Source organism: Leiobunum rupestre, chromosome 4 (genome assembly GCF_980474605.1).
Source record: "Leiobunum rupestre chromosome 4, qqLeiRupe1.1.hap1, whole genome shotgun sequence".
In the NCBI taxonomy this organism is placed as follows: Eukaryota; Metazoa; Arthropoda; class Arachnida; order Opiliones; family Sclerosomatidae; genus Leiobunum; species Leiobunum rupestre.
In genome coordinates this window covers 23432906-23491966 of record NC_143387.1, presented here as the reverse complement: position 1 = coordinate 23491966, position 59061 = coordinate 23432906, and the positions used below count along the sequence as shown (strand labels likewise).

At 36.2% G+C, this 59061-nt stretch overlaps 2 protein-coding genes across 2 annotated transcripts; both read right to left on the bottom strand.

Moving 5' to 3' along the window:
• Window positions 1-9845: 9845 nt before the first annotated feature.
• On the bottom strand, window positions 9846-37700 carry LOC149947200 (uncharacterized). The gene is made up of 14 exons (XM_090173868.1): window positions 37679-37700; window positions 36152-36621; window positions 33537-34509; window positions 32724-33108; window positions 30721-31931; window positions 29611-29903; window positions 25946-26080; window positions 25414-25516; window positions 24347-24465; window positions 21776-21985; window positions 20360-21722; window positions 17933-18022; window positions 15203-15343; window positions 9846-10714 (listed from the first exon to the last, which is right to left on the bottom strand). Exons 2-14 carry the CDS (start codon window positions 36614-36616, stop codon window positions 10644-10646), a joined length of 5559 nt encoding a protein of 1852 aa, XP_090029994.1. The 5' UTR covers window positions 36617-36621; window positions 37679-37700; the 3' UTR covers window positions 9846-10643.
• A 10618-nt stretch (window positions 37701-48318) lies between these two features.
• Window positions 48319-53354, bottom strand: LOC149947199 (uncharacterized). The gene is made up of 2 exons (XM_090170853.1): window positions 50277-53354; window positions 48319-50217 (listed from the first exon to the last, which is right to left on the bottom strand). Exons 1-2 carry the CDS (start codon window positions 53352-53354, stop codon window positions 48319-48321), a joined length of 4977 nt encoding a protein of 1658 aa, XP_090026979.1.
• Between the last annotated feature and the right edge of the window lie 5707 nt (window positions 53355-59061).

Here is a 59061-nt window from a genome sequence, read left to right as displayed (position 1 = left end):
AAGTGGACCTCCCACATTAATTACGCTAGCAATCGAGCCACTCTCCGTTCGTAGAAGTGTTTCGGATGTGGTCACACTCTTGAAAATTGTCAAGTCACCGACCTTTAATACAGATGAAAAAATTACATTATGCACCCGGAAGACCTGCCCTACGTATAATCTAAAGTTTGCTAGATGCTTGTTTTTTTTTCTTCAGAAGTGCACGGACTTGGAATCTTTTGCCAACTGACATCCGGTAGAATGCCACTTCTCTTTCAATTCAACATTTTCGGTCTTTGGTCTCGGAGTTCTTCTTTTCGGATTGGCTTCTGCAAAATTCTTAATTTATTTATTTATAATTTCATTTATATCTGGTATAATTTATGTTGTGTATTTGTTTTTAAATTATTTATTTTAATTGTTTGTACTGAGTTGGTAACCACCCTGTATAGGCTTTGCCTCTGTGGTTGCCTGCAAACTTTGTGTTGCGAAACAAATATTATTATTATTATTATTAATAATGATTTATATGGTCATTGCCGAGACAGACTATCATTAAGAAATTTATCATTAGGAGAATAGGAAGTGTCATACTTACAGAATTATGTTACTTATGGTATTACTCAGTATGTGAATATGTAGCTTTTTTATAACTTTGGTCGTCATTTTCCAAAATGGCGAATTTTTTACTCTTCTTTAAATAGCGCTTCGTACTATTAGTAATAGAATTATTCACTTTAAGCACTTAAACAAAGTTACAGAGTGTTTATGGTCAACCAAAATAAAATAAAATAAATTAGCACAAGGTTGCCAGGTAATCGGCAAGCGAAGCACCAGGGGGAGCGAGTTAAGAACTGATGCTGCGTTCCCTCTTTGAAGCGCAATAGCAATTCTTTGCGTGAGAAATTCCACCGATCGCGGCTCGCCGGTAACTTCACGAATTCGACGCCCGATTTAAACATCGCAATTTTACAAAATCTTTAATTGTAATTTGTGGAAACAATATCGATTTACCCGGTTTCAATGCATGTTTGACAGCTTCCGGTTTGCTGTATTACGCAAAGACGCAAAGGGGCGGACTTAGAGTTCCTGGATCAGGGGGCCCCGAAAGATCCCACGTCAATACGCTAGTTCAAAAAAAACATTAAGCTTATTTAAATTGAATAACAGTTTTACCCCATGCTTTTTCAAAATGAAAACAATCAATAACTTTGAAACTATATTGATTCTATTTTTAATATTTATAGTATAAACGAAATATGAAATACTCTTTCGAAAAACACTAAAAAACGAATTCGAGTAAAGACCTTTTCACACGACCCAACTTTTTAAATCAAAATGCTGAGTCAGCAAAAATGGATCAGTGATCCATTTTTTTCTCACGTACATTTTTGGTGGATCAACTCTTCGAACTTTTATTCACACGAACCAACTAGTTGACTCAACTCAAGTTGACTCATCTAGTTGGATCAAAAAGTTGGCTCGTGTGAAAAGGCCTTAAGTCGAAATACGGTACCGCGTAGCCTCTATTTCGTTTTACGGTGATCTATAGAGGTAAAACCGTACCAAAACGAATACCTTGTAACCTTGCATAACCAATCTTTTATCCACTCTGTGACTACGTGTCAGGCCGCTCAGCAGAGAGGTAGTAGCCCCACCCTTTTCCCAGCATTAAACAAATTTGAATAGTCGAACTTTAATTTGGATAATCATGGTCCAGTTGTTTCTTCCTTTAAGTGGGTGCTATGGCATTTTTTTTTATTTTGGTTTAAATTACGTTGTGACTTGTCACGTATGGAAATCAGGAACGTATGTAATTAAGTGCTTCGTCTTAGACGAGGGGTAAGACACTCTGCGAACTCGGTGTACACTGCCGTACCTTTGACAGTGCTAAATGGAACTCGCGAACTCTTGAAAATATGTACCTTTAACAGTGCTAAATGCACGAACTCGGTGTACAGATTATATGAGACTGTCTTACCCCTCGGTCTTAGAGGGGTAGGGTGAAAAGTTAGGTTTTTGCCTAGTCAAATAGAAAAAGGTTGGTTTTTGGGTTCAGAGTTCAAATAGAGAGGAGCATGCAGTGGTATAGCCAGATGGGTGGGCCAAGAGGCAAGTCCACCTCCCCCGAAACGTATGGCTTTTTTTGTTTCCCATTGTGTGCTCCCTCCGAAATCAAATCCTGGTTACGGTGCTGGGCTGGAATCAGAGAGAATGTCACTCAGAATTCAATTCCGCTATTTCGTTCTTGAGTATCGGAATTCTTTTTTGGCATTTGGCTTCCGCAAAATTCTTAATTTCTTATGTTAAATTTAATTTTTTTTTAAATTTGGTTTTATCTATTTAAACCTTTTTTGTAGAGCTTTCAAATCTTTAATCTAATTTTTAATGAAATCTAACCAGCACGTATAGGCCTCTGTGGTTGCCTGCAGAGTTTTATTTTGCGAAATATTATTATTATTAAATCAACAAACCTTTTTAGCTTGAATATTTTTTTAGATATAGACGCGTCATCAGTCATGATATTTTAAAATTACTGTGCAATAACACATTAATTGGTATAAACTAGATAGTAACAAAATTTGTAAATAGCATTTTTTTTGAATGAAGGTCTATTAATTAATTAAGCAAAAACGTATTAAATGGGTTTTTCCAAATGAATTTCAATGATTTTCTCGAAATGGACTTTCGGTCCTTGATGCGTTTTTGCTAATTAAGGCAGTGGTGACGTCCCTATACTGAAAACGTCAAAGGGTACAAAATAATACGTAACGCAAGTAAAATTTTTATAATCATATTGTGAGTGTAAAAAATATATGACAAAATAACAATTTTCTAAATTATTATTTGAAATAATGGTCAAATCTTTTTTCATGGAAATTTAAATGACTGATTAAAAGAGATTACTGTGATTAAAAAACAATGAAACTGGAGAAGATCACACGGTATAAATTTTTTATTCGGAGACGTTTCGAGCCGTGGCCCTTTATCAATCCATTTTTTTAAGCCTATTAATATAAATTTAAAAAACACGAGATTTTAAAGCATGTCGCGTGAGGCGCATGTGTGACAAAAAAAAAGAAAGAACGTGAAACAAAACAGATGCCATATGGAATAAATACTACAATAAAAATATAATTTTAAACATTAAGTAGACCCCAGTTATTTATTTCTGAACAGCCTCTATCTAAATTTAAAGTACCCTTTTTTCGAATAAATATGCCTTCTAAGAATTTTCTCTTATACCAATTTGATTCTCTCCTTAGAATTTTGAAATCATCCCATTTTTACGAGTGAAAGTCATTTTCCCAAATATGCTTCGCAATACCATTTGTCAAATCACAGTTCTTTATACAAATTTTATGTTCTTTAATTCTATCGGTAATTGAACGTTTGGTCTCTCCAATGTATACATTAGAACACGAGCAGGGAATTTCATAAATTACACCTCGTAAATTTTCTTCGGAAATTTTTGGTTTTAATTTTGAAAGTTGTTTTCCTAATGTGATAGTGGTTTTCGAAACTAGGTTTATACCAAATGGTTTTATAATAAGTTTTAATTTTTCCGTCGTGTTCTTCATGTATAGGAGAACCAATGTTTTTAATTTTCCATAATCAACTGGTTTTAAATTTTGAACTATATTTTGGTTCAGAATAGAAGTCACCAAATTTTTAGGATAGTCCGAGCTTGTTCATTGATTAGTTATAATTTGTTTATCTAAAATGGTATTATCAGATATTTTCTCAATGTGGCTTTTAAGACCCTTTATCACTGATGTTTTCACCTGGTGAGGATGATTGGAATTGAAATTTAGAAACGGTTTTGAATGAGTTGGTTTCTGGTACATCGTGAAACATAAGGCATTTTGTTTTTTCTCAATATTAATATCTAAAAACGATAATCGACCAGAGTTTTCTAATTCTAAAGTAAATTTAATTTTCGAATTAATATTATTAATAGATTGGTGAAAAGCGTCTAAATTTTGTCTATTGCCTGACCACACAAAGAAAATATCGTCCATAAAACGTCTTCCAAATTCTCAACAAATAAATTGGCAATGATCGTGGATGAGTATCGGGGTGATTATTAGATTGAGATATGAAATAAGTTGATATGGGACACAGGGCCGTGCAGACGGGGGGAAAGTGGGACGGGGGGGGAAATCCTCATTGGCGACTGTTAGGGGGCCCGCAAGCTGAAGGTGCCCACGGGAAAAGTTCAAGAGGGGGGGGGGGTGCAAATCGAAGCCCCACGAAAGCTCGGCACGGCCCTGATGTGACAAGATTTTATCTTAAATTACAAATACACATTAATGATAATTTTCAATTATAGGTAATTTCTCAGTTGAACTCGGGTGATGTTATTTCACCAGTACATATTTACATAAATTTATAATATTTTACATAAGTTTATAATATTTTACATAAGTCTGTCACTTCCTATGTTTTACATGCAAAACTTTTACTGAGAGCTAGATACGAGAGAGACTTTATAATGGACTTCGGTGACATTTTGCATCTGCTCGTTATCGTGTCTAGCGGGGCGATTTTCGTACCATGATGACGTCACTCTGTGATTAGCTCTTACGAGACGTTAGTAAAATATTTTCCAAAGTGATATACTTATTGAAAAATATTATAGACGTATGATATTTATAATACCTGAGTTTCAAATATATAACTAGATATAGCCATAGGACACTTTCTATTGCTTTAATTCTAATTTCCTTACAGAACCTTTTTGCGACAAAGATACTCTCTTGAAGTTACCGTCCTTGGTGAATAATTTTCTTTAAGAATATAATCCTAATATCGGAGAGCCCGTTCTGGAGTCGTGAGGAACTTTGCCTTTGTTTTGAAGCCCGCGTGCGAATCACGCGTGCCAAAAAACATATGTGGGCTCGTGCCGCCGAACTTTATTTTTTATTTTATCAATTAAGTGTAATATTCCGCCGATCTATCGGAAACCAGATATTTTGGCTTAGGCGGAAGTCTCGCGTGTTTTAGACACTAGGGGCTCTGTGCTGATAAAACATCTGGATTGCGCAATAGCTATGAAAATCAGTTCCATTGTAAATCTCGTTAATTGTCATTCTTACTGTTATTATGTTACTTATGATATGGCCTATTGAATCTTTCCATTATTTCCGTTAATTATAGTCCTTTTTTGATCATTTATTTGAAATCAACACGCTTTCTCCTATTCACTTCCGCAAGAGAGCTTTACAACGAAAACCAACTTCAAGATTGAGTTGAGAATAATAATTAGCATTTCTGTACTCAAAAAACTACTATTCGAAGTTATGGGAATTCGAAGTTATGGGAATTCGAAGTTATGGGAATTCGAAGTTATGGGAATTCGAAGTTATGGGAATTCGAAGTTATGGGAATTCGAAGTTATGGGAATTCGCAGTTATGGGAATTCGCAGTTATGGGAATTCGAAGTTATGGGAATGCGAAGTTATGGTAATTTTGTATTCGGGGTTTTGGTTCGAAGATATGAGATTTCTACGTAATGGGAATTCTGAGTTATGGGAATTCGGAGAAATGGGAATTCGGCGATATGGGAATTTATGGGAATTTTGTATTCGGAGTTGTGATTTTTTCGAAATTATGAGTCGTTCCCCCTAGAAAAAAGGTTTATTTTGGTGTATGTGGCAACTGGGCTTTCACGCTATTGACATTAGGCATGTGATTTACCAAAATTAGAAATTAAAACAAGTTGGTGCTATAAAGGTAAACTAATTATTTTAAGGTACTGTTTAGTGTAATGTTCAGGTATTTTAACACTATTAGTCTAATACCATTTTCCATTAAATTACTCAGTGTTCTTTGCTCAATAAAAAAATAAAATCATTTTACATTGAAAAAAAATTGATTAATTTATATTTTTTATGATGGTAATTTACATAGTACCTTTTGGTAGTGTCATAGATAAAATATTTTTTAACATGTTTCAATTTTTACATGAAGTATAAAATTTACATTTATACTTTATATTACTACTAATTAATTTTCAAAATTAGCATTTACTGGATTTCATTATTGGACACTCAAAATTACGAAACAGGAATCTACTAGGGGGCAAAATTTCAGTTTATTCTATGCTTATTAAAGGGGTTTGATGAGAAATGCTATTGACAACCACTACAAGTTAAGTAATATGCGAAAAAATAATAAGAAAGTCCATCAAAAAAGGGCCCCAAAAAATCCTCAGAAAATTTGGATAAGGAACATTTATAAAATTTAACTACAAATTAATAGTTACAGTGCAACAAAAATGGTTTTTAGGGGAAAACCGTGATGATTTAGTTCAAATTAGTCGACCTATGGTGCTAATTTACGGTGGCAATATATGAACTAAGAGTTCCGGTGTAGTTCGGTCAAATTTGCCACGTAGTTTTCTACATGCCACTAGTTGCTTTTAATTAGATAATTAAGGATAAAAAAACCGAGGACTACAATACTTACAGTAGTAGGAATTCCAAATTCATTTGAGTCTCTTACACCACCTACTAGTTCTTCATCAAAAGTCTCTCTTTTAATGATAACGACTCGCTGGTGTTTGCACCACCACCAGTCTTACTCATTTCTCGTTTTGCAAGTGCTGCTTTTGCTTTTGTATTACTCTTCCAATCGGCTAGAACCTTGAATAAATTTAATTCAAAAAGTTGTGTTATCTGAAATGAACAAATATTATGTAATAAGCTTTAATTTACTTTTTTCTATTTTGGTCATTCCACGGAGGTTCGAACACAGAGGGAACCATGGGTCGTCCGATCTTAATGAAATTTTACACACGGTAAATTGTGGCTAACGGAGGGCCAATTGTGAAATTTTAGCCTAATATAATGAGTGGCTCCGAAATTATAGACTTTTGAAAATACCCCACGTTTTTAAGGTTTCGTTTGTGCAAAAGTCGTACCCCTAAGCGTTATGGTGAATAACATTTTTGCGACCAAGGCTAATATCATGTGAATCTCGTCTCTAGGACAATTCATAGCGTTGATTTCTAAAAAGCTAACAAAAATATTGTGTCTGTAACGGTTGTTTAAAAAATCGAACGTTTTTCAAAATATTTAGTGCATGGGGGGTCAACTTTGAAGCCAAGTACTGAAAAAGGGCATACTCCGATTTTAATGTTTCCTCTATATATTGATAGCCATAAACCTAAGCTTTCATATGATGTGCAATATGTTTGTGATATCGGGGCGTTAAGACCCAAAAACAAAACAAACATTATTTTCATGAAAAACACGTTTTTAAGAAAAAAACACCATATTTTTATTCAGCTCTGATAAATTTTATTTAGATTGAAATATAATCTGTGCATTCGCTATGCAAAATTTAGGAATTTTCAACTTGGTTGACTTCCGTTGATATGACGACAAATTAAAAACCATTTAAATCTAATTTAACGAATATAGATGGTGACCTTTTTTCTCCCGCATTATATCGGTCGTTCTGTTCACTAAAATATTACCACTTTTATCTTTATTTCGTCTGCTCTAGATTCTGCTAGTTTTGTTACTTGTTCATACGGATTCGAGTTTTATCACGTATTTTTAGTAGATCTATTTCTAAATTGTGAAGCCAAAATCCCAAAATAGCCCAAATTCCCGCCCAAGAACGGGTTTTTGGTGGGAAAAAATCCAACGGTAGAGCTACGTTGTAACGTGTAGCACGGCTATGGAAGCTGCCTTTGAAGGAAATGATGAGAGTAAGACGCGCATAAAAGAGTGTATTGTGAAATTAATACTAATACAGGTCGTCGAAATGGAAAAAACCAGGTACGGCGTTACTTCGCATCGAATTTTTGAAACTAGCCCAATAAACCGCCTCTCGTCCAAAGGTTTCTTTCCCGCAATAGCACCCTCCAAGCAGCCCAATTTGGGCGGAAAACCGCCCATCTGTCAACTATCAGAACAAGTAACATAACTAGCAGAATCTAGAGCAGACGAAATAAAGATAAAAGTGGTCAAGAAATAAGTAGTAATATTTTAGTGAAGAGAACGACCGATATAATGCGGGAGAAAAAAGGTCACCATCTTTATTCGTTAAATTAGATTTAAATGGTTTTTAATTTGTCGTCATCTCAACGGAAGTCAACCAAGTTGAAAATTCCTAAATTTTGCATAGCGAATGCACAGATTATATTTCAATCTAAATAAAATTTATCAGAGCTGAATAAAAATATGGTGTTTTTTTTCTTAAAAACGTGTTTTTCATGAAAAATAATGTTTGTTTTGTTTTTGGGTCTTAACGCCCCGATATCACAAACATATTGCACATCATATGAAAGCTTAGGTTTATGGCTATCAATATATAGAGGAAACATTAAAATCGGAGTATGCCCTTTTTCAGTACTTGGCTTCAAAGTTGACCCCCATGCACTAAATATTTTGAAAAACGTTCGATTTTTTAAACAACCGTTACAGATACAATATTTTTGTTGGCATTTTAGAAATCAACGCTATGAATTGTCCTAGAGACGAGATTCGCATGATATTAGCCTTGGTCGCTAAAATGTTATTCACCGTAACACTTAGGGGTACGACTTTTGCACAAACGAAACCTTAAAAACGTGGGGTATTTTCAAAAGTCTATAATTTCGGAGCCACTCATTATTTTAGGCTAAAATTTCACAATTGGCCCTCCATTAGCCACAATTCACCGTGTGTAAAATTTCATTAAGATCGGACGACCCATGGTTCCCTCTGTGTTCGAACCTCCATGGAATGACCCATTTATCTTTAGTTTTAGTTGGCCCTGTTCCATCGCAATTGAGCAATAGACACTTCAATAAATCATCCTCCAAGGAATACTCCAAGAAGTAATATTTCTGAGAACCAGGACCTGCAAATCAATGTTTATATAGTGCTTGTTAAACTAATTTAAATTTATCACCTTCACGGCAGCAACAAGCGTTACCCATGGCGTTCCCTTTTAACCAAATAGCCTTTTTGACATAATAAGGCTAGACAAAAACCCGACGTTCGGTTTACAGGTGAAAAGTTTTAATTATTTCAATATAATAAATATCTTGCCGGTCCTGGCTCTCGGAAATATTACTCCCTGGAGATTTCCTTGGAAGATGATTTATTTAAGCGCCTATTGGGTCAAATGTTCCCACATTTCATCAAGTTTTCTACTTGTAAAACTAGCGCTGAATTTTTTGGTTACGAAATTTATATTTTGTTCTATAAATTCTACGATTGTTTCTTGTTGATTTAGCAAAACTCTCGATTGCCGACGCGCATTATTGACAGCCATATTTTCACTTCAAAAACGTGCAATCCTATCCGCGTGCGTTTGGACGAAGTGTGGTGACTGTTCGCGAGCCCCTCCCCCCCCCTCGCCCGTATCGGACTGTCGGAACTAGACCCCTGCGCAAAAGAAGTTAAGAAATCCCTCCTCTCCAAAGAAGAAGCGAAGACGCCAGACAAAAGGACAATTGATAACTAGTAGATTTTCGGACGTTTCCCCTATTAATATCACATTTGATTAATTACCATCTAATCTTCAAAAAGCTGACCGTCGAGGGTTATATAGCGCACACCTGTCCTTATTGATATTGGAGGCCCTGTACATACAAACAGCCAAATTTTTTTGGTTCAAATAAAAAAAACACTAATTCAACTTATGTGATTGAGTTATAGCTAATTGAAAGTTGTTAGTAGCATTAAACGCAGTGTATGGTTTTACCAAATTTGGTAAACTAATGGTTTTAATAAAGTGTTACTCTGGCCACATACGTTTTATTAATATACACATGAGCCCAAAATTATTATAATTCATTTTAATCTTACAAAACACTTTCAAATTTTGTGAAGATGACCTTTATTGATAAAATATATGCACACATTTTACATGTTATCAAATATGCGTGTTTATTAACAAAAAAATCAAATTAAAATAGTCACTAAACCCTTAGAATGACAGATGCAGAGATTTTACGATTAAAAGTGTATACAGTAATTTAGATACATTTGATATCAATGAGTTAAATAAAATTTTTCTAAATATAAGAAATATGACACATTTACTTAAATGAGGTTTGTTGCTAGCATATTCATTATGAAAATAGGTGTCAGAACAGTGAAAGCTTGCTTTAGACTTAATAACATTGCAAAACATCATGGAAAATCATTTTTGCCTGTTTAATGAAGTCAAAAGCTATTTCTCCTTAACAACGTACTTTGCCATTTTTCACGAGTGTGGTAGTAAAAACCTCATTCTAAAATAAAGATAAACAATTTAATGATTCTTTAATTTCTGTGGTTTAAGGAAGTTATGACTATGAGAGGTAATATATGTTCCCTAACAGTTATGGATTTTTTTATGAAAACAAATAAAAGAAAGAGCACTATCAAAAATCTATGACACTAATGTGCAGATACAATCAAATACAAAGAGAAAGTTTAGTAGTTAAAATATGCGACTTAGTTTCTCTAACTAAATTATTAGTTTAAATGCTTGCAATTAACTTATACTTTCATCTAAAACTAGTTAAACGATTTTCATAAATGAAGTTAACATCTAAATGTGCAATAAATACAAAAAGTAAATGTTAACAATTTATATGAATATATCAGAAATTCATTTTTGCAATTAACAGCACATCAAATGAGGTGAGATGGTAAACATTTCACCATCTTTCTTTGTCATTCATCTACTACTTCCATGTCACTCATGACTATGGTTCCTTCACTTCCACCATCCTCAGAATGTTCATCTGAAATTAGAACGAAGTATTACAGATACCATTTTTTATCAATTTAAGGCCAGTAGTAGTTCGAAATTTTTAAGTAAATTAAAGCTTACACATTCCAAAAACCTTCAAAAACTTAATTTTCACTTCTCAAGGAAATGTTGAGAACTTGCCTTTACCTTCTTTAATAGGTAAATGGAACAATGAACTTTCTTGTCAAAGACTACAATAATCAGATGATAGATGGGAAATCTATCAGTTCATTATTAAAGTGACCATTAGCCAACCTCGAATTTAAGTAAATTGTAGTTTTGTAGTGTAACATAATGCTAGCGCCATTTTCTGATTTAAAGGGTAGTTCACAAATTCAGGTAAGGGGAGGGAGATTTCTAAGGGTCACATACTGGAAACTCACATTTTTAATAATAGTATGTTTTATTTTGCTAAAACAATAAATAGGCTTATTTTTGGAGGTAATTCAATACTTTTAAGATTCATGGTGCTAAATATTGAGGAGGACTTGGTAAATGTTATATAATTTAGGGAATGGGTTTTGTTCCAATCACAATCACTGTTTTCTCCAAGGTTGAAAAAAGTTAATTTTTTTATCACAATTTGTGAAAAGAGCAAAATATTTAATTAATGGTTTCTTATGGTTTTTCTCATTTCTTATTTTGATGGATTTGTCAATTTCTAAATTAGTGTCAGTTTTGGTCTGGATGTTTCTCCATATTTCATGATTAGGCTTAAATTACTGTGTAGATTTATTTATTTTAACTAAACTAAACCTTCATTCATTATTTTTAAATAAATTTTAAATTTGTTTTGAAACTAGTGATAAATTGAATAACATACAACTTGCTAATTAATTTTTCACCATTGTGAACGCTTTATGTGCACCATTACCAATTGAGACCAACTTATCTTCCAGTTTATTTTTGTGGTGTGGTAACAGTGATTGATTGACCACTGAGCTTCAGAACAGGTACTTATAACTATCACTTTCCCTCCTTATATCACTGAACAAAATTCTACATTACTGTCAATGTATAACTGATGTAGTCTTAAACTCCCTTACCAAAGAAGTAAGTTGTCTAGGAACTTGTTTAAGTTTGTATTTGAGACAAATACAAACTAAGGGTGAAGTGAACTACATCAGACTATTGTATTTATATACCCCGTGCACCGCCTAAGCATTACAGGGGTTTTTCATCATTTGTCCCGGCCGAGCCGTTGACCTGTATACAAAATTAGGAAACGCTTCCTAAACAACGTACACAAAACAAATATACAACCGTATACTTGTAACACCTACTCATGACTCACTCGTGAGTTCGTCAAAATTCACAACGATATAACGCATTACACGTTCAAGATCGTTGATCGTTTCGTTATACAGATTTCGAAGACCATCCGCTTGGAGTGGTCTTCTTATCAAATGGTTCGTTTTGGGACAATTACAAACATAGTGTTCGGAGTCTGCTTCCAGAGCACCGCATATGCATTTGGGGGATGCAATATGCCCCAAGTTGAACAGGTAAAGTGGGAACTTACCGTGTCCACTTAGGATTTGCGTCAAATAGTAGTTCGTATTGAAACTACTTTTGACCTGAGGAAAGTACTTCTTAGTTACTTTGCCTTTCTCAATGACATTCCACGACTCCTGCCACCTTTGAGTCGTCACCTCATTGAGCCACCTTTATATCACCAACTTAGTTGGCTTCATTTCCTTCTCCTCTGGAATTTCGGTTGCTGACTTTGTAAGAAAGTCAGCGCTTTCATTCCCTGCACAACCCGTGTGCGACTTTATCCAAGTAAAAGTGACCTGCGTCACCATCCGTTTCAACACCTGACGGTTTTAATGGCATAGGCCATGATTGTTTTTATAATTGCTTAATGCGTTTATAGCAAAAAGACAATCCGTAAAGACCGTTGCACCATCACCAAGACGTTGACCATGCGTCCTTAACCAGCAAATACTCTCATGTATTGCTAAAAGCTCAAGAGAAAACGCACCCACCCTACCATTAATGCGAGTGACCTCGTTATACACTTCTACACCATCCCTGTACACAGCAAATGCCACTCCGGCACCCCTACTGGACAACGAACCGTCAGTAAACACCTCTACCCCATTGCCTTTGGGTAGTTGCTCTACGATGTTTATGATATCCCTGACCGCTGGGTGGTCCTCCCATGGGTCACCTGGGTAGAGGTAGTTACCACCTCTTAACTCCACCTCACAGTGCTTGCTGTCTCTAAAAGAGAAGGACCTGAAAACAGCAGCTTCCTGGCTCACTACCAGGTCTAACGGTTGTATACCATCAAGGACCCTCAGTGCATCGCTCGAGACAGTCCGGTGATACGAAGGGCAGCAATTCTCTGTATTGAGCTCAACTTCCTCATCATAGCACTATTCTGCGTGCTCTTCCACCAAGCACCACAAGCGTAAGCCACCACTCTAACAATACAGCCATTGTAGATAGTCCTTAACGCTTTATGGTCGAGGCCCCACTCAACCCTCGCAAAACAGGCAATGTTTTGCACAAGCTTTGTCACCCGGACACTAACTTCCTCGACGTGAGGAAGAAAGGTAAGCTTGTTGTCATCTTATAGATTGGGAGTCTTTTCATAACACTTTTTGCGGCGAAGGTGTTTGCCGCCGACTTATTTATGGAAAATCTCAGCTTATAGACTTGGCTCCACTTAGTCAATTTAACTACAGCGGCCTCATTGAATTTTATATTAATTTTGGTTGCGCCTGATAGACCTTGTCACGTAGATGCTGAGGGTATTTTTTATTTGGGCCAAAAATGATTATTTAATTTTTTAATGTAATTTTAAAAATTTCTAATTATTGGGCATTTTCACGTGTTTCGTTGTACTTATTTCCGTCGTGTGTTCGCCGACACCACAGTTTTGGTGTCCTAATAATTTCAACGTGATACTCCCGTACTTTATAAAATCAATTACAGTTTTTGTTCATTTTCTAGGTGTTTTGTATTTTTGGGCCACAGAGTAATATTCCCGTACTTTATAAAATCAATTACAAGTGTTTCTCATTATCTAGGTGTTTTGTATTTTTGGGCCACAAACGCTTTTTTCTGGTTGATATTAAAAGTATATACTTGATGCGTAAGGCTTGGTACTGTCCTCTAGGTCGCGTTATAGATGGCCCATCGCTTTTTTTAGTATGGGGTTGGGGAGGCGCCGCGCGCCCCCAGCGCTTGAGCGAAGTGAGTGCGCGGCGCCGTTAGGCGCCAATACGGGGAATCTCAAAGTGCGTCAGGCGCCATAACGGGGACTTTAGTAACGTCTTATACGTGTTTTGGAAGCAAACCTGTTCTCATTTTTGTTACTATTTAAGTTGATACGATTTCACTAATTACGATGCCACTAGGTACGATTACAGAAGGCCCACCGTCAATGCTCGGAATGGGGCTGGGGCGCGTCAAAAAAGTGGTGTCGACGGATACACGACGGAACTATTGTTTAGAAAAACGTTACTAATCCCCTAAAATGACTACTTTTTTAAAATTAAGTTAATTAAAAAATTATCATTTGCGGCCCAAAAAAATCACTTCGTAATGTACGCGTCAAGCGCAACATTATCCGCCAAAAAAAAACGGTAATCCCCTAAAATTACTACTTTTTTAAAATTAAGTTAATTAAAAAAATAATCATTTGCGGCCCAAAAAAAATAGTTTCGTAATCTACGCGTCAAGTGCTACATTCTCCACCCAAAAAAAAGCAAAATTACATGAGGCCGCTGTAGTTCAATTTTGCCCCAACTAAATATTAACTAAGACCATACTTAAAAACAACCTAATACCAACTAGACTAGTAAAAACGAACTAATTAAAAACTTTAAAAAAATATTTTACTGCCAACTTAATAACAACTTATTACCCCTTACTGTAGTTAAATAAGTTGTTATTAAGTTGGTGGGAAAATACTTTTTTAAGTTTGTAATTAGTTGGTTTTTAGTAGTCTAGGTGGTGTAAAGTTGTTTTTAAGTATGGTTTTAGTTAATGTTAGTCTCAAATACCAACTTAAAACCAAGTTCCTAGACAACTTATTTTTTTGGCAAGGGCTGTCTCATCATTCATAAGTTTTGAGCACAATTTCAGGCCGAAGGGGGGAAAAATAACTGAAATCTAGTAATTAGTCTCGTGGTTAGATTTACTCTTAATTGGTTTTCCAACATTTGAGGTAACTGTCTGCATTTCTATATGGACTTTCAAAAATAGTAGGTATAAATTCTTAAAGGTTAACACGGTTTGAGTTTATTTTTCAAATTGAAATGGAAAATAATATTACAGTAAACTGGTAATGATACCTTAAAACCTTACAGGTGTAGGAAAAAACAAATGGTTGTGAAATTTGTACACTCAACTCTTGATAAGGAACAATAAAATAGGGTCTCCCTTACCAATTTCATATTTAAGATACAATGAACACCTAAGACTTGGCAGGTTACAAAATCCTATAAATACACAAAATTATTTTTACCAGAAGAACCATCCTCAAGGGCAAGCCTTGGACTTCCATTGCTAGGAACATCAGTTTCTGCCCTCTCAGTTTCATCCCCTAGAGCTTCATCAGTATTTATTGAAGGGTCAGGCTCAGTTGTAGATTGTTCTGATGGTAATTCTATATAGCAATTAAAAATAGAGTAAAGGAAGGTTTATCCTTCACCATATAATAGCCCAGTCTTTTACTCTTAAAATCAAATGAAACTAAATGAGTCAGTTGGGTAGTTAAATATTTTGCGCCTATTCAATCACTGCACCTCTTACTTCTCAAATATTAAAAATTATTATTATATTGAGGGTAAAGGGTTGGTGAACTGTTTAATCATTCACGAATAAATTATTGAGGATGAGTACAAAAGTTATGTTCATTATTTTTAGTAAATTTCACTAAATTTTAATTACATGAAAATATATCCATAAAGTAGGCTTAACAATTTCCCTAATTGGTTTGGGAACTTGCACAAATAAAAATTCAAGGATCTAGTTTATCTTGGCAACTAATTGATGACACATTGTTTATTTAGTGTCGTTGTTTTAGCTAGTAAGAGTAAGCTTACCCTTACCAAAAATTAAGTGGTCTAGGAACTTGGTTTTAAGTTTGTATTTGGAACAAATACCAACTAAATACTAACTAAAACCATACATAAAAATAACTTATTACCAACTAAAACCATACTGCCAACTTAATATCCACTTATTACCCCTTTAACTAGTTTATTGAAAAATGCTGACAACTTAAAACCAACTTAATACCTACTAAAATGTGTATACCAACTAAATACAAACTAAAAGCCAACTTATTTTTTGGTAAGGGAGACCTAAGATCCTAGGCTCTGACCTCCAATTGTACACTTAATATTTTTGCACAGATCTATAAGACGTCTAATTTTTTATTATAGTTACAAATCCCAAAAATATAACGTCTAATAGCTTTAATCATGGTAGTTATTTCATATTTTCAGATTTTAGCACAGATTCAAGATAAACATTTTGAAGGTCAATTTAACATTTTTCAAGGGTAATTCAACATTTACTAAAGATGGACCATTTGGTGAAAAGTTTTTTTTACACGTCTCATTTAGGAAAATCCTTTCATGGGCAGAAAGGAAAAAAGCACTGAACGAAAATTTGGCTAGTTTTGACTAAAAATTTTGATTCTTTTCTGAATTTTTTTAAATTCTGGTATCTGCCTCTATTACTAAATATTATTCATAACCCATGGCTTTGCACTTCATTGTTCTTTATTTTGGCACCCTTAATTCAGCTCCCCTATTTTACCCAATATATTTTAGGTTGGGAAATAGCTTAACCTGCCCTACTTGAGCCTTAGAATATAAACAAGTCTTTATAATGCGCATTGCTCTTCTAGAAAGGGGATGTCTTGAATGAAAGACTTAGAATGTGCCTGTTGATTTGACAACTAATGCCCAAAATAAAAATTCCACCACACTTTATTATTCCCCAGGAGTCTAGAGGTTTAGTTTTACTTTTGGAGTAGACAAAATGAGGCGAAAATGCCACTAAATTTCAATTTGCAATCAACCATAGGCTAATTATGGAATGAAAACCTTTTTTTCTTTGTTTCGGAAAAATACGGTAAATTTTATGACTTACATTACACTGTAGATATAGTAAAATTTTTTATGTTTAGTGTAACACATGTTCCCGATTAAAATAAATGGAAGCAATCAGTGTAAATAGGAATATGTAATCTGGATTAATAGTATCTTCTTCAAATTGGCTAATACAGTTTATTGAAGTGGTCAGCCCATTTTCATTCTTTTTTTTAGTTACGGTTAGTATTTATGCACTTCTAAAATTAATTATCTGACTCAGGTTCAATTAACTTTATTCTGGCCATAATTTAGAAGCTGCATTACAGTTTATACATGTTCTTTATATTGCATGCACTGTTTTAAGCGGGCTATAAAATCAGTTTAATTTTAAGCCCTATTTGTTTTCATCTCAAACTAGGAGCTTGCATGTGTTTAAACTTAATATTTTGACATTTAGAAAAAGGCTTTAAGAAATTTTCATGCCAGCTAGCACTAACATTGGTTTTAATTTCATGATAGTTTGCCATTTATAAATGAATTAAATAGTATAAGATACGGGGATTTTTGGAATTTGATTGTTAACAGGAGACGGCTGAGCACTAAACACCTTCCATAATTTTCATCAAAATATAATACAATACATAATTCGATAAAGGTCATCATTATGGGGAAAAATAATTTACTAAACTTACTTGTTTCATTCTTTCTCTCACATAGGTTTATACTTTTTAGAGGGTTAGGAGTGTCATGTGCTATACTTCAAGACCTACATGTCTAATGCAGTAACTACCTTAACTCATACAAATATATCCATAGATTCAGCAAATATTTTGTAGTCTGTCTTAGTATTGCTCTTGACTTGAAAGATGGGAGAACAAATAGAATGACATTGAGACCAAGCATTAAATTTACAGTAATACTGAATTTAAGAATATAGTTGTAGGTATGATATCTAACTATTCAAAAATGTAAATAAGCTAAAATTTATCACCAAAAGCCTGGTTGTACCATTATAGGCAGGTTGTATTCTACCACATCTTTCGTACTTATAGAAATAGATGAGCTACATAGAAAGGAATGGTAACTATAGCTTAACTTAAAATTTAAAATATAAATTTTTAGCCGTGTAGGAGTAAATTTAAGGAACTTACCAAAAGTACCACTAGTTCCATGACTTTCATTCCCTTTCCTTGAATCTTGATCAGACCCTTTCCTTGAATCTTGATCAGAATTTAATTGTTCTATGACATAATTACAATAAAATGTGTTAAAACTGTTAAAATAGAAGCCTTTATCTATCAACTTGAAAACCAGGCTAGTATTTGATAATATTAAAATGCTCCATTGTCAGTGTACTGATGTAATGTTTGGCACTTAAACTGGGTTGAGATAATTGCTGTTGATAAAAAGCTACTGTCAGAAAGAAATCTAGCTACCAGTTATCAAGGGTGGTGTGCCCACAATCATTATGACCACACTTGGTGGTCTCACTTAGGTTGTCCATGTTTTCAATGAAAGGTGTATTCAATTTAACACACGTAGAATCTAAAATTGCACAACCTACAACCAAAAAATTATTTGTTGCTAAGATTAGAAAGGTTTTGTGCAAAAAATTTCATTTTGGCTTTTTAATTTGATATTTTGAGAGCTCTGGATCTATTTCTTTTCCATCAGGATACATAGTCACTTCCAAAAATCATCATTTGATACTTTTGCAAAACCATTAAGTCATTAATTGAATGGTTTTCCAAAGCGAAAATGAATTTTTTCTATTTCAACTATTAGAGGCACTGATTTTTCATGGTGTGCTTGATACCCTGAAAATGGCATAGTTCTAAATGCTCTCACACTTTTCACTCCTAAATAATCAAAGATTTCACATCATAGTCAAGGCATAATTTAAAATAATTATTTAATGAGTTGTATTAAATTCCAACAAGGAAAAAGAAAGTTTATACTCCTAATTTCCTAAACAAATGTTCAATATGAAGTTTCCATTATATTTAAGGTGAAATAAGATTTAAAAAAAATCAAAATGTAAAAAACATTAATGGGTTCTAGGCTTTCAAATTAATTATTTACTTTATTTGTGAAACAGATATTTTGATTAAAAAAGGATTGTGGATAGTGATCGTACGGGGACCCCAACCCGGTAAGTAGGGTGATCCTTATTCGGGTCGGGAAGTTAAATTTTTTGTCGGGCTATGAGGTTTTTCCAACAAAAATTGCCCATCAGTCTTTGATGGGAGTTCAGTTCATTACGTTCCAGTTCTAAAAACGGCGGTGCAACTAGCATGAATGTACATCAACAAGCTGGCAAACATATTTCCCAAAAACTCAATAAAAACCAAAGACTACAGGCTACATGTCCCTTCTTAGAGTAAATCACTTTCTAGGCAGTTCTTTGATGAGGATTTTATGAAAACACCTATTATCTCAGCCACTTCTGTGGTTCGAAGGTCGCCTCTCATTCGGAGTTGTTTTGATTTCGTTTTTACTTTTACTTTTAAATAGATGTGCCACTTTTGAAAGAGTTTTGTCACTTTTGTAGTTAGAAAACCCTTAACAATAAAAATTTCAAAAGCCCCAACCTGACCCGGGGTTTTTTTTTTCTATCCCCAACCCTGACTCAAATGTAAAGCTGCATGATCACTAATTGTGGACTAAAAGTCCCAGCCCTTACCAATAAATAAGTTGGATTTCAATTTGCATTTAGTTTGTATACACATTATTAATAATAAATAAAAATACACTTTCATTATTTGCATGAGTTAAGTTTTTAATTAATAATTATTTAAAAGTATTTCGCGTATACAATACGACGTCATAAACCCGACTATAGTTTCGGAATGACCCTCATGCAAATAATGAAAGTGTATTTTTATTTATTATTACCATAAGCATGAAGCTCCACTTTATTAGTTGATATTAACTTGGTATTAAGTATGCTCAAGTTGTCAGCATATTTCAAGTTACTAGTTGAAGGGGTAATAAATTGTTATTCAGTTGGTAGGAAAATACTTCTTTTGCTACAGTACCGCCTAGAACAAAGTTCACTAAGCGAGCGCGCGCTTATGGGGGGGGGAAACATGAGCTAGGGCTGCTGCCAGACCCCCGCTTAGCCCCATAGTTACCCTGGTAATCAACTATAGAAAAGACCGCACCTAACTTTGATGGCACCCTGTTCGTGCAAGGTCAGGGAATTTTAAGATTTTGTAAAAACTCAGGGAGAAGTCAGGTAATTCAATTTTATCTTGAGCCTTTTTGAAGGTAATTTTACTCTAGATCTATGACAAATTCTATGATTACCACTTATTTCCTTGAAAGTTTGGCTAATTTTTCAACATTGCAATAACCTTTTTACTTAAATATAAGTCCATTTAGATTAATCAACTCCTGAGAAAAGTAAAATGTAACAAAAAATTTAGGTCTTAAAAAGTCGGGGGAAAATCTCTAAAGTGGTCAGGAAAAACCGGGAATAGTCAGGGAATTTGAATCGTAAAATTTTGTGGCAACCCGGTTATCTTTGCAAGGGTGTAGGTGTAACCTTTTAGGTTCATAAAAGGAACATGACTTACCTTTAGCATTTAACAATGTATCATCTTTATTGCTTTGAATAGTCATATTTTCTTCCATTAATGAAATTACATCTGTTGAGATTTCACCCTTTTCTTTACACTTCTGGGATTCAGAATGGATTGTGTTTGCCCCTAAATCTACAATTTCAGAATCTTTATTTAAAGCTTTGATTTCATTTTCTAGTTCTTCAAGAGATTTAAACGTCTCATTTGAGTCAGAAACAACAAGATTATATTGTTCTTTACCCAACTGTTCTTTCTCATTTATGATACCCAAATTAGTTTCATTAATTGTATTTTTTACATTTTCTGTATTAGTGCTTGATACTTGATCTAAGTTAGATCCAGCTTTAGAATCATTGGCTGCTTCAGTTACAGTATTTTCAGGTTTTTCTGAGTAATTATTAATATCTCCTAAATCTTTAGAAACATTACTAGGATCAATGTCAAATGTTGGAAAGATTGTAGAATTATTAGTTGAAGCTCCAATTTCTTTGTCAATTTCATTAGACTCTTTAACAATATCATTTAGAAGTTTACTCAAAATAGCTGGTTTTTCTACTCCTGTATTAGAGTTTTTATTTTTGGAACCATCTTCTGTGTCATCAACTTCCATATCAGCCAGTTCCATGTCATCTTCAGTTTTGGTCTTATCAGGTCCAGGTGTAATTGGTGGCACGGGAACACACGTATCATTAATCAGCATACCTAGTTCTCCTTTACTGGAAAAAGCAGATTTTGTTACAGGAGCATTTTCGTTTGATACTGGTGGAACGACTTCTTCTTCAGTTCCAGGGGGTGCAAGGTCATCTTTCATGATAGGTTGAGTTGTTTGAACTTGTTGTTGCAAATACATTTGTGGATCGGTGCAATAAGAACCATACTGATTATACATCATTCCTTGTTGCATCATGTTATCATAAGCAGTTTGTTGCATCATAGGATTCATCATGGTGTTCAACATTGGATTTTGCATCATGGAGCTCATCATTTGATTCATAGACCCAGACATGAGAGGATTCAACATTTGTTGGCTATTGTAATAATTTGACTGATATTGCATATCAAGAAGGGATGATGCTTGCACTTTATCGGGAGATATACCCATCATGATAGAAGCATTTTGAACTTTAAGATCTGCTGTCGAAGCACCTTTTTTATCTAGGGCCTTACCTGGTAATGGAATATTCTTAAAATTAGGAGCTTTACCAATAATAACTGGCGCAGCATTTGCTTTTTTTGCTTTAGTTTTGGCTAAAAGTGTCATTTTAATATTCTCTTTTTCTTTATCCGATGCAGATGGCTTAACAACTGGGTTAGTTTCTTTAGGCTTTTCTTCTAATTCTTGAACTTTCTTTTTGTCCTTATGGATAAAGTACATTAGTTTAAAATAAAAAAATGCTATATATAACGAACCTCTAATTCTGATTTGACAAGTTCTTTATTTTTCTTCTGAGCTTCAACTTTTTTTCGTTCTGTTTCAGCATCTTTTTTCTTTTTCTTTGCAAGTCTACTATCTTCTTCTTCCTTCCAACGTTTCTTTTCCTCTCGTTTCAACACTGCTAACCCTTGTGACTTTTCAAATTGCAAATTCTTGTCATAGCTTGGATTCAACAATGAATGTTTCTAGAAGGTAACAATTATTAATAGCTATGGTACATCAGACAAAAGAATAACTTAATAAATGTTTTACATAGATCCAAAACATGACATTAGTCTTATTTTTATAAAATAAATGAAAGTAGTGTATGAAAACAATTGGTTGGAAACAAGGATCACTAAATTTCTTAGTTCAGAAGACTATGGGCAAATTACGTAGTCAGCTAAGAATTAAATTGGATTAAGTTACGTTCAGAAACAAAGTTACTAATTGTTAATAAAAGACTCAGGAATGCCAAGATGAAGTTTATTTTGTTAATCTTCCTAAATAAATGGACTTAAATAGGGTTGGAGGATTTAGTTATAAATAGATTCTTAACAGTTATAATGATATTACTGAATAATTAATTTAAAAGTATTACAAATATCTACTTGAATAAAATTTATTGCGATAAGGAACTGAGCTAAATGCTAAATATCTTATTTACTGGTTTTATGGTCTGTAGAACTAAGGCGGTTTACAAAGGTGGGACTAGAATACCTTGATCACTAAATAAAATATAAGAGGGATTTACATTAATTTTGGTTTATGGTGAAAACATAGGGTTATTAAATTACTATTTTAAATTCTAATAATTTGCTTTAGTACAAGCATGATATACAGATTTCGAAGGTGTTCTTTCAATCCAATCTTAACAGATAAAAGATTCTCCACGAATGAACAAAGAAAAGAACTGCGTATGGAAAATGTTGTCTTTCCACAATTCAGTTTAAACTGTTGATCAAAGTATTTTCAGGGAGCACTGACTTTTACATCTGTGCACGAAAATAACCATGTTAAAATATACATAGTAATAAAGACCAACAAAATAGAGGGAAATTAAACTTTATTTTTTTATTAAGGGATAAAAATGCAGTACTTTGGGAGATAGAAAGAAAAGATGTCAAGGCGCTGCTTATTTAAAATAGTGGTTTTGGGGGCCTGCAAGGTATTCCTTTGCACTCAGTCCCCCCCTAATATTTCAGCTCCACTGGTTGACATGCATGAGAGGGGTGCATGTTTTATTGATCAATGCAGCATCATGACTGTTCTGACTATGAATTCCCAAACAAGTTCTCATTTCAGAATTAAACACAAATCCTATTAAAAAATACAATAAAAGTGTGAAGACACCTATAAACCAAAGTACCACTTTTCATCCTTCATAAAGCATATAGTTTCTTTATTACCTCATGTATTTTAACATTTTCAGTCTAATCACTTCACTTTTTACCAGGGTTGGCTTGTTTTAAACCACCCTTAATATTAACCATGGCTTAAACCAAGTGATTTTTTTTAAACAATTTGGTTTTTTTAATAATTTTTTTTAATTAACTAAAAATCATTCCTAAGTGATTGTACATTTTCTTAATGAAATTATTATATTTCTAAAACATTTACAAGGTTTCCTATATTTTCCTTAGGTTTTCTCATGTAACCCAAAAACCTTCCGTCGTCATGTACCGTTCTTTATCCTTTATTTATCTTCATTTTATCTACTGTTTTTCGGTAAGAATTCCTATTTTTGCTTATGATTGGCAGAGTTTAATCTAGGCACATTTTTATTACTCATATGAATTTTTATTTGATTGGTAATATTTATGCATGGTTAAAAAAAGCATAAAATATATCAAAAGTAAAATTAAGCAGTATTGAAATAAGCCTGATTTAAGCAAAAAAACGTTCTCTTGGGTTTTTATTAAAAAACCAGGTTTTTCCGACCCTGCTTTTTACAATAGAGAGCATAGACTAAGTAAAGGCATAAACCAAATAGACACAGCCTTCTCTAATTTAAGATTAGACCAGATATCTCTACCCCTCATTTATAACACAAAATTTAAGATAAAACAAATTGTGGAGGGGAGGGGTAAAATCTTTAATTTTGCAATTTGTTCAAGAATCTAGGGGGGAAAGTGGGTACAAACGCTATGTCAAGCATAATTTGGGGATCAGGGGGCAAAAACTACTTTAACCATTTCCACCAGCCATATTTTGTTGCCCGTTTAAGTTGCAATAAAGTATGATAACCACTAATATTAACTACCTAGTAAATAGTTGTTAAGGCTTTACTAATTTTACCAAAACAGCGTTTGACTTTTGACATTTATGATAGCTTAAATTGGTATTTTTAAAAATATTTACACTTTCTGAAAGTTTAAGTGTGATCCTGATTGTTTATAATGAATCAATGAAAGAGAAAATGAAATTTATTTGACAAAAGAAACAGATGGTATTTCTTATTGGAAACATTTCATTAACAAAACCATAATAAAAGTAATAAGTAATAAAAATTAAACAGTATTGTTATACTATTGTTGAAAACTTCCAGTGAAAATCATTTAACTTACAGAGTAGTTTTTATTGTGATCAGTGCTCTTAAGATGGGATTCAGCATCAACTTCTTCCCCAACAAAAGTGTTGCACAGCTTACAATAAAAACCAGAAACTGGCATTATGAATTCAACTCCTGATAAAAGAAAAAAAAAACAACTATGATTAGGTAATGAGTAATACAATTAAAATGTCCAATTAATTGAGCTTATCTTAACTAACAAGTAGCAAACAAATTATGGTATACATAAATCTCACAGCATTCACTTATACCACATTATCCATAAAATTTTGTGGCATTAAAATGCATTCGGAATAGTATTTAATTGTGTTTTTATAACCATTACATAATCAAACTGGTTATTGATAAAATGTGATCCCTTGTAAGTAAAAAATTATGAAGACTACAAAATCACAAAAAGTTATCAAAATCCTACAAGGTACTTCTGAAAGTCTATACCCATAGCCTCATCTTGTTCAATTTTTCCTCTTAAGTCCTAGAATGGAGGGTGCTAATGCTTACATAGCTTAACACCCTGCAAATATAGCATTTCAAACATTTAAGAAGATTAAAATGGAGAAATTGTACCTTCCTATGCCAGTGCCAATTTGTCAAAGTTTAAATGACCCAACATATGTTAATGGGTTTTGCACCACTATTCTATATAAAATAATTCTATAGATCCTTCATCGTTGTTAACTAGTCCTAGCCGACTGAATAAACTAGGATCTAGATAAAGGAGTAGCTAGGCTTAACAGTCGACTTTTTTACATGAGAAAACAGGGTTAACGATCACTAGCTTTTCCAAAGTAAAGCTTTATATTTTTACAAGAAACGAATATTTGGCATTCCGTTTGCGACAAATTTCAAATAACTAACTAATAAATGCATTATAATAATTCGTTAACTTCCAAAATTACTGGAAAAATCTGACAGGCCCATCTTATTATTTTCATTCGCCCTTTATTTACGTACCAAAAAGCATTACTGGATTACTCTTTCTTTCAACTAAATAACTGGCTAGGACCAATTAAGGAAAAGGCAAATAGTACTTAAGAAAGAAAATTTTAGACATTGCAAAACCTTTAAATGGCCTCAATGTGGTCTTCTTAGAGTCCTTTGACTTCATTTGCTTTGAATCAGATTCAATTTTCATAACCCAAGGAGTGTCTTTTGGTGGCATTTTCTGAAAATGAATCATGATATTCGATGTTAAAAAATATTCAGAGAAACTAATTCAATGGGGATTTTTCTAGATTTAATTACTTTTCCAATTTTATATTACAGTATATTTGCATTTCAGTGGGAAAGCATACATATATTTATGGTACTAAACTTCAATAACCACTTACATTTAGATCAATTTAATTACGGAAATATCAATTATGTACAACTAATTATTTCAATGAAAGGTGTCAAAAATATTTTGAAAGAATTTTTACATTTTCTAGTAAATCACACAGGTATGGAAAAGTTTGGTGTCTACCATATATATGCAGAATATGTTAAAGCACTGTGCTAAATATTAACTTCCTATAAAATTTAACCTTATATAATTTAAAAATAAAAAAATCACAAGCAACCAAAACCATGAAAAAAAACTGAAGTAAAATACCTTTTTATGTTCAAAAGTTGTTAAATGAGCCAAAAAACGTGGACCATTAGAACAAACTTCATTGCAAATTTTACACCAATGACATCCTGGATCAAAATACTCAAAGTTATCCTCAGCTGGTTGTGAAAACTTTCCCTTGAAAGATTCAATAAATTAAATTAAATTTTGACACAAGTAATACTGATATTACTAAAAAAATATGCATTAAGAATAAATAGAATATAGTTGAATTGCACAGCATTCATATAAGGATGATGATATCGCAATTGTTTTTGCAGCTAACATCAAGAGCCAATTGAATTGAGATAGCTGTGGATCTTTGATATAAATTAACTTCACCTTTACAACTCTTGTCCTTTCCTCTCCAACAATTTTGAAAAACATCTTGAGAAATCCAGTTATATGTTAATTTTAAGATGAAAAACTGATAAAAATTGTTGAAATAAATCTTTATTTACAAAAAAGATATACATCATTACCTCCCACTAAGTTATCGCAACAAATACTTTAATATTAAATATTTTAACTGATTAATCATACACTTGGTGTCTTGTCAATCGGTTATATGTATAAAAAGTATTATAACATCGCATTCTCTAGTCCAGCAGTAGTTCTCTCCTTTTGAGTTTGTCATTCCATCCAATGTTTTAAATGTAAAAAAAAAACAGATGTCTCAGGAAATCCAAGTGGGCATTATTTCCATAAGTATTCAACAAACTGTGGGTCAGAAAGACCACTGAATTTGGTACACAAAAAAGCCACAATGTATAAATGAAGTATTAAACGAGATATTTTGAGACAACGGGATCTCAATACTTCTTTGCCAAATTATAATGGACGTCACTAACTTAATCTGGAATCAGGCAATGAATAAAATTCCACAAAATGTCATAAATAGGTGTTTTCATAAAAATTAAAAAAATTCCGCATTATACAATGATCCTTAGCTTAATTGTGTTCATTTTTCAAAAACTCAGTAGATCTCAGACATTATGTTGAAAATATAAGGCTCATCTCACCAGCCAAAATAAATCACTGGGTTCACACAAGGCTCAAGGAATTAGGAAAATTGAACCTCGACTCAATGTCTCAAGAAAATAGGGTGTTGGCTCATGCTTATTATGCAAAGCATTTGTTGGTATTAGTTCGGGTTCAATAGTATTTACGTTTTTTTAATTGACTCAGCTCTAGCTCATAATTTAATGAAATATAGGATGGTCTAATATTGGCCCTGTGGATATTTCAGATACATTTTAACTCTTGTTTTAGCTCAAATTTGAGACAAGCTTGCAGCTATAGATGCAAACAAAATCCAATAAATTTTTTTAAATTCCTTGTTTAACACATCAAATTACCCTTGATTCCATGTTAATGGTTTTTTGTTAAAACAGAGGGGGTGCAGCTCACTGTTTATTGTCTGATCTTCTACTTTTAAACAAGGTTTTGAGAATCTGATTATTCTGTTCCTCATTTTATCAAGTCTATAACCGTTTACTTCTTAAACTAGTTTTGCTAATTTTTCTGCAAATTATAAGAGACTGCTACATAAATTTTTATAGATTGAGTTCTGTGGTGTATTTGCAAAAACTTGCACATGTGAATACTTAATCTGGGAGAAACAGTTGTATACTGGTTGCAATACACCACTGGTAAATTCTGTTCCACCCAAAGCTCTATTATTTCAAATTATTCCCAAAAATTGCTCAAGGGCAAACTCAATATTGACCAAACAATTAAGCAATCCAGCGCTTAACCAAAGTGATCAGATTCTTAAAAAAGAAGTAAAAATTTACTGGAAATATATCTTAGTGTTGTCTATATCAAATGTCAGAAAGTTTTTGTTCCCAAACTATGCATACTAAAATTTTCAAATCTGTAATTCCGGTAATAAAAACAGTGAAACAAGAACACCGTTTGTGATTCCTCATCTAACAGAGTAAGACCGCTTTAACTGTTTCATAGAGCAGAATAAAAACTATAAAATGCTTTCTGCCGATAAATGCAACACAAAGGAGACATGTGCTAGGCTAATTTGCAGCTCAGCTTAACGTAAAACAAAGGTAACTAGCATTAAAAAGAAATACTCTATTGAATCTAACAAAGTTTATATATTGATCGCTAATAAAGCTAAAGTAATTGTCAGGAATTATAAAAATGGGTTATTCTGGTCTGATATCTATTGCGAGGAAAAACAAATAGGATAACCAACTACTTCTTGACATACGTTCTAGTTGTGGCTTGATGGTAGTATGCTGGTTTGTCACACAAGTGGCTAGGTTCAAATTCTGGTTTCTCAAAAGAACAATTTCATTTCATTTTTTTAAGACTTGTTTATTTGCATAATTATTATCTCTATACATAAAATATTTTTAAAAGCGTTGAACTAAAATTTTATAACTTGCAGTTAAATTTTATTATCCCCAAAATAATAGAATTGAAAATGTTAACATTCAACTCTAGAAATGTATTTGCTATTACGCACTTTGGTCTTCATACATCATTTAGCAGAAGCATCATTAATAAATTATATTGTACTTTGGTAGATTTAAACATCGTTTAGACCAAGAAAAAGTAGCGAATCAGGGTTTTGATTAAGGAGTCATTATGTTCCTCTATGAGATGACACCATTGAAGCAATCTACTTTTGTCAATTATGTCTGGAAAACCCAACTCAGAATTTTTTTAAAACAGAAATGGTGGTTTTCTCCTTGCAGGAAAGCAATCACCAGACATTTCATATAGCTCAAAGTTACAAAAGCACCCTTTATGTTTATCTGTCCTCTTCCAATTTTATAAATTTAAAACCATAAGCATATAATATTAATATTTTCATATTGAGATAACAGTGACATCATCACAGGAAGAACACAGGCTACATAAAAGAGTACAAAACTACAAACAAAGACTGTTAGTGTGTGTTTTGAATAACTAAATCAGTTTGTGAAGAATAGGAAGTGTCATATAGCTTTTAATAACTTCCATAATCTGTAAAATTTTAGTTTGCACAAAATCACATTTTTCTAAATAAAAACCTGAGTGTAAGAATATTCGAAGTTTTACTATTGTTGGTTCCTAACGTATGCACTTGAGAAATTTATTGAAATCTACTGTACTTATTTTCATAACAGATCATAAATGGTAGTGTAATTATTTCTTATCTAAATCATACACAATTAAAAACATAGTCCTACACATTTACCTTAAATTGATTTCTTTAAAAGGGATTTTTGCAAAATTATTTCAAAACTGAATACTTAATTATAGAAATATATAACGATATTATAAGTGCATGGGTAATTCAAACAAATGAGATGACTACGTCCTAATAACTAGATCCTAAAGAACACACGAGCAAGTCCAATTAACAGATTCAATCTCAATCTGGCAACTTAGTAATATCCATAATATTGAAGAAGAACACAGATGAAAAATGAATATAGACCAAAATGAACTTATCAAAAAGAAGTCAGTGAAATGAAGTAAAACCACAGAAGAAATATTTATAATTCAGTGAAAAAGTAAGATCTTTGGAAACTATAACTCAGTCTGCAGGAGGAAGAATATGAATTTGGTTGGCTCGCACTTCAAAGATGTTTTAATTGTAGTACACGTAGCTGCTACAAAGAAATATGCTTAACATTATAAAACTTAAAGAACAATCTTACCTTGTTTTTTTGCAAGCTTGTTGTGGGAGAAACTTTAACTTGCTTATGTTTATCCACATTGTCACCAGCAGGGTTAAGAATCATAATATCATCGTCAACAACAGATGAGGTTTCCCTACATTTTGGAATTTTCAACTCTGGTGGATGAGGTCCATAGTGCTTTTCGATTTCATCCAAATTAGAGTAGACCTCGTCAATTTGAGACTTCAATTCTCTTTGAAGACGCGAGTTTTCAATAATGATTGGGTCTTTGTGACCATCTTTCTCTCTCTGCTTTTTTCGCATCATCAAGCCTGTATCCAAAACAAGAGTAGAAAGAAATAATTGAAATATGATATGAAATTCATTGGATACAATTCCAATATAAATGATATATAACGAATTATTTAAAGAGCAAATGCAAGTGGCCACTGACAGGGTGGTGTGAAACAGGTCAGTGGGGCAAAATTAGTTATAGTTTACCCCCTCTGCACACTTTCCAGTTTCCTCAGCATCACCACCATAGATAGATAGATAGATAGATAGAGACATGTTTCCAATAACCCACCCAAAACACGATAAATTTTGTTTAGTTCTGCCTTTCCCCCTACCCACAAAAGGCACAAGGCTGGGTGATTAAAAAAAAGAATTACCCTAGCCGGTATAACACAGCTCCATGTACCTGGCCACATACATTGCCCTTTAAAAATCACTCATTAAACATCATAGATATTGTGCATAAGTTCAGTACAATTCAATGAAATGTGCTACATAAAATTCATACCTCAGAATTTACAGATGAGAGCTTTAAGGAGGTTGAAGTAAAAACAACCTTTACCTCGTGTTATCAAAACAAAAATGTTGTCCATATTTTTACCTTCTTACCAGTATAAAGTTGAAACTAATAACGTTACTATAACTTTCAACTTTTAAAGAAAAACAGTACATAGCGGCTATGGATTGAATATATTAGGCTAAGAGAATATGTACATGCAACACTGAATAACAACATTGTAAATTACAGCTATTAAGAAAGTAATACATCCATTCAATTTATAATTTATCTGTAAAACTTATATGTAGATATGTAGTGTAATATCAACTAGATGTAATAAGAAGGATCAACTGTACCTTGTATTTTTTGAAGTCTTTCCAGCTCTTTACTTAAAATATTAAGTTTCTGACATTTATCTTTTCTTAAGTCATCAACTAATTTCTGTGTCTTCCTGGTAAGTAACAGAGTTGGATTGGATTCAGAAATTTTTCCTTGCAATATTTTCATTTTATCTTCAATGGGAGACGTATCACTTCCAATCGGTTTAAACTTAGGCGCCAAACTTTTGGCTTCAATATCTTTGGTGCTTATGGGTGATGTTAAAGAAAGCTGAGAATCACTTTGACCTTGAAGCTCAATGACTTTCAGATTAGTTGTAGCACCTGTGCGTTTAAAATTTGGTCTTAGCTCTTGCTTAGCTTGATATGGATAGCCTGGTACTTGGGCAGTGCTTCCAAATTGATTCATATTTTGAATTGGAAAAGTTGGCTGACCTTGTTGATTGGAATAGATATTTGGATAAGCAGTTGGATATGTTGCATGTGCAAGGGTATTTGTTGCTGGTGGGGTATATTGAGCTGCTTGTGGAACATTTGGTAAATAGTTTGATGGATACTGAACTTCTTGAGGAGTTTGATTATAAAATGGAGCTACATTAAGTACTGGAGCACTAGGGTTCTCCAGACTAGAAAATTTATCAAAGTTTGGTCGTTGTATTTGAGGACTAATTTGCCGTTTTCGAATATGTGGAGAAGGGGAGCGTGAATAAGACCTTGAATAAGATCGTGAATATGAACGCCTTCTACCTCTTGGAGGTGGAGATCGACTAAAAGATCTCTGTCTATATCTAGATGGTGATCTTGAAGAATATCGCTCAAAACGCTTAGGTGATGGACTTTGTCTAGAATGCTGTCCTCTGCGCTCTAACATTGTAGGTGAACTTCGAGAAAGATTTTCGTGCTTAGGGCTTCTTATACCGTGAGGACTTGGTAAGTGACGTCGAACTTCTTGAAACATGGTTGATCCTTGACTATCACGACCTACAGATAGTAAGCGTCTATCCCCTTGTGGAGATAACCTTCGGTCACGGAGTGGAGAGCTTCGCCTCCCATGTAATGGTGACACAAGCCTTTCTCGTCTGTATGAATCAGAGTGTGGAGAACACCCATGCTTTAGGCTATCGATACGATTTGGAGAGCTGCTCCTTAAACTGTCTTGTCTACTTCCAGATGGTGAGACTCTTCGCAAATGACTCTGAGGACTCCAACTTCTATCCAAATTAGTATCCCTATTTGAAATTGAAAAAATAAAAAGCTTTAGTCAATTTCTACTTGAATTATGCTCAACAAATTTAAAACAAAATTTTTCAATTTTCAATTTACCATTATCAGTACCAATGTTAACACATATACTTATTCTTAAAACAATCCTTTCTGCAGCTGGTACCTTACTAATTTTTCTGCAATTAAATAAAGCTTTAACACATTCATCTTTATACTTTTAAATATATATACCAAAATATTTCCTAAGCTTCAATATGAAACCTGACTAAAAATATAAATGAAAAGCAACTACATTTCTAAAGTAGAGTAACACAATTATTCCACAGAACAAACATGAATTCATATAAACTATTAATAACTATTCATACTCGTAATAAAATGTTATGAACTTAAGTACTTTCAATTTATAAAATATTTGAAAAATGTTTTATTATTAATTTTAATTGAATAGATGTTATTGGTAAATAATTTTCACAAGTATTGTAATTTTGTTCAATCAAATCGTGGGACAACTACAAGTGCATAAATAATTGAGGAAGAAGATAAATTCTACAAGATTTCATAATTATGAAATGTATACGTTCTTTTAGTGAGAGTTTAACTTAAAACCGCATGCATTTAGTACAGTGATAACTCTTTCATTGCAATTTGGTTTTAAATTAAATCCTCAAACAAGCCAGTCCCCTTTAAAATTCCTTGAGCATCTGAAAGCTTCATAAATCTTACATTATAAAGTATGCTTAAGATCTAAAGTGAATTCATAGGAGGGAATAAAAATTTAAGATATTTCTGCTTACCCTCTTGATTTGGAAAACGGTTCACGCATTGGACTTCCACCACCAAGTTCCTGATAGTATTTCCGTTGAATAGGAGGGCTGTTAGTCTTTACATTTTGATCCAACAGCTTCATCTGTATCTCATAGTCCGAAGAACTTCTATATTCTATCTTAGTTGTTTTAGATCCCATGTCCAGCATACCAGAACTAAGATCTCTCTCAGTTAAAATTCTAGTTATGTTTGTTCTTGAATCCTTAGATTCGAGTGAGAAATCATCCAAGTTTTTCTTGCTGAAAGGGCTCGGAGGATGTGTTGTTGATATATCCATTGGTCTACCTCTTACTGGACTTTTAGCACTCCAAAATGGTTTTCGGCTCTCATTACTAGTGGTTTGGTTTTTGATATCTGTGTGAAAAAATTAAAAACCTTAAGGAAATTAATTTTTCAAACAAAGACTAGAACTTATTAAATTTAAAATACTTTTTATACTTCCAACTAATCCTCAAGTGAAAAAATAAATGCCACAGTGCCTGTTAAAGATGCTACTTACTCTACTGAATTTAGAGATTGAAAATATAGCATTGGTGCTTTAGGTTATATTTTTTCACTGGTTCTAACTTCACTGGAAACTTATGCAGTGATCCGCTTTACCGCTTTATTATTGTATTACTCAGTATAATTACCTTTCCATTTTGTGCAAATGTTACACACAAAATCATAACCTTGTTTCTCTGAACCATATTGCACGCCTGAGTAAGCTTTTTTAAAATATATATTGTTCCTACCAATAAATGCCTTGTCCACATAAAATTAAATTATAAAATAATACTCACTGATACTACTGGAATATTTATCAGAAGTTGGTAAAAGTTCTTCCAAATCGAACATCGACTTTTTTCCAAATCCTGAACCAACACCAGACAATTTCTGCTTTCCATCATCATATGGTATCGGACTTCCTGTACCCATTCTTTTCATTTCTTTCATATATCCAGAACTTTGTTTTTCTCTATCTTCCTCATCACTCCAGCCACCAGAGGCATTTCTTATATGCTGAGGACTCTTGCTTTTCATACCAGCTTCCCATGGTATCATAGCTGAAGTATCAGATCTTCCTCCATGCATTTTGCCATCAGTTTTATACCTACTAGTATCGAGGCCATCTCGGTTGGATTTTAATGAAGAAAAATCACCTTTCTGTTGTTGTGCCAAACGCAAATTGTCACTCTCATTTTGATCACCATACAAAAACTCATCCTCATCGTCAACACTGCCAAAACCTAATCCAGGGATTTGTGGCAAAGACAATAGTTCTGGACTTCTTTTTTGTTGACTGTATGGCTGAGACAGTTTTGGTGGCAGTACATGCTTAATAGGTTGATCCATATTGTGCTTAACTTTCAAAATTGGCCTAGGTTGACGAGGTTCAGGATTCAAGCTGGGATAATCTTTAGATCGGAAATCAGGTTTTCCATGAAAACTACTAGTATTCGTGAAAGATGGTGAATTTTTACTTCTTAGATCAGGGCTGTAGCTTCGAAGAGAATCTAAAGCGGCGCTTTTGTCAGTTGAACTTGGATTATCCAAACCCAATTTCCTTTTTTCTTCTAAAGCTTTTTCAAGTAATAGAGATCTGAAATCTTGATTAGGAGCACTTGACTGGAAACTTTGACCAGGTAAGGTACTAAGTGGAGGTTCAATGTCAGGATAAATCGGCATGTTTTTGCTTTGCTCTTGAACTGGTAGCCACATTGATTTCTCAGTAGTTGGCAGACTTTCTGGCTTTGTGCTAATAGCCACTTGTTCCTAAAAAAAAATATTCAAATGGAAAAGCATTATAAACCAACAGGCAAATCATCATTGTCTGTAGAAATAATATACAATTAACCCAAAGATTCAATGTTTATATAACAAATTAAAAAAGCAAGCATATGTTAACTCGGTCCTTGCTACCTTTAATAAGGTAACAGGAATTAGGTGAGGATGCAAAAATTTCGGTAGTAATAATATTAATAAAGCAATTTCAACCAGGATACACAGTGAAAATTAGTGCCATTAAAGTCTGAAGTGGTGGCAAAATATTTAAATAAGGCATTTTGGAAAGGAGAAAACATGTTGTACAACAAATCTGTAAACTCCCACTCTCTCCATAAGTAGTTTGTACTCTTTTTGAGGTAAGGTGAGATGTGTGATTTTGAAACTGTTACAACAGGAATCAATAACAGAACCTTTGGAATGGTTTTGACCAATTTAAATTTCCATTTTGGATACCATTTTTCCCCTAGATCAAGTTAGTTTCTAATGTATTTCATTAGTTAAAAAATTTTCTATGAAATGCACTAAGTTACCAAGAGGAAGAGAGATTCCTAGAAAGTACATTAATAACATGAAGATAAGAAATGAAAGTCTTAGATGGAAAGCCAATCATAAGTTTATATAAGAATAAAAAATAAATCTATTATTCCCAATATTGAGTTATACGAAACTAACGTACAAGAATGGTAAGTTCAGTTATTGTACACCATGACCCATTAAGGTCGAGGTTCCTAGGTCGAGGTATGGATTCCTGGTTACAAGGATTTCACTTAATATGGAAAATATACACAAAATAGTGAATTTACTGGCCAAGGTCACAAATAGTGGACCATATATTTCTTTACTCAAACTACTATGTCAGCATAAAATGTTGAACTTTGAATACTTTCTTTATGTAGTGCTTTTGGTAAGTGTAGTCTTATGATATCTATTAAATTAATGGTTTAGAAACTTAATTACTTGTTTTAGCTCATTAAATGCAATATTCTTAATTTTAGGGATGCATTGATATGGGTACAGTAAATATATATCGACCGATATTAACAAAGTAATCTATCATACCAGTAGTGTATATGATAAAATCATTATAAAAGACTGATAAAATTATAAAAGACGGTTCAGTGCACCGTCAGAATATTTTTATATAATTTTTCATGAAAAGAAGTTTGCAAGAGCATATCCGAATATGCCTCTTTTCATTATATGCGATACATATTTTCTATCACAAATCGAATTTAGTTAATCAAAAATGTTCTTATTTTAAAGTTTTTCCTGAAAATAATTTTTTTATACCAGTATAAGTTTAAGCCGATATTACCTGATACTGATATAAGGAAAATAGGCTGATATATTGGTGCATCCCTACTTTATTTCTATTATTAGATTTAATTTGACACTTTAAGCCATATTTCCACTAATTGCCTTGGTTGCACTTTCATTAGCAAACGAGCAAATGGCAATGTTCTAAAGCAAAAGCCACTATTTTATTAAAGTCCTTAGCTTTTAAAATGGTTAAGTCTAGAACAATTCTGATTATTTTTTTTGAAATTCTGTTATACTTAGTAAGAAAGAAACCAGATTTAACAATAATTATCACTGCAGGTGCATAAGAAATCACTTAGTTAACTCTTACATTAATTTTAGGAGGCGGTTGAGAAATAGATCCACCAGATGATGGTAAGTTTGAAGGAAGAGGCTTCTTATATGAATCACCTCGTCTGGGAGATCTTGATCTTGATCTTGAACGTGTTCTTGGTCTATATCGTTCTCTTGACCTAGATCTTGATCTTGATTGCCTCCTATAATGTCTACTCCTAAATGGTGATCTAGATCTTGACCTAGACCTTGATCTTGAACGACTACGAGAGTAGCGTCTATTACTACCGTAACTAGGTTTGCGGTCTCTATCAAAAAAAGGGCGCGAGCCTCTACCACGCATATGAGGTTTGTCATTATTATGAAATCTTCCACCAGGGCCTCCACGAGGAAAGCCACGACCCCTCTGAAATCTGTTGCCTTGATATCCTCTTCCACCTCTTCCTCTACCCCTTGGGGGTCCGTGTTGAGATCCAGACATGTTTTTGTTGTTATCTGCCATTGTTCCTAAGAGTAAATAGAATATATTTAAATTTTGTAGAAGCTACTTTTAATAGAATGAATTAATCAATAGTTATATTATAATTACATAGACCAATATTATATCTAATAAATTAACAGCCCATATTCTTAAAAGAATAATTTAAAGTCTGGAAAAAACTTATTTTTACTTGATTTATAAGTGAAAAAAAAGAAAAAAATTATAGTCTTTTAATTAAATAAAATTTGTAATGAAATAAATCCTTCAATGGGAAAAGAAAACAGCTTATGTAAAATGTTTTAAGCTCTGAAAATCATTACCCCTTCGCACTTGAGTGGTACTTCCAGGTTGAAAAAGTTATACTTTACTGTAAACTGTTTAAGGCAAGGTGTTAGAAAGTACAAAAACGTTATGAAACACCATCTTTATTTATAATAATAACCTTATGATTTCATTTGCCTTATGGCTTCAGTAACATCGAGAGACAGTCTCAATGTTTGAATCTGGATTTTATGTAGTTTAATGCTTTTTTGCTTACTACAGACAGCTTTCTAATTTAAACTAATGACGTCACCAATGTTATTAATCTATTGAGAAAAATCAGTAATAGGCACTTGGCAGTGCTACGTCACAGTTGTTTTTTCAATAGTTTTTATCGTTGGGAGAAAAATATGACCACAATGGCGGCCATGGAAAAAGCTACAGAGTGTCAAGTCTCTATTGTCATGGAGGCCACAGTCAACACTACAGCTGTGACATTATAAGTTTCAAAATCTTATTAAACAATCGCGCTCTACAGCAATGCAATTGCAGCATAAAACATTACCGTTAATGCAATTGCCATACAACACCTTCCCTTTAATGCAATTGCAGCATAACACATTGCCTTTCAATGTTCACACAGACACAAAAATGTTGCATTTTAAACCTTGTGTATATTCCTTCTAATAGATATATAAAACACTATGCCTATTTGAAAATATTTTAATTTTTCAAACAAAGAGTGGAAATTGAGATTTTCAAATTACGTATGAGATCAACCAATTAGAAATAAAACTACCCCCTAAATTAAGTAACACATACTTCTCACTGAAAATAGCGCCTTTAACTTTAAAAATCATTAAATTGTATTCAAAATTAGGCCTAATAAATTATAGTACTATTAATGAGCAAAATAGTATTCAATTGAGTGCAATTTAAAAAAAATATGATTCCGGTTCCGATATAACACAACGATACGTTACTTACGCTTACCAATCAATTTAATCGAAAGTTAAATTGTCACTTTAATTAATTTTCCAAAATATTTAACAACACGAGCAGAGAAATTTAAGGAATACATACACGCCGGTAGACCCGGACGCCGCCGATCGTTATTTTGCGCTTTACAGCGTTGCCAGATCGAAAATCTGAAATTATCGTATCTAGGCCACAAAATTATCGATTTTCCTGGAAAATTATCGTACATTTCTTTTTAGCGATAAATTTTAATTCATACATAAATGCGTTGAATTTAGATGATTTTTTTAAAGCACTACAGGAGTTTTATTTCAGGGAAATAAACAAAATGTCTATTATCATTATTAACTGAACTTAATAATTATGTTTAAAAATGTTTTAAAAAATGCGGTAACAGCTAGGAGTAATAAACTCACACTCTAGACTACGCGTACAGAAAATGTATATCATTCATTTTTAAGTAGAAAAGTTATATAAATTAATAATAAAATATAAATCGTTCGTAGGTTTTTAAAAAAATCTAAAGATTATCGTACATTATAGTACGTTGAGGCAGAATTATCGAAATAATGGTACGATATCGTACGCCATGAAAATTATAGTACGCCCTAAAAATTTTGATTAAATTATCGCACTGTGCGATAATTATCGTACGTCTGGCAACGCTGGCGCTTTACAATATTTTTTAACAGGGCTACCAGATATTTTTGGAAGATATCAGTCTCTTTGCAGCTCATATGTCCGAATGCCCATTTGGCCGACAGCTCATTTGGTCGACTTTTCGGTCGGCCAAATGAGCAGACCATATGGCCGACTACTCATTAGGCCGACTACTCATTAGGCCGACTACTCTTTTAGCTGAAATTCTGGTCGGCCAAATGAGCAGCCCGTTTGACCGACTACTTATTTGACCGACTGCTCGTTTGGCCAACTGCTCGTTTGACCGACTGCTCGTTTGGCCGACTGCTCGTTTGGCCGACTACTCATTTGACCGACTGCTCGTTTGGCCGACTGCTCATTTGAACGACTGCTCATTTGAACGACTGCTCATTTGACCGACTGCTCATTTGACCGACTGCTCGTTTGGCCGACTGCTCATTTCACTGACTCTTATACTATAGCCTGTCCTTATCTATGTCTTTAGTGTTAGGTTGACTTATAGAACGGGCAATGTATTCTAAGTATTGGCGCCTGACGGCGCCGCGCACTCACTTCGCTCGAGCGCTGGGGAGCCGGACCGGCGCCCCCCCAGCCCCGTTCTTTATAACCAAGCTGGGCCTTCTAAAACGCGACCTAGAGGACAGTACCTAGCCAAACGCACCTAGTATCGTCTAAATGACATCGGAGCAGTCGGCGAAATGAGTAGTCGGCCAAATGAGTAGTCGGCCAAACGAGTAGTCGGCCAAACGAGTAGTCGGCCAAACGAGCAGTCGGCCAAACGAGCAGTCGGCCAAACGAGCAGTCGGCCAAACGAGCAGTCGGCCAAACGAGCAGTCGGCCAAACGAGCAGTCGGCCAAACGAGCAGTCGGCTAAATGAGTAGTCGGAAAAATGAGCAGTCGGAAAAATGAGCAGTCGGTCTAATGCACTGTCCATTTGGCCGACTGCCCATTTGGCCGAATTCTCAGTCGGCCAAATGGACAGTCGGACAAATGTTCAGTCGGTCAAATGAGCAGTCCATTTGGCCGACTGTCCATATGACCGACTTCTCAGTCGGACCAATGTGCAGTCGGCCAAATGGACAGTCGGCGTAACGTGTATTTTGTGGTCGGCCAAATGAGAAGTCGGGCAAACGAAACTCTCCCGTTTTGGGACGGTGATACGAAAGCGCGTCGAGAAAAAGGCGGGGCTTAACTACGTCATGGCCAACTTCGCGCGCTCACTACGCTCGCACCAGGCGGCCTACCCAAAAGATCAAAAATAGCGAAATTCGTTCTTTGCCGCTACGGAGGCGCTGGAGACACCTCCGGACCTAACTATTAGCATAGAATCGAATGGAACGATTATGGTTTTTCGTTACTTTAAGGAATTTATTGAAAACTATTCGATATATTCGTCGATGTCAGAGGTAGAATAAACCTTTTTCCATGATTTACAACCCTTTTCAAAATTTTCTAATTCATTTTTCCCGCCCAGATCGACTATTTCCAAAAGTGCCACCGCTCAGGCGCCAGTGAAAATCACATGTTTAGAATGGAATGTAAACAAACCGACATGTGGAATTTTTCATCAAACGTTTTGGTTTGGATTTTAAACTATTTGATGGCAAGTAGATAAACAATTAAACTGATATCTGATATTTAAAGTGATGCAACTAATATTTTAGTGTAATGAGCATAAAAAATACTTTTAATATTTTTATGAAATAATTTGACGTAAAAGTTAATAATTGCATTTTTTCATTAAATTTTAGGAGAGCTACTAAAAGGCCAACTAGCCAACTTGGCCAACTTGGCCCACTAAATAGCTAAGGTATGTGGGAACTTGGCCAACTTTGGAAACTTTGTTCATACATGATTTTCACGCGACATTTAAATGTTTTTCATTATAAATGAAATTTTATTACAATTTCATTTAAATTATCCATATTTCAATAAGTTTTTATAGTTTGAAAAACATTTTTTTACCTTTTGGGGAAAAGACTACCTTCCAGTTGGCCTTTTAGTCGAGAAATGGCCCACCCGATGTTTACGTCCCTTTAAGACGTTTTAGGAAAAAGGCAACCGCGCAATACCGAGTTAATATCACGAAAATAAGGTAATTAATTTATTACTAATTATATTTTATGCGGGTCGAATACGTTTCTAGTCCTTTTCCGACAATTGAAGATATGGCAGGCCAACGCGGTGTTAACGAGTCTTTCCGACGTATTAGGAAAAAGCCAACGACGTCCATTCGCCGAAATGGTTTACAACAGAGATATATCTGGGATACGGTAGAACTCGCGACGAGGGAAATAAATAAGTTTAAAGTGTTGGACAAAACTATCCCATATTAAATAGTTATAAATTGCAATAACTTCACCATGAAAACGTATTTAGCACAATGTTTTACGAAAATTACATATTTAAATTATTATTAATATTATAAATATTGTTGATTCACGTTGAATTTTACATTAGAAATGTTATTGATGAATATTGTTCTAGCCAACCGCGTTTTGACATTTCAACCCGGTGTTTACGTCCCTTTCGGGCTTTTTCAACCGCGCTATACCCAGTTAATAACTTCAAAAACTTGTTAAGTTGGTTTTGAACGTTTCAAGAAATGGCCAACCCGGTGCTTACGTCTCTTTCGGACGTTTTAGGAAAAAGCCAACCGCGCTATTAGGCCAGGACAGATAAAATAAAAATGGGCCGTATACGGGGAATTTTAGGTAAAAGCTGGATTTTGGAGTAGAAATAGTACTTACCATTAGAAACAATATACTGAAAGTCCCAAGCTGAAGGACGCTTGCGTTCCAAGATGGCGGCCATTCAAGATGGCCGACGCGCGATTCACTTTATTGCCTTTAACTTCGGTTTTAATTGTCGGAATGATTCGTACTATATATCAATTAAAAGCTACAACCATGCACTATATTTCATTTAATATAATGTTATTAGCTATCTGTAGCCATTTTTGATATTCCACGCTTTTTAAATTGATCCACCCACTTTTCTTTTGACAATTTTGAATATTATTCAAAACCCACATACAAATTAAAATATTTGTGTCCATTGACAAATATAATTAAACATATCTTTCATTCGAGATATTGTGGAAGAAAATCCAACTAACAGGAGGAAAGATATTTGAAATTTAATGTTTCGAAATTTCAAAAACAAGCTGGTCAAGACCAAAATAAATAAAGCCGGTTGATTAAAAAATTAACGAATTAATCCACCTAGAGATAACAATGACGAAATAAATGCAAAAATTTATACTTTTATGTTAAGTCTTTAGCGTTCTAGTTCGAGTCGTCACCATTTTCCAATATGGACGCTAATTTACGCTTATATTTTGGCAGCGAAAGTCGCTAAAAATACAATTTCAGCTGCAAAATTACTATCGAATGATTTTTTCGACGGCTTTTTTTATTTTGGTTACCTAGCTGGGTATCTTTTACCAAGGTTTTGCGATTTTTAATGGGAATGAATTTTAAAAGGAGTAGATTTTCGTGACGTCTTCCCGGCACGCTAGTGACGTCTCGTCACGTCTAGCGCTCAGAACCTCATTTAAATTTAACGGCCATTGAAAGGGGGGGGGGGGGAGCGCAAGAGGATGCCGACCGACTTTTTGTGGTTACTGCAATTAGCGAAGTGCCAAAAAAAAATAATATTCCTGTCACCATAGTCTGGCCGTAAATGGGTTAAAGTGTGCAATAACTGGTGGCTTTACCGGAGAGTCGGGGTCCGGCTCTTGTAACCCATAAGGGCGGTGGTGCACTTGGAGATGTTAGCTCTGATCAAATGGTCCTATCTCCACCTCCGACTTCGGTCAGGTTTGGGCTGGAAACTGAGCTTAAACTCAGGCTAACGGAGAGGGTCCAGGCAAACTGGCCGCCTCGGCGGATTGGGTAGCCTGCTGTGGGGCGGCGGGCCCCCGTATGAGGGCACGGTGGTCCTGTTTCCCGGCCTTTTGGAGTCCACTGGGATCTCCGGTGCCAGCTGTGCCGGGTTATATGGACCGTAAATCCCCTTTAGGAGCTCTCTCCAAAGGGTTTGACTCTTTACCTACGTAGGAACAGCGTCGGCTGGAGTTGCTACAGCATCCGCTCTTAATCCCACTGCTGCGTGCGAAGTGGGAAATGGTCCACCCATTGCTCCATCTTCTGCTGGGTTGAGTGGCTTGCGTCTAAGGTGCGACCATCAGTAGTAGGGTATTACTACCGATGCTGGATTTGTCACCTGCCCGGGCTTGGGGACGCTGGCGTAGGGCACTATGATGATCGGCCTCCGGTGGTATGGCACACTGTCACCATAGTCCCTGAAGACACGGATGTGCTCGTACTTTTAGTATCACTTACCGATTCGGATATCTATTTATAGTACACTAATTAAAATTTATAATCTTCCAAACCGACTAGGTAATCTTAAAGAGCATCTTCTTTTCGTTCACGCGGTAACTGGTTGTGACACTACCTCAGCGCTATATGAAAAGGGTAAAAAAGCCACTCTAAAACTTTTGGAAATTAACAAAGAATTACAAAAAGCAGTTTCAAACTTTCAATATTTACACTTTACGGACACAGTGATATAGCCATAGCTTGAGAACGGTTTTTAGTTTCGTTTTACGGTGGTAAAAAATTGGACACCTTAAACGACTGCAGGTACTACACTTAAGCCGCGTTCACACTAGACACTTTGGAACCGTTTTAAAAGGGTTTCAAAAGAATTGTACGAATTGTAAAATTTTGATATCGAATGTATTTATGGTATGGCTATTACTACAGTTGACACCGAAAATGTTCAATTTTATCTTTCGAAACCATTTAAAAACGGTTCCAAAGTGTCAAGTGTGAACACGGCTTTATAATCGTTCTTTAGCACGCTTAGCTCTCAAATCATAGTTTGAACTAGCGAAATTACCCCCAACAAGTGCGGCAGCACAACAGCACTCCTACAGGGTATATTTACAAGTACGGAAATGGAAAGGTATCGATTTAAATTAGAAGAATGGCGATGGCAACGGACATCCAATGGTACCTTAAGACCAATTGTAAGCACTCTTTCACCAGCTCCAGACAATCTTCTGAGGCTGATTACTTGTGGTTGCGAAAAATCGTGCAAAACGAATTGCATATTCAAAAAAGGTGGACTTGTGTGCGTAGCAATGTGCGCACACTGTCGTGGGAACAGTTGCAACAATGCGGGTTCAATTTCTTATGACGACTAATTTTGCTTATGAAAATTTAAAACAATCAAACTCATACAAATGTTATAGAATTAGTTTTTTATGTCAATAAACTTGCATTATTGACAAATATATTTTAATCTATTTTCCAAAAATATCAGGCGGCCATTGGCGTCCATATTAGAAAATGGCATCGACGCGAACTTGAATGCTAAAGACTTAACATAAAAATATAAATTTTTGCATTTATTTCGTCATTGTTATCTCTAGGAGGATTAATTCGTTAATGAATTAATCAACCGGCTTTATTTATTTTGGTCTTGACCAGCTTGTTTTTGAAATTTCGAAACATTAAATTTCAAATATCTTTCCTATTGTTAGTTGGATTTTCTTCCACAATATATCGAATGAAAGATATTTTTTAATTATATTTATCAATGGACACAAATAGTTTAATTTGTAAGTGGGTTTTGAATAATATTCAAAATTGTCAAAAGAAAAGTGGGTGGGTCAATTTAAAAAGCGTGGAATTTCAAAAATGGCTACAGATAGCTAATAACATTTTCTACAATGAAATATAGTGCATGGTTGTAGCTTTTAATTGATATATAGTACGAATCCTTGTGACAATTAGAACCGAAGTTATAGGCAAGATAGTAAATCGCGCGTCGGCTTGGGACTTTCGATATATTATTTTTACGTTAAGTTCTATTTATATGCCAAAATCCAGCTTTTACCTAAAATTGCCCGTATAAAACTCTAATTGCACTGGCCTATATACCGAGTTAATAACTTCAAAAACTTGTTAAGTTGGTTTTGAACGTTTCAAGAAATGGCCAACACGGTGCTTACGTCTCTTTCCGACGTTTTAGGAAAAGGCCAACCGCGCTATACCCAGTTAATAACTTCAAAAACTTGTTAAGTTGGTTTTGAACGTTTCAAGAAATGGCCAACCCGGTGCTTACGTCTCTTTCCGACGTTTTAGGAAAAAGCCAACCGCGCTATACCGAGTTAATATTTTTTCAAAAACGTCTTAATTCATTTTTTGACGTTTGAAGAAATGGCCAACCCGGTGTTTATGTCTCTTTCGGACGTTTTAGGAAAAAGCCAACCGCGCTATACGTCAAACGTCAAAAAACAACTTAACAAGTTTTTGAAGTTATTAACTGGGTATAGCGCGGTTGGCTTTTTCCTAAAACGTCGGAAAGAGACGTAAACAACGGGTTGGCCATTTCTTCAAACGTCAAAAAACAACTTAACAAGTTTTGGAAGTTATTAACTGGGAATAGCGCGGTTGGCTTTTTCCTAAAACGTCCGAAAGAGACGTAAACAACGGGTTGGCCATTTCTTCAAACGTCAAAAAACAACTTAACAAGTTTTTGAAGTTATTAACTGGGTATAGCGCGGTTGGCTTTTTCCTAAAACGTCGGAAAGAGACGTAAACAACGGGTTGGCCATTTCTTCAAACGTCAAAAAACAACTTAACAAGGTTTGGAAGTTATTAACTGGGTATATAGCGCGGTTGGCTTTTTCCTAAAACGTCCGAAAGAGACGTAAACACCGGGTTGGCCATTTCTTGAAACGTCCAAAAAACAACTTAACAAGTTTTTGAAGTTATTAACTGGGTATAGCGCGGTTGGCTTTTACCTAAAACGTCGGAAAGAGACGTTAACACCGGGTTGGCCATTTCTCGAGACGTCCAAAAAGGATTAAAAACGTATTTGATCGGCGTGAAATATATTTAGTAATAAAAATTACCTTAATTTCGCGATATTAACTCGGTATGGCGCGGATGGCTTTTTCCGAAAGCGTTCGAAAGGGACGTAAACAACGGGTTGGCCATTTCTTGAAATGTCAAAACGCGGTTGGCTAAAACAATATTCATCGATATCATTTCTAATATAAAATTCAATGTGAATCAACAATATTTATAATATTAATTATTATTTAAATATATAATTTTACTAAAACATGGTGAAGTTTTTGCAATTTATAACTATTTAATATAGGATACTTTTGTCCAACACTTTAAACTTATTTATTTCCCCTGTCGCGAGTTCTACCCTATCACAGATATATCTCTGTTGAAAACCATTTCGGCGAATGGACGTCGTTGGCTTTTTCCTAATACCTCGGAAAGACTCGTTAACACCGCGTTGGCCATATCTTCAATTGTCGAAAAAGGACTAGAAACGTATTCGACCCGCATAAAATATAATTAATAATAAATGAATTACCTTATTTTCGCGATATTAACTCGGTATTGCGCGTTTGACTTTTTCCTAAAACGTCCGAAAGCGACGTAAACATCGGGTGGGCCATTTCTCTACTAAAAGGCCAACTGGTTTTCCCTAAAAGGTACAAAAATGTTTTTCAAACGATAAAAACTTATCGAAATATGGATAATTTAAATGAAATTATAATAAAATATCATTTATAATGAAAAACATTTAAATGTCACGTGAAAATCATGTATAAACAAAGTTTCCAAAGTTGGCCAAGTTCCCACATACCTTGGCTATTTAGTGGGCCAAGTTGGCCAAGTTGGCTAGTTGGCCTTTTAGTATTTGCCAAATTGGGAGAGACATATATAGTTGGAATAATAGTGATAATGAACGAAAACATGAATGAACATTGGTAAAAAAGTATGAATACTGGTAGATATGAATGAACGCTGGTAAATATGATTATATGAATACTCGTAGATATATATGAATACTGGTAGAAATGAATGAACACTGGTAAATATGAATACTGGTAGATATGAATGAAAACTGGTAATTATGAATGGTAGATATGAAAGAATCCTGGAAAACAATGAAGTGTCACTGGTGTATGGTGATCAAAATATGAAAATCCATAATGAAAATGAAAGACCTTTACATTTTCAGAAGTTTTCTCTATAGAGGTTTGTAAACTAGTTCCTTTACTTTCTCAAATCAAAGTGTCCTAGTTATGTTATCAACTACGGGTGGTATTATTTTGTCACAGAAAAATTTGGCAGATATAATAATCAGCTAGGCTAATACCCAAGGCACCACCTTAGGCCTAAGTCGTCAAGCGACTTTTGAAGCCTTTAATTCAGGTGGCCGGGTTACAATGCGTAGGAGGGTGGTGGCAAGCCCTGCATGCCACGCGAGCCAACAGCTCCCTACACTAACTATTACCGTTAACCTCTACAAGTTTTTAAGGAAGGGGAAACCGAAGAACTCGGGGGAAAACCCCTTAATCCAGTGGGGAGAGAACTGCAAACGCAACGCAGAAGGAGTTGTTCCGAGTTTTCACCCAGTGCCACAAGCTGAAATCGAACCCGGCTCCTCTTGCTGCAAGGCGAAAGTGCTAACCACTCTGCCACCCCACTTCATGAGGGACATTAAAATTGCAATGCAAAATTGGACACCTGGTAAGTTTCAGCAACACGGGAGATTCAATATTTTCGCTAATTCTTGCTGATTCTCGAAAATAAGGAAGTGCTGCCTCAATGAAACATTACAAAATCCTTATTTGGGTAACTTATACCTCCTCTGTCGGATGTTTTAATAAAGTCTAAAAGTGTTGAATTTGAGAAGGGTCCGGAAATGCTCTCGAGACACAAGCTACAAAATTCAGCTTGCTTCATTTTCTGTACCACAAAACCAGCTACGTAAGCCAAACTTGCCAATTTTAAAGTGGTTCGTTGCGTGTCAGGCTCTGTACTCAACGCATTTGGTATCATATAAGTTGGATACTGTATAGCCACTCTACTCTAGAAGGTTGGGTAACGTGCCTTCGGAGGCCTTAGAGCGAACTATACAATAATTATCCTATTATAATAAGATACTAATATTTCTTAGATATTCCCACCAAGGGAAGAGAATGCAACCTGGCAGCCACTGCCACTGGGGGAAAACTACAACTGACTAGCAGGCTAGCTGGGAGTTAACCACTCCCATACTAGTTTCTAACTGCTATTAACCACTGACTCTACAGCTCTGCCTCTATGCTCTTAAAAGCCCTATCTATCTCTCTGCTACCTCCATTTATACCAACTCCCACACTGGTGCCACCACCCGCGCCCTTGGGAGTTAGGCCTAATAACATAAGGGTTTGCCTGTTTGGCCTACTAGCAATATGACTGCCACTGACCAGGTTGGCTACAACTGTGGGAATACCGTAGGTATTGCCGTTGTTTCCAGCGTTCGTAATTTAAGACCTTTACGGTAATCTGTTTCACAAAAATGTAAACTACATACAACGCTCAATTCTGATCTGTCATTTATTTGAAAATTATCCCGAGAGATATTTTCTAGCCGCATGCCTCTCAACGCACCATCAGAAGAAAATTCGTGGAAATAAACTCCAGGTGTTTTGCCTTTTACAGATGGGTCATAGGGAACGCAACTTGTTCGTGATAGATGTCAACAGAATAAACGACGGTTCATGATATGCAAACTTTTAATTTAAAATCATATTTACAGGAGACGAACAGGAATCAAACTGACGCCTTTTTGAGATTTACAACGGTTTTTATACAGAATTTAAAAAAATGTAATATTGATTAAGAAATGCTAATATCTGATTGATAAGCGTTAAAAACAATTATGATATAAGACAAACAAGAAGTCGCGTACGCCCAAACATCCCGCCCACCTTAAAATGTGAATTTTAAAGTTAAGGCTCCAACGGAAGTTGACACAGTTTGGTGACTGGTCGTTGCAATTCCCTGTCCGTAGTCTTGACCGTGACGACGCGAACAAGTTGATCGGCCCCTGGATGGATTTTAATGATTCCGGCCATCTTCCATTTGGTTGGCGGTAACTCCTCCTTAAGTAGTACCAAATCTCCGATTTCTAGATTGCGAGTACTCTTCGTCCATTTTGAACGTTGTTGGAGTCGTGACAGGTACTCGGCTTGCCAACGTCGCCAAAAGTGTTGTAATATCTGTTGTCCGAGCTGCCATCGGGAGAGACGGTTGATGTTGGTTGAAGTGAAATCGGGTTCTGGTATGGACGTCAAGGAGTCCCCAATCAGATAATATCCTGGTGTCAAGACTGCTAAGTCGGCTGGATCTGATGTCATTGGAGTCAGGGGACGGGAGTTTAGACATGCTTCTACTTGACATAGTAGTGTCTGCATCTCTTCGAACGTCAGTCGTGTCTCCCCGATGACTCTCTTCAGGTGATATTTCAAGGATTTCACGCCCGCTTCCCAGAGGCCACCAAAATGCGGAGCTGCCGGGGGGTTGAAATGCCAGATGGTTCCTTCGTCGCTCATCCATTGCGCTATGGTCTGGTCTTTGGTGTTAGTTGAGACATTTCGGGTGAATTCCTTAAGTTCCTTGTTGGCTCCAACGAAGTTCGTCCCGCAATCGCTATAGACGTCGGTGCATTTGCCTCGACGGGAGACGAAGCGTTTGAAGGCTGCCAAGAACGCAGCAGTAGTCATGTCGCTGACCAGTTCGAGGTGCAGTGCACGGGTCGAGAAACAGGCGAATATGGCGATATAGCCTTTGAATGATCGGCATCCTCGTCCCTTCATGACTTTCAGATTGAACGGACCGGCGTAGTCGACTCCACTTTTGAGGAACGCTCGTCCGGGGTTGACTCTAGGAGCTGGTAGATTGCCCATAAGTTGAGTGATGTTTTTTGCCTGTTGTCGGACACATCTCAAACACCTTCGGACATGAAAGCGAACAGCATCACGAAGCCCTATGATCCAGAACTTTGATTGTAAGGACGCCATCATTAGTTGCGGCCCTCCATGTAGTGTTTTGGCATGTTCGTTGTTGATGATGAGATCAGTGAATGTACTTTTTCGAGGCAGGATGACTGGGTGAATTTGATCGATTGAGATTTTCGCATGTCGGATTCGTCCGCCAACTCTAAGGACACTGGCTGCGTCCAAGAATGGTGTCAGCCCCAGAATTTTGCTTTTTGTTGGTAGAGGTTTTTTATCTTCCAGTTGTCGGATTTCTGCTCCGAAGTAAGCCGATTGAGTGACTTTTATCCAATAATTGAATGCGCGATCTTTCTCTTCCTTCGTTAACGGGCCCAGTTCTTTTGATTCCGGCAAGGTTCGGCTGTTGCGAAGATAACGTTGAATGTACCCGGTAACGTGAAGGAGCTTCGTTAATGATGAATATCGTTCTAAGAGACTGGTATCGCTCTTGGAATGCACAGCGATGACTGGTTTGATTCGCTCCTCAATTCTGCATTCGGGATACTCTTTAATGGGTGATTCATCGGTGTTGATTGGTTCAGTTTGTAGCCAGTTTGGACCATGCCACCATAGAGGGTGCGTTAGAAGTTCCTTGGCGTCAATGCCACGTGAGGCACAATCCGCGGGGTTGAGTTTACCCGAAACGTGATGCCACTGGATAACGGGTCGTATGTTTTGAACTTCTGACACCCGGTTTGCGATGAATGTCTTCCATCGTTGAGGATGTGAGGCCAGCCAGGACAGTACGATGCGACTGTCGCTCCATCCATGAACTTCGATATGGTGCTTCGTAGAGACTGTTGTACGAGCGTGATAAGTCGTGCGAGAAGGACTGTAGTGCATAGTTCTAGTCTAGGTAACGTAATTTGTCGAAGAGGAGCAATTCTGGTCTTGGCGACGATCAATTGAACCGAGACCAGTCCGGCTTCATCAATAGTTTTCAAATAAACCGCCGCCGCATACGCCTTTTCCGACGCATCGCAGAAGCCATGTAAGCTCAAGTTTGAGGCTTGAGGTTGACTGATGAAGCGCTGGATTCGGATATCTTCAATGCCGGTTAGATCTTTTCGGAAGGTATGCCATTTGTGAACGATCGTCGATGGTAACTCTTCATCCCAGGTAACCTTGATTTGCCACATCTCTTGCATCAGGATTGGAGACAAGAGACCTAAGGGATCGAAAACCTTGGCGGTATCAGACAGGATGGTGCGTTTAGTAACGACTTCTCTGGAATTTGGTGATGTAAGAACAAATGAGAGGACGTCTACTGCCGGTGTCCATTGTAGGCCCAAGGTTGGGATTGATTCGGCGTTGTTGATATTTAAGGGAACCAGGATTTCCCTCTGCTCCGAAGGTATTATTTCCATGACGCCTGGATCGTTTGACGCCCATTTCCGCAATGGAAGTCCTGCTTCGCTCGTGGCTTGACTGAGCTGTTGTTGTAGTTTTATGGCGCTGATTGTATTGGTTGCGCCTGAAAGGAGATCGTCCATGTAGAAATCGTCCTTGAGGACTTGAGAAGCCAACGGGTACTTGGACTCTACGTCTTTAGATAACTGTTGTAAGACCTTAGTAGCCAAATAGGGTGCTGACGCTGTCCCGTATGTCACCGTACGTAGTTGATAATCTTCGATCGGATCTTCCTTTCGATGTCTCCATAGTATTCGTTGGTAGCGGAGGTCTTCGTTGTGAATTAAGATTTGGCGATACATTTTCTCGATATCGGCCATTAGTGCGACTGCGTTACTTCGAAATCTGATGAGTAGGTTTACGAGATCTAACTGTAGTTTTGGACCTACGAGGAGGATGTTGTTCAAAGAGACTCCGTTGGAGGTTTTAGAGGACCCGTCAAATACGACTCTTAGTTTTGTTGTCGAACTTGATTCCTTGAAGACTGCATGGTGCGGTAAATAGTAGGTGTTATCTGTGAGTCTGCTTTCAGTGGAAACGAGCTCCATGTGACGCAACTGGATATATTCTTCCATGAATCTTCGGTATTTCTCGTAGTTCAACGGATTAGCTTCTAAACGGCGTTTGACGTATTTGAATCTTCGTAATGCTATACTCCTAGATTCACCGAGCGGCTCGGGACCCTCCTTGATTGGAAGTCTGACAACGAACCGTCCACTAGCGTTTCGGCTGAATGTGTCTTCAAACTTCTGTTCGCACTGGATCTCGGTAGATGTGAAATTGGACTGATCTGCTAGTTCTTCGATTTCCCAGAACCTGGCGAGTTGGGTTTCCAGCTGGCAATGATGAACTTTAATTGACGATGTGGTACTGTTCCGGTGGTACCCGCTACCACCCAACGCTCCAGGTACTCCAGATCTTCCCATTAGTTTACCATCTCGAATGAGGTCTAGGAAAACGTTTGCTCCAAGCAGTATATCGACTGAGCCTGGAATGTTGAACGTTGGATCTGCAAGTTGTAGTTGCTTGATGCGCGACCAGTTACGAGTATTGACGGCGAAATTCGGAAGCCTTTCCGTGACGTCTTTAAGGATCAGGACTTCAATTGTTGCCTTGAAGGTGGGATCGCTACTGGAACTGATGGACAGCGTTGCGCCTCCTCTAGATTGGCTGAGACTGGTCTCACCAATTCCACCTATCGTCAGGGTCTGGTGAGTTCGTCCGACTTGTAACTTTTGCATGAACTGTTCGGAAATAAAACTCGCTTGCGAGCCAGAGTCGATCAGCGCTCTACTTGGCCAGATGGAACCGTTACCACCCCGGACCTGAATGATTGCTGTCGGCAGTAGAACTTGAGAAGGCTCGATATGCTGGCGGGATACATGTGCAAGGACTTCGCTTCTCGAGTTTTCACGGGACGTGGAGTTCATCTCTTGCGAATCTTGATGCAAAAGAGTGTTATGCCTCGCCTTGCATTTTCGACAATTACCGGATTTGCAGTCGTGGCTGACGTGGTCGTTTCTTAGGCAGTTGAAGCAAAGTGAGTGCGATTTGACTAAATTCCATCGAGCTTCACGCGTAGCCTTCAGCAAGGATGGGCATTTGAATGTGGGGTGCGAGTCAGTGCAGATCGAGCATGCGTTGTCTCGTATGGAACCGTGATGTGATACCGGATATTTCCTGGGAAATGGCGTTGATGCTTGCTTGCTTCTGGTTTCTCTCGATGTGGATTGGGAAGCGGCCAAGGCTCGAGCTCTCTGTTCGAGAAACGTGGTTAATTCCTCATACGTAGGTCTCGTAGTACCTGTCAGCGATAGCTCCCATTGTCTTCTAGACTCGTTATCGAGTTTTTCTCCAATTACATAAATGAGTATGGCATTCCAGTGTTGGACGGGCTCTTGCAGAACTTTCAGAGAGCGAATACACTCTGCCGTCGTGTCAATCAAGCGTCTTAGCGAAGCTGCTGATTCGTCTCTGACAGAAGCTTGATTAAGTAGCCGTTTGATGTGAGCGTTAACGATCTCTCGAGTGTTGTTGAACCGATTGAGAAGAATATCCCATGCCTCGGCGTAGTTTCCATCCGTGACTGGGATCGCGTGGATAAGCATAGCTGCCTCACCGCGTAGAGATGTTTTGAGGTACTGAAACTTCTGGGCACTTGATAGAGTTCCATTGTTATGAACCGTGGCTGTAAAGAGGTCATGGAACGGGAACCAGTCTATGTAGTTTCCTCCGAAGACTGGAAGCTCTAGTTTCGGTAGCTTAATATCAGCTGTCGGTAGACTACTTGGTACGGTTGGCACTTGAATATTGAGCGTGTCGAAGAATATAACTATGTTTTCCATACGGGTGACGAGAGCATTGTACTCTGCTTCGTGCGCATTGAAGTCATCTACTGGGCAGTTGGTACTGATGTACTGTTGAACTGTTTCCAAATCGGCGGCTAATGCATCGGCTTTCTTTTTGTACGTTGCCACTGCGACTGGTGTGATGGGCATGGTGGCATGATTCGTGATGACCGCCTCGAACCTGGTAATCTGACCCTTGATCGATCGTCTGCGAGCTGTATGATGATCCATACCGATTGATAATGGAAGTTACGCACTTGAATCGGACTCTGAATGGTGACACTACTTCCCACGAAGACTGGATACTGGTAACGGCAAGGAATTGGAAACCTCAACTAATTACCGCGACTGTATCCGGCTCGACGGACCAAAAATATGTTCGTGATAGATGTCAACAGAATAAACGACGGTTCATGATATGGAAACTTTAATTTAAAATCATATTTACAGGAGACGAACAGGAATCAAACTGACGCCTTTTTGAGATTTACAACGGTTTTTATACAGAATTTAAAAAATGTAATATTGATTAAGAAATGCTAATATCTGATTGATAAGCGTTAAAAACAATTATGATATAAGACAAACAAGAAGTCGCGTACGCCCAAACACAACTCGAAGGCATTTTTGGGTAATTTATACAAAAATTATTGATATGTAACAACTTTAAATAATATTTGAAAAATGAAATAAATCTCTTTTTACATAAATCTAATATCATTCAGCATTAAGTAATTATCAAGTGTTCGAATTTCCCGCCGCAAAAATTGTTTTAAAAGACAACAAATCTAAAATCCAACAAGGCTTAACTATTAATAAAAACTATTTAAAAATTACCTAAGTAATGAAGTATTTGAGGGGTTATTTATGGAAATTGAACTTTTAAGTTATAACCTAAGTATAAAATAAATACAATTTTCTGATATTTAAATAATTTCCAGTACTATGTACTCATTATGGTCAAGTTTCGCGCCATAGAAAACCATGTTATTTATATTGTAAAAGGAGCCAACTTTAAGGTCCGGAAGTAGCGCTCCCGACGGCCGTCGAAGACACTAAAAACCAAACTTTTATTTCGCGCCAATACATGGATTTGAAATTCTTTGGGTAGGCCGCCTGGTGCGAGCGTAGTGAGCGCGCGAAGTTGGCCATGACTACGTCATGTGAAAGACATAACATGACATTTAAAATTCACTGGCTCCAGGTTTGACACGAAAAGAATGCGTCGTTATGGTAACAAATAGGCCATCTTCCCACGCAAAAAAGGCTTATAAAATAATGGATTTAAAAACCTCAATTTGTTATCGTACTTAATATTTTGAAGTAATTATAACGATCTTCGCGAAAGAAGTGTAGTGATACCTAATTTCAGGTATTTATATGGTTATAAAAGAGATAATCAGGTAAGCTAATAATATAATAACCATGACTAGGCTTAATGACGAGTTTTCGTCGAATTAGGGTAGCGAGATGCGAGAGTTTTTCTCGTAAGTTTTCCCCGCTTTAAGACACGCCCGTTTCTACGAGCTTCATCACGGCCCTAAAAATCTTCCTTAGACATTCCAAGTGTATACCTATATAGTTTCCTGGTAAAATAATACTTCATAAGTATGCCTCTATAGTCTATACAACATTTCCATAGAAACATTTTCAATTTAGACCTTGTTTCCTTGTTTCACACGGAACAAACAATAAGCGGACACAAAAATGCTAAAATTATTATAATCCTTGGGCTATTGAAAAGATTACCATGATAACGAAATCACGTGATCGCGAGGCACGAGCTAAACTGTAGATTTTCAAAGCCAGAAACGCGCGAGGGATTCAAAATCCACTTCACTACCTTCCGTTTACCATCAGTACAGCGAATTGTTTCTGAGTTCTAGCGGGAAGTGGGTAAACGCTATCGGCAACGCGCGAGTGAGTGATTTCGAATCTAGGGTACGAGTTTAAATTATCTTTGGTACAGCTGATGACGCGTTCTTCGTCACGGTGTTGGAAGTGACGTAAATTACGTCATATCCCGTGAACAAGGTTCCATTTAAAGAAAATGCTTTTTTGCATACTTATGAGGAATAATGTTACATATGGTAATAGCCATGATAATATAGACCTCGTACCATAAATTTGAATTCTGATAGTTTTCCGATTGACGGTTTTGTAACTTAAAAACAACAACATCGGATAACAAACTAGAACGATTTTTGGAATTTTGTCGCGTGGTCCGATTAGAACTTTTAGAGAACCCTGCCTTTGGCCCATACTTTTCGTTTGGCTGGCACCGAAAATTACGCCATCTGCGCCACACTGGTGAACTAACACTATTTCGCCTAAGATTAAATGGCCGACTTTAGCTCGACGCTAACGCGTTTTTTTTATCTTTAAAGCGACTTATGTTTAATTAAAGTTGAAGAATGGCTCAAAATTGCGTAATTAAATCATGTAAGAGTAAATACACAAAAGAAAACATCTTTTCATAGGTTAGTGTTAGAAAAAGTTTTCTTTTTACCATAATTTCCAATCGCTAAGAAGGCACTAGAAAACGTTCTAGAAGTTGGAGGGGGCAAAGATAAACGAAAAGGGGTCTGGAGAATAGTTTTTAATTTTTAATGGAGTGCAGCTTCTCCGAATGCATGTGTACTTGTTACTACTATGTAAATTGGCGGGAAAAGACTGAAATTTAAACACAGTTGAGGTTCTTTAAACTGTATATGCTTTTAAAATGATAATTTGAGCCTTTTGAAGATTTCAACTGACCAAAGCTTGGAGGGGCAATAACATTAGTTGCCCCTCCCAGCAAAATTCTAGGGGGGGGGGGGGGTTGTGTGAGATAGAATGATGGGAAAGTCGGAATAATGGGTCACTTCAATTTAAGTTCATATTTACTGCCGTAATTATTAAATTCACAAGATCAATTCTTTGAAAAGAAAACACGACACCGATGAGACTGATCGACATGTAGAACGCGAGCGAATCAAACGTATAATAAATTATATTTAATACTTTAAATTAGTATATACATTCTGTATTATTTCAACGCTAAATGTAGACCTCAGAGCCAGTGTGTCAGAATTTATAGCCCGGTGTACCTAGTAACAGAGACAATACCACTGGAGGTCTATCATCATAGTGCCCTACGCCAGCGTCCACAAGCCCGGACAGGTGACAAATCCACCAGTTATTGCACACTCTAACCCATTGAGGGCCAGACCTCAGAGCCAGCAAGAATATACTTAGTTAATACCTTATATAATCCTTTAGCAAAGACAGTTTCTCTAAACAAAAGTACATCTAATTTTAACAGAAGCCAACTGAAAACCTACTATAAACTAAGTATTATAAATAGTTAGGCCTATGCGACCAAGGTAAAATTCCCAAACAAACAGAGAAGAAAAATTTAACTTTTGGATATGAGCTAGCTAGGTAACATACATGTATAATTGCATAACATTAGCTTACAAGAGTGACAGAATTAGATAGCAAAGGCTAAGCCTAACTAGCCCTAAATACCGTAAACTATTTTTTTAATAATAAAGATCAGTTACAACAATTATTCAAAAGATAATCTATCATCTCGTAAAATAACATAGAAATGCTGTATTTACCTTTCGAAAAATATGAATCCGAAAACCACATCTTGCTTTGTACTTACAGCTAAAACCGTTAAAGAAAGTGGAAAAGACCACTAATGAATCAACAACACCTGTAAATGGCTATTTGCATCAGTGCCTACGTTATTCACATAGTAGACCTGATCACTAGTTAAAATAAGCTTCGTGCGCGCGGTGTAGATGGTGCTACAGTCGTTTTAGCCAAGAATCTAATCGGTGGTCTGCCAGCCATTCGATTAAGCGTTCTAGTTGGTTATCCGATTTCTATGCGCTAGACACGATAACGAGCACACGCAAAACGTCACCGAAGCCCATTATAAAGTCTCTCTCGTATCTAGCTCTCAGTAAACGTTTTGCATGTAAAACATAGGCAGTGACAGACTAATGTAAAATATTAGAAACTTATGTAAATATGTACTGACGCAATAACATCACCCGAGCTCAACTGATAAATTACCTATACTTGAAAACTATCATTAATGATTATTCGTAATTTAAGATTAAATCTTGTCCCATCAGGGCCGTGCAGAGCTTTCGTAGGGCTTCGATTTGCACCTCCCCTTGAACTTTTCCGGTGGGCACCTTCAGCTTGCGGGCCCCCTAACAGTTCCTCATAGTGATGTATAACTGGGTAGTAAGTCACAGGGGCAGGACGATGTTAGGATTTTGTTTTTAATTTCAGAAGTTCTTGAGATGCCGCCATTAGTACGTTTTCGCTACAGTTCAGTTCACTTTCCCACTCCGAATTTGGTCCCTTTTAAATCAGGGAAGCCAACTTAAACTTTCGTATAAGGGGCGCAGTGGGGGGTACATGGTGTGTGTCACCACGTTGGTCGTTTATTAGGTTTGCGGAGCAACCACCACCTGTCTAGGAGGTGCTTAGTGGCCTCCGTCGTCTCTGTTTTTTGTTTTTAGGCGGTTAGTCCAAGCCATAGGAGATAATCCGGGGATGATACGGTTTCTCCCATAGGCACTTGCTCGGACTCGGGTATTAAAAGTCGTTCCGGGGTCAACGCCGGGCACTATTCGAAGATGTGGGTCACGGTTTCTGACGGGGCAGCGCAGAGTTTGCATCATTTGCATGTTGGTGCGTTCCCAAGGATCTCGAACTCCTTGGCTGCCGTTGGGAGGGTGCCGATGCGTGTCTGGAACAGTAGGCAGCTTGCACGGCTGTTGTCGTATATGACTTCTTCGGCTGGTTTTTGCTTCAAGGCGTAATTTTGGACCTATTGGCGCCATCTCTCGATTGAAAGAAGCTAAAAAATTCGAGTTTTTGCTTACCCCTGTAAAGCAAACTCTGCGTCGAATGGACTGTAAACCGACCTATGTTGGCGTTTCGTGTTTAGAATTCTACAGAAGTAAAAGGGATTTATCAAGGTTAGCGTCCAGGCCCGACAAGAGAGGGGGGAAGCCGGATCCCGTACAACCTTGGGGCAGTGGCGTAGCGAGGATATTTGGCGCCCAGGGCAAAACTGCCACTCCCAAATTTGCGCCCCCCCCCAGCTACTCATTATATACCCATTATCAGGCTTGCCACCACCTTCGCCCGGTCAGACTTAAATTACGAAGTATGACAAACAGATAATTGTTCTTATATTTAACAAAATAGAATCAATTTTAACCTTCTATATTGTAGCATTCTCTCACAAAACTGTCCGTGAAATTGACAAATATCGCTAATTTAAGCCTTTAGTCATGTTCGAGAACTTATAAAAATAACTGAATGGTTAATCAAAAGTAAGCTTCCTAGAAAACCCGGAACAATGATTGTAGTTTAAAGGGGCTCCAAAGTTCGGTGGCAAAAAAAAGAAAATTGAGCATGCTTTTCCTTCCCCCCAACCCCTCACTCGGCCTTGGCAGAGGCGGGCAGAGTTAACCGTAAATTTCGCACTTTACTGACTTTACACACATTTTGCCACCGAACTTTGGAACTACATTTTTTATCTTTCTTCTAACGCCCGTAAAACTTGACCACCGAATGGCAGAAAATGCCACATTCACATTTCAACTTTTTAATTTTCAACAATAATGAGGGTAACATATTATACAATATCCGTTTTAATACTTTGGGGGCCTCTTTGGCGCCTCTCTGATCGTCGGCGCCCGAGGCGGATGCCTCGCCTGCCCTCCCCTCGCTCCACCCATCTGGCTATACCACTGCATGCTCCTCTCTATTTGAACTCTGTTTGAAGCCAAAAACCAACCTTTTTCTATTTAACTAGGTAGAAAGCTAACTTTTCGCCCTATCCCTCTAAGACCGAGGGGTAAGACAGTCTCAGATAATCTGTACACCGAGTTCGTGCATTTAGCACTGTTAAAGGTACATA

Bases quoted from the DNA above. Each gene is read 5' to 3' on its own strand.
- LOC149947200 (XM_090173868.1), bottom strand. From the start codon at position 36,616: ATGGCAGATAACAACAAAAACATGTCTGGATCTCAACACGGACCCCCA. The intron at 33,109-33,536 runs GTGAGTATTATT...TTTTTCACACAG, and splicing joins TAAATATTCCAGTAGTATCA to ATATCAAAAACCAAACCACT. The intron at 21,723-21,775 runs GTTCGTTATATA...TTTATCCATAAG, and splicing joins TTGTCAAATCAGAATTAGAG to GACAAAAAGAAAGTTCAAGA.
- LOC149947199 (XM_090170853.1), bottom strand. From the start codon at position 53,354: ATGGATCATCATACAGCTCGCAGACGATCGATCAAGGGTCAGATTACC. The intron at 50,218-50,276 runs GTTCAATTGATC...TACGTTACCTAG, and splicing joins ATGAAGCCGGACTGGTCTCG to ACTAGAACTATGCACTACAG.